At 41.5% G+C, this 51790-nt stretch overlaps 3 protein-coding genes across 4 annotated transcripts in view; 2 read left to right on the forward strand and 1 right to left on the reverse strand.

Moving 5' to 3' along the window:
• The window catches only part of LOC114441119 (dynein heavy chain 2, axonemal-like), a 6147-nt gene extending 10 nt beyond the window's left edge, over positions 1-6137 (reverse strand). The window contains exons 1-19 of the mRNA XM_028413904.1: positions 6078-6137; positions 5766-5946; positions 5595-5687; positions 5256-5494; positions 4894-5085; positions 4659-4816; positions 4496-4583; positions 4146-4351; positions 3762-3891; positions 3389-3571; positions 3054-3268; positions 2818-2964; positions 2137-2293; positions 1924-2033; positions 1251-1380; positions 917-1105; positions 583-712; positions 309-477; positions 1-141 (exon numbers count right to left, since the gene is read on the reverse strand). The exon at positions 1-141 is cut by the window's left edge and continues 10 nt beyond it. Coding sequence (XP_028269705.1) covers positions 1-141; positions 309-477; positions 583-712; positions 917-1105; positions 1251-1380; positions 1924-2033; positions 2137-2293; positions 2818-2964; positions 3054-3268; positions 3389-3571; positions 3762-3891; positions 4146-4351; positions 4496-4583; positions 4659-4816; positions 4894-5085; positions 5256-5494; positions 5595-5687; positions 5766-5946; positions 6078-6137 — 2918 coding nt within the window. The remainder of the gene's footprint in view (positions 142-308; positions 478-582; positions 713-916; positions 1106-1250; positions 1381-1923; positions 2034-2136; positions 2294-2817; positions 2965-3053; positions 3269-3388; positions 3572-3761; positions 3892-4145; positions 4352-4495; positions 4584-4658; positions 4817-4893; positions 5086-5255; positions 5495-5594; positions 5688-5765; positions 5947-6077) is intronic.
• A 26492-nt stretch (positions 6138-32629) lies between these two features.
• fgf17 (fibroblast growth factor 17) lies at positions 32630-36042 on the forward strand. Its single transcript, XM_028414503.1, has 5 exons — positions 32630-32797; positions 32885-32921; positions 33103-33280; positions 34430-34536; positions 35752-36042. Exons 1-5 carry the CDS (start codon positions 32766-32768, stop codon positions 36040-36042), a joined length of 645 nt encoding a protein of 214 aa, XP_028270304.1. The 5' UTR covers positions 32630-32765.
• Positions 36043-37419: 1377 nt separating this feature from the next.
• fkbp15b (FKBP prolyl isomerase family member 15b) lies at positions 37420-51148 on the forward strand. 2 transcript variants are annotated; one of them, XM_028414620.1, is made up of 29 exons: positions 37420-37588; positions 40111-40214; positions 40300-40378; positions 40475-40544; positions 40635-40709; positions 41085-41183; positions 41386-41535; positions 41625-41693; positions 41793-41936; positions 42116-42270; positions 42357-42405; positions 42516-42632; positions 43188-43248; positions 43324-43427; positions 43531-43618; positions 43716-43825; positions 43916-44014; positions 44110-44204; positions 44290-44392; positions 45664-45835; positions 46007-46143; positions 46309-46464; positions 46602-46754; positions 47307-47399; positions 47518-47631; positions 48098-48205; positions 48475-49094; positions 50378-50486; positions 50631-51148. In XM_028414620.1, the coding sequence occupies exons 1-29, from the start codon at positions 37539-37541 to the stop codon at positions 50709-50711; spliced, it is 3564 nt and encodes a 1187-aa protein (XP_028270421.1). In that variant the 5' UTR covers positions 37420-37538; the 3' UTR covers positions 50712-51148. The 2 variants fall into 2 exon arrangements, with proteins under 2 accessions (XP_028270421.1, XP_028270423.1); XM_028414622.1 differs by having other exon boundaries at positions 43549-43618.
• Positions 51149-51790: the final 642 nt, after the last annotated feature.

A 51790-nucleotide genomic window follows, 5' to 3' on the forward strand; every position in this document is an offset into this window, starting at 1 on the left:
AGGCGGATCTGACTGAGAAACTGGGTAATCTCAGTGCAGTGCTGTACCAACAAGGACTTGAGAAGTGAACAGTCCAGCACGATGAATCCGATGTTAAATACAGTCTCTTCCTGTTGAACATTGTTGGTTATCTCTGTGTACCTACAGAGCAGCAAATGAGGCAGACAAAGCTTAGGAAATCTTGGTATGCACATCTGGAGCATGTTTTTTTGCAGTCATGCATTACAGGGTGATAATTAGAGTACTGGGTGTAAAAAATTTACAATACATTTTGCATTGTATTTACTTTAGATCATGTTCATTTTTACCTGCATATAGCTGCATCAAGAGAAGATACTGACAGGTCCTGTTCAAAGTTGAACTTCCAGATGTCCCTGTATTGGTCCCATGTCTTCACACAGTCCTGCAAGAGGTTGGCATTGGCAGCCATCCCTGCAGAAACAGCTTCCTGAATATTTCTTATCTCTTCATTTTGCTCTGAGGGATAAGAGAAGACCAGGGTGACACCAGATAAAAGGCACCAAATGACACATATAGTCGCATATACATACTGTTTATGCAGAATGTAAAAAATGTTCAAACCTATGTTGACGTGTATCGGATTTAGCTGAGAGCCTTCTGTGAGGCGTTCAATGTCTGAGATGATGCTGATGAGCTGGGGCAAAATGTTTAGAATCTGTTCAAGCTTTGCGAGACTTGGAGAGAACTCCACCTGTCAAACCACCACAGACATACACTCAATTTTCTTGTATTTCTTTGACTTTTAAAGAGCTGTAAAAACAAGGCTACATGGCAACATTGAGCTCTAGTTGCAGATGAATAAAAGCCTCTTAAAGACAGCCTAAAGTGTGCCTGAAAAATGAGTACAGTATACAATGAACATGTTAAAGTGAAACCAAATCATTATCACATGGACCTTTGGTTCAGTTTGGGGAGATGCCTGACGCGGTTCTACGAAGACTTTGAGCAAGGGATTGGGTGATGTCTTGCTATCCCCATTGATGGCTCTAGATAGCTTCTTCATGGATTTCTTGATGTTACGTCTAAGAGCTTCCTCTACCACGTGGTCCACCTTCTCTGTGAAGGCCACCCAGGCTTCCTGGACCTGAAATGCCATGAAAAACCTTGTAAAGTACCCATTCTTGTAAAAGCATCACTATTATGCTATTACTTTACAAGTAAACCACTCCTTAAATTACACATGCATATACATGGTGGAACCCTACCACTACTAAGTGAATGACATGTACCTCAGTTCCATCAGTATTGAAAATTCTGTTGAGGTGGGTCAGGATATCAGCAATAGCGTGGTGTGCAGACTGGATTATTTTGAGTTGGCTCTGCTGGTGAACTTTCTGGTCGTCCTCAAACTCCAAGTTCCTACAATACAATGAGGTAAATCAAATCAAATGAAAAAATGTACTGTATGGGTATAAAATCAATGCTTGAAGGTCATCATTAGGGTCCGAGCAAGAAACGTGCCAGAGCCCGATTGAAATGCAATTTTTTTAATTAATATTAACATTTTGCACTCCCCACACTTTTGCAAACTCCTCTTAGGGGAATTGCTTGATAGGGCTGAAAATTGGTGCACTTGCACTTAAGGGGTTAGGGACCAAAAGTTATCAAAAACGCAGCACTTTGTCATGCCGTCTGGCTGTGGCACTGCCACAAAGTTTACCCTTCACCAACTCACAAGAAATAGATGTTTTTCTGGCTGTATCGTATTGCTACAGTCACTGCGCCACCTACTGGCTGGAGGACCTGTCTTTTCTATCCTCTTTTCTATATGTGTGTTTTGGTGTACTCTTCTGCCCTGCAGACCACAGCTAGTGCCAGTACAGGGGGAGAGAGGATGTGGGACGATAGGGGAGGCGGCGGCTGTGAGTCGCTGCTTGCAGCTTTAATTACATTTGTAGTTACCTGTACACAGTGTTTTCATCCAGTCTAACCAGCAGTGCTTCACTAATCTGGTGGAAGAGGTTGCATATGGAAACATATGACTCTTTGTAATCATCTACTATCACCTGGAGCTAGAGTGATTATTGGAAAGGAGAGATGACAAGAGGAACTGCTCAGTAATTATAATCCATTGATGATTATCTTTAAACTGTTTTTGTAATGACATGTTACAACCTTGTCAACATGAGGGAGGGAGTCACAGACAAACGCAGTGGAAGCTGCTTTGGACAACCACGTGAGGCTGGTTAGACCTGGCTGAATCTTCTCATCAATGAAACGAAGTTTATCCCTAAACAGGCTCAGCTCGTTTGGGGACAGCATTCCGATGATCCTGATGTGTACCCAAACGGAGATAAAAAAAACATTAGATAAAAGCATTTTGAGTTCAATGTGTGATTACAAGAATCAAGAATGAAGAATCTTTATTGTCACTATGCAGGGTACAATGAAATTTTGTTTAGCAGCTCTTGGCTTAGGCACACAGTTGGACACATAAAATAAAAAGAGGCATGCTTAAAATATACCTACATAAATATAAAATAGAATAAGAATAAAAAGAGTAAAACTAACAGTGCAAATTAAATGTTTAAAGTGACCAGTATGAATATATTGTACAAGAAGCAGTGTATTAATGGTTTAAAGTGCACAGTGTCTGTGTACAGAGGTTTATTACTCAGTCTTTGGGTGGGTGGGATGTGTATGGGATAGTGGAGTGATGGATTTCACAGCTCTGGGGAAGAAGCTGTGTCTCAGTCTGTTGGTGTGAGTTCTGATGCTCCTGTACCTCTTTCCAGAGGGAAGAGGTACAAATGGTACAATGCAAACATATACAGTATGTGCGTGCGTGTGTGTGACCTGTTATAATTCCTGATCAGCATCACGACCCTATCCCTGAGGAGTTTGAGATCATCCTTCTCCTGGTATATGTCAGACACAATCTGGGGGATCTCAAATTTTAGTCGTTTCCAGTGGCAGATTTCAGAGAACATCTCCAGCAGGTTTCTGGAAAAGAACACACAAGGAGATTTTACAGTCGTAGTGTGAAACTTTGTGTCTTTTGTGTAATTTGTGTGTACTTTTGTTAGACCCACTTGTCAAAGTTGATGTCCAGCTGGTTCGACCCGTCTGCGTAGCGCACCATGAGTGGCTGCTCCAGGCTCTTTAAGTGCTGTCCGTCCAATTTCTGGCTCCACTCACTGAAGCTCTTCCTGACTAGCTCATCTAAAACCTGGATTGTCTGGCTACAGGAGGAAACTACTGCTTTGCGTGTGTTAGAGTCAGGCATGAAGTAAGCCTTTTGGAGCACCTAAAGTGGGATAAAGAGGACAAAAGGGAGAAAATCCAGGAAAGAATAAAAGGATGTAGTGAAGTAACCATCACACACAAAAAAAAGGCAGGTTTGATATGTATAGTGTTATGCACTCACCTCCATGGGTGTCTCTAAACGATGTTTGAGGCCCATCAGCTTGTAGACATGTGCTGATATCTTGGGCATATGGAGAGAAGAAGAACTTGTGTTCTTGTTAAGGATATTGTTAACCATTTTGAGCTCCTTGTTAAAAATGTTGTACACCTCCTCTGCCTTTTCATCTGTGACGCGCTTAATGGCCTGTGATTGAGAAGATTGTATGTATGAATTGTGTGAGTGCAAGAGAAGGCAAACATGGGACAGACTATAAACAATGCATCTAGCCTAAAAGTGCGGTTACTTTTGCCTATTTGTTCTAAGTAATAGAATTTTAAATAAATTAAGTTGAAGTAACTAATGACAAATCTAATGTATAGACTGTGAATGATACCTCACGAGCAGACACAGGCCTGAAAATGTCCAGAAGCCGGACTCCTTCCTCGAATAAGTACACTGTCTTAAATACTGAATTGATCAAGTTCTGCATCATCATTTCCAGATTCTTTACCAGTGCGCAAAATCTGTGTACACAAAAAACACTTCAGAAGCACATTAAAACAGGAGTGCACACGAACACACATTATAGATATTTAGATATTATGCATGCGCACAAGTGAGTGCTTTCTTTGGAAAATGTCTCTGTCTAAAGGGAAGCACCTTCTGATGTGGCCAATTCTTACACATACCCATAAAACACATTTTGGGAATTCGGTAGTACATTAAATATTTTCCTGCTAAAATATTTAGTCTTAAGAATAAAAAGCATTAGATCAACCTGCTGAATTCACTGCACCATGTGTTATCAGTGACATCAAAGATGGCTTTATCAACAGAGCACAGGTTCTGCAGGCCATGATGAAATGTATCTTCCAGTGTCTGGAGGGTGCCGGTGAACTCTTCCCCTTGGAGACCACCAAAGCATGGCAGGGATGTCTGCTCTCCATCCTCCCAACGGGCAAATTGATGCTGACAGTCACACACCTGAGAGGGGACGAGAAAATAATAATAAATCAAAATATGTTCCAGGGATTTACAATATATTCAAAAAGAAGCCTAGTCAACTTGGGCCATTTGGTCATGTCAGCTATGTCCGCCGACATAACATGCAGATGCTACTGTGTTTACCTCAAGCAGGTCAGTGAGCCTCTGAATGAAAGCATCAATCACCACGAAAAACCTTGTTTCATCCAGATCCCAGCCTTTAGGGGAATACCTGAAATAAAGAACAGACATGTAGCATTACAAATAAACTCAGCTGTGTACTCTGTACAGATGAAAACTCTCCTACTTGGAGTGCAGCTGTGAAGCCTGCAGATAAATTTCCTTCCAGGACGTGCAGCACTGCAAACAGTCAGCGAGGACTTGTTTGCTGGATAACACGTGGCCCTTAAAAATCTTGTCCAGGGAGATGCTTTGGGAGCACAGGTAGATGATTTGATTGCTTATCTGCAGAAAACAAACACAAAAAGTTGGTGGGTTGGTTACATGTGGTGTGGATGTATTTAACATATATATTCACATACCTGCCGAAAGAGGCCGGTGATCCTCTCACTGCTGTTGTAGTGGATGGAGTTGTTCCAGATAATACGAATAAGATTGACAATGTTCGGCAGCTTGGAAGCAACTTGGCTTGGTTTGAGTTGGGCTAGCTCTTTGCAGGGCTCCTTCAGTATGGACAGAAAGGTCAGGTTTGACTTGGCCTGCAGACAGCACTCCTGGACACCACACACAGAAGGAAAATATGATATGATATCAAATTCCTACATTAGAAATTACAGAATAACTTTCTACATAACAAATTGCTGAACAGAATAAATAAGAAATACTCAGGAGACATTACATGTATAGTACTGTTGTAAGAAAATGATTGTTTTGTGTTACATACCTGAATTTTGTTGGCTACTTCGCAAAAGCGATGTACATACAGAGAGGAAGCAAGCTGCAGGATATTCTGGATGTGTCTGACCTCTGACTTTTCTAGCTGCTGGGTGATGTCCAACAGCTTGGCGTAGCGCCTCTCCCAGAAGTCAATCTCTGGCAGCGGACCACAATTGTCCATCATTGTCACTATTTCTTGTTCATTCAGTAGCTCCTTGATCTGGTCCATCCAGTGAATCATAACAGCTATAATGTGATAAAAAATGAGTGAGTGGTGGAAAAAAACACAGACAAGGACTGTGTATTGAACAAAGAGTCACAAACATAAATGGTTTCTCAAGCTTACTCTCAATTCTCTGTACCAGACTCTTGTCTTTGCAGGCTTCCTCAGGACTGCACTGTAGGGCTTCAGATGGGATATACACAACAAACATCTCATCTGTAAAAAAAAATCTTTCAATTATGACACTGCAACACATCATCAGAAATGTGAACTCCAATTTCCTGATTTAAATACCTGTAATACTGAAAAGGTAGCAGTGCATCTCTTCGGTGTTGGCAATGGAGTTCATGAACTGCAACAGACTCTGGATGGCATTGCCATGCACACAGCCAAATTGGAGGGCCTCATAAAACGTCTCCACTGTGATTACAGCTCCTGGCTTGCGGATAAAATAGGACAGCTTCTCTACTTCTTCCTGTAAGGCAAACATTTATATACAATGGTGAAATAAAAGAGAAAAATCTACAGAAATACTATAAATAAATAATCTGATTTGTTCATAATAAGAAATCAGTTGAGAGTAGAGAAGAAAGTAAAATACTGTACCAATGATGGCATGGAGTACACCACACGAAGCCCGACAGAGGTATCATTGTAGATTATCATGGTTCTGATGGAGGTGTCCATAATAAATGTATCCAATGCCTTCTCATTCTCCTCTGTCCAGTATTCATTGGGTACACCAGGTGCAAAACAGATAAACAACTTCCAGTGGATGGGCAGACAAAAGAAAAAGAAAGGAGAGGGCAAATGGAAAATCTGTGAACCAAGGATACTTTGCAAAATTGAAACTAAAACTAAATATTTTGCTAAGCAAGTAGTAGAGAGTATAATACTCAACACTGACACACATTTGACACATTGTGCGTCTGAACACCTCCCATGTATGCACTGAACTGAACCTTCAGTGCACCTATTGCCAACATATTAGGATGTGCAAGACTTTTCTGCACTTTCATTTTGTATTAAAGTAAATATAACAGGTAGGTCTGTTAGCTTAGACGGTAACTTTGTCAAAAAGACAGCTATTTATTCTGCCTTAATTTTTTAGGGGAAATATATATCCATGTTAAGTTAAAATTCTGTAGTATGAGGTAAAGTTACAGAATGTGGATCCACTATCCATCTTTACCTGACGAATGGCTTTATTATAATCCTCTTCCTGTTCTTTCGAAGCCCCCACCTCCAAATTTACTCCTTCCGCCATGGCTATGGAAACATGTGAATGCACACAGAGACAAAAACATAATTACTAGTGATGTGCAAATGAAGCAAACAGATTTGAATTTAAAAGTTTAAGTAATGATTCATTGCCGTTTTTTACGTTAACAGAGCATATCTCAGCATTGTTACTAAGACCTTGGCCATTTAGCTTACACTGCTTTTATTGACTCTTACATTTAAAGCTCACTTATATTTACTAATAAACAACTCGTGTTTTCATCTACATTAACGTACGCCATAGATGTAGCCTAGCTAACAAAATAGCATTTAGCATTAGCCAGTTTGCAAACTTTTAGCATCGTTATTTTCTTTACCTTTCGGGTAACGGTCCTCCCGCGGTGCAACGTAACGTAATTCTAACTCTACAGGTTCACAGTGACAGCTATGCGCAAATAAAACTTTTATGACACGCCGTTCTTAAAATTTCCCGTTAATTCCGTTAAACCTGTGTGCCTGTCCCAATGGGGAGGTTTGGTCGCCTGGGAAACCAGGCGCAGAGAGGGCGTGAAAACGAGCTCGTTCATGTTACATGCGTGCTCACGTTGCATTTTTAAAGACAAGATTTTCTGCGAACTGCAAAGATTTAGAATACAAACGAATGTTAAGAGTCATGCGTCTATGCTTTTTGCCATACACACAACCACACTTTGTGTTGATGTAGCCAAAGAATGGTGGAAAAAAATGTTTGCTGTAGCCTTGTTACCTAATATGCTGGACGATAACAAATCTAATCTAAAATAATCTAAAATAAAATAATATGTGGCTAAATCTGTACAACCTTGGTGAAGTCCTTTATTTTAAATTGTCCCAGGTCGCCCCCTAGTGGCAAAATGGCAAATTACTGTTACATTAGGGGAAGACAGAAAAAGGGACAATTATATTTTCAGTCACGTGAGCTGCAAAATATTTAATTGTCAGCTATTTTAGTATTTATATTAATTTGTGTACACCTTTAATATGTGTTAACCAATAAGTTCTGAAGTCAATTACAGCGTATTTAATTAAAACAAGTTTGGAATGACTTTTATGCAGGTAGTGCAACACAGACATATAACCACCAAACATGCAGACAATCTTCGCAGAGATGCAGCCGGCAAGCCAAAATCCTGTCTGTCAGCTCATAACTAATGACAGGTTGCCATGCCAAGGAGGGGCAGAGCAGAGAGGGATAAATAAAGAAAAGAGGGGAGCTATGACAGGCTGTATGAATCAGACAGAAGATCTACAGCAGGGGTGTCCAAACTACGGCCCGCGGTCGGATTTTCTATGGCCCGCCAGCCAAACTAATACAATCATAAATCATACAAAGTCAACAGGCAATTCTTATTTTTGTTTTCAACTCATTGTGTAACGTTTGCATCATGACTCTCTGAGCAGAACATTCTCTCTCTCTCTGTCTGCATCGTGGTGCGTCACGCGGTGCTGCAGGGCCTGGTTGTTGGTTCCAGCTACGCAGAGGGCTCGGAAGGTGCACAACACCGGTTCAGCACTTCGACACAATTCACTGCGAGACTAAACACTTCTGCAGACAGCCTGCTATCAGAGAGCGTCTGTACAAGTGAAGTTCTCCAAAACTACGGAGCCCCTCTGTGACATGGTCAAAAAGAAAAGAAATAAATTGTCGCCAGGAATTATGTATAACGTGCGCACGAAATATTGTTATTATTAGTTGTAGTATAGTAGCCCTATTAGAATTCATGGACCGGGCGCATGGGAGCAGGCTGCCCGGCCAGAGAGCAGCCTCCCCGTGCAGCATTGAGCGTCCCTCTCTGGGGAACGTGCCGGAGTACAGGGGGGCTCCAGGAGCGCAGGGGAGTGGAGCGGAGCGTCCCTCTCCCTGTCCATCGTGTCGCTCCCTGCTGCCCGGTGCGGGCAGGAGCGGGCAGCAGGGAGCGATGCTGGAGCCATTAGAGAAGTTAAAGCGAAACGATGGAGAGGGAGAGGGACGCTCATTGCTCCCTGCTGCCCGGGGAGGCTGCGTCCTGGCCGGCAGCCTGCTCGGGCCTTTTTAGCGGCGGCTGGATAAAAGCAACTCTCCAGAAATGCGAACATGTGTAAACCATGAATTAGTTTGTGTCGTGTGAGCAGACTGTCTGTGATGTTTTACTGGAGCAGCAGAGCAGTCCGTCTTTGCTTGTTAACGTTCTCTGCTGTTAAACTGTCAGCTGTACAGTGAGACGCGGCACTTCTCTCAAAAAGACTCCGTCATTCAGTACGCATCTGTCGTAGGGCACGTCATCACGTTTTTACGTCTCGTTGCCATGCACTGCAAACCTGTGTAAACATTAAATTACCAGACCCTTTGAGATCAGCACTAAATGACTCCAACTTCGTCTACCTGACATTTTACTGATGTCTGCTGCTCCTAAACCAGACCTGCCACATATGATCAGATCTCACCTGCACAGTAGAGTCAATAACTTTTAAATGTACGCTGTAAATTCAGATAACATTTTCTGATCTGTTCATCTGAAGCATTCATCTGAATGCTACGATCTTGGAAAAAAACTGGAAAGCCGCTAGAGAGCACCATCACTGTGTGTGTGTTTGTGTATGATTGGAACAAAAAATGCACTCCTGCACAGACACACAACACAGAATGATGGATAAATACGTACACACAAAGGCAGTCAGTGCATCGGTTTGTCACTTGCTGAGCTTTTGAAGCAGCAACTTAATGTTCACATATGTTATACCTTATAGAAACGGAAACATTTCAGTAGTGAAATCATTTTTATTGGCCCAACAGAAACATTTTTTATGTGCATTTAAACAGAAACAGGCATGTGCATACATTTGGGCACCCTTACAATCACATTCATTTCAAGACCTGTAGGGATTTATAGATGACATGAATAACATGACAAGAATCAGTTTTCCATTGATTGAAAACACCTCTGAACAGCTGGATTCTAATTTAGCCTTAAAAAAACTGCTGATCCTGAAGGTTCACATACTTGTGCCCCTTGCACATATGTAAGGACAAAGTTAAAGATTTTGGTTTCATTAGTTTGATTCAGAACACTTTTTCCACTGTTAGGACGTGTATGAAAATGGGCTAATATCAATCAGGACATATTTTCAGGCAACACTGTAAATACAGATTCATTAGAAAGGTGTGCTTTCTTTTTACTTTTTAAAGCTGTGGACTGTCTTCATGCAAGTGCTAGTCAGCACAGCTCACCAGATCACTTAGAGATTCAATGAGCACACGCTCAGATATTTTTATGACTAAGTACCGTAGTCACTTGATCCAGATGTTCCAACAGTTTCCACACACCACAACACTTCACAGCAAGAGGTTACTCCCGGTGTGTTAGTGGCAATGTGTGAGGGAGGTAAATAGAAGGACAACGTGGAAAGACTGATTCAGGTCTGTGTAGAGGAGAGCAGCTATATCAAAGAGCAGAGACACAAAATAAAGAGAGCAGAAACAGACCAGAAATGAGGCATAAACTTGTCAAAGTGGCTGTTATTAAACAGCCCGCAGGACCCCAGTGACTTTGATGAGCAGCTCTTTCAGAGGGACTGAAACAGATGGGAACACATGATCTGATCATCACTATCATTTCCATGAGTTCAGACCTATTTTCAAGTCTTGCTATCACACACGCGTGTCCGTGCTCAATCTGGCTTAATCTGGCTTCTTTGTTGTCCTTCAAACCGCTAGGTGGCGCCTCGTGAGTCCATTCAGGCCGTGGTAGGACTGTGTGGGCGCATGCAGTTTTTTTTGGTCCAGTGTCACTCGTTCTTTCTTTCTTTTTTTTGGTTCAAAAAGCAGTTTATTCTCTGTAGTTCTGATAGTTGGCTAACTTCTCTCCGAGTTGCCCTTATTTTTGCCTCTGACCTTCTCCTCCATGTAGGACACTGCTCCTTGGTGGTGTGTATTTTGTGGCCAAGCATCTCAAGGCTCACTGTTGCTGTGGTGTACATTAGCTTGTTGGTCTCAGTGATGGTCACGGTAGGGATTGTTTGTAGTGCTGCATTCACATCCTCGGGTAGACTTTCAGAGAATACTTAACTTAGTCTTGGTAACCGGCTGCAGAGGTTCCAGGTGTCCATCTTGTCCATGATCTTCTCTCTCAGGTCAGCTGCTCTTGTGTTGAGCAGGTGGGGGCTTGCTATTGGGGCTTTTATATATATATATATTATAAAATATTATTGATACGGGTTAACAGAGGTGGGTGGTATATACCCAAATAATTGCCGAAATATAGCAATAGATACAATTTCTTCCCATTTCCACTTAATGTAGCGGTCCCAGCCATTGGTATTCGTAGAGACAATGGACCAGGAAGAATCCGGGTGGGAGACACCCTGCTCCGCTTGTGTGGCAGCGAGTTTGTTTGACACATGCTCAGTATGCGGCTGGTGTACTCGTGTACCAGCAGCTGCAGTCTCGTCAGAGAAAATGGCCGAGTAAGATTCTTCCTGCTGCATTTCTGTTTTTCTGTTCTTTCTTCTTTCCAGTACATTTGTTGTGTCTGTAGTAAAAATAACCCTTAGCTCATCTTTTTCTTGTGCTGTATTCATTATTTTGTGTGCTGAGTTTTGTGTTTGTTTCAGATCCATACTTTCTTCTTCTCTGTATACACGACACACGATACAGAAATAAATCCCAGATTTCCTGACCCTCGACCAATCACCGTGCTTACATCTGCTGTCACTTTGATTCAGACCAATAGGCGGATTACTCTAATCCTTGACGTTGTAATGTTGACCCAATCACCGCGGAGTCCTCTGTCGATGGTGCTGAACGTGAAGATTAAAAAACATAAATACAAAATGAAAGTGTGGCGTTAAATAGAATGTACCTGTCTCTGCGTGGCAGCTTTTTTCAGTGTGATAACTCCACTGCAGACAGACCTGACTCGTCTCCTGTGTTGCTTTGCAGTCAGTGATGTGTTCAGAAAGTCAGCAGGATTAGAAAGGGAATTAAAACTTGCTATTCAGCATGATAAAAGCTGCCGGTTATGTCGCTTTAAATAGCACTAGGTGCATAGCTGCTGTTTTGGAGAAGACTCACAGCGTGACTTGCTGTTTGGTATTCTACAACCGGAGGAATGACATTAAGTAGAAGTGTTTTTAAACCTAATACGCCATTAGCATCATTGCAGTAGATGTAGCATCACCATTAGCCACCTGCTACACGTGTGGGTGGAGGTGTTGCAGGTTATGTCACAGTAAACCAGGGCAATACACCTGCATAAGGTAATGTAAGGAGACCCTGGCACAATAAGAAAACTACAGGTAAAACTAATTTGTTATTAAAGCAGTAATTAATAATATAAATATTTAAACTAGCACAGAAGAGAATTAACAAAAGGGCTTTCTTCCATTTCCTCCATAAGTTAGCATAACACTGTTATATTAAAATAAAATAACAATTAATAAAAATATTAATTATGGTCAAGTGATTTCTGATGTTTTCTTTACCTATATAAAATATGATTTGAAGTCAATTTTGAGGTTTTCTCTTCAGTCATCATAGTATCACATGGTGAACTGTGCTGCTTTCTGTCCCAGGCAGACACTGTCAAGATGTCATTTTTATTCGACTGGATCTACAGAGGGTTCAGTGGTGTTTTACAGTTTATAGGTGAGTCCTGCGTGCTCTTCTGTGACTGCAAAATAAACCAGGCCAGACAGTGACATGCCATTCAGCACCTAAACAAGCACAGTCAGCTAATTATTCACAAAGAAAAACACTGTTCAGGATGGTAGCCTAAATGATGCATGAAAAACTCACAGTGCTGCCTTCACTGAAGCAGTATGTCACTTTAGGATGTAGGTCAGGTATGTTGAGAGAAGGTGAAATTTTACTGGGAAACATCAGCCTCCTGAAATACAAAACACAACCAGGAACATAGATGTGACACTCAGCCACATCTTAAAAAAACAAAAAACACTATCTACTAGTTATGTGTAATGTACTGTAAGCCCAGAGTCTATGAGTGTAGGTGCAGGTTTTCTGGTGGCATGTTTGGAGCATCAGACTATAGACTAGTGGTGAGATTGCAGACTGTAAACCAACCTGGTCAAATGCATAAAGAATTACTTGCATTTCCTGAAGAAAATGCAAGTTTGGTTGCCACATCAAGTTTGTTTTTACCAAAAAACAAACTCTGTCATGCATCCACAACATTCAAGTTGCCATGCATCCATGGCGACCTGCTGAGCAGTCTACTCAGAGGAGATTTTGGATGCATGGCAACATCATGTAACATCAGTAGCATCAGTCTGTCACCATGGTAACAGAAGAAGAGACCTCAAAAGTCCCCGGTCATTTGAATATTTGCAATTATTATTGACAGTTTGTCCTGAATGAGCTGAATCTTTTGATGTTTGAATGGTTTGAATCAGCCCAAGCATTCTGAAGATATGCTGAGCCAACCGAAGACATGGAAAATGTTTAATTTAATTTAATATTATAATGTTTGCAGTTATTATTGACAGTTTCCACACATGTCCTGAATGAGCTGAATCTTTTGATGTTTGAATGGTTTGAATCGGCCCATGCATTCTGAAGATATGCTGAGCCAAACAATAGATAAAATAGAAGAACAAGAGTTTCCAGCAACCAAACTAATAATAATAAAAATAGAAGAACAAGAGTTTGGTTGCTGGGCAACCAAACTAATAAAGACATAGAAGAACAAGAGGTTTCCACACTTGTCCTGAATGAGCTGAATCTTTTGATGTTTGAATGGTTTGAATCGGCCCATGCATTCTGAAGATATGCTGAGCCAAATAATAGATAAAATAGAAGAACAAGAGTTTGATTGCTGGGCAACCAAACTAATAATAAAGAAAAGAAGAACAAGAGTTTGGTTGCCCAGCAACCAAACTCTTGTTCTTCTTTTCTGTTTCTTCTGTTCTTCTCTTGTTCTTCTTTTCTTTATTATTAATTATTGTGGCACATCTGCTTTTCGAAGTGGCATTTACAAACTTGGGAGTGACATCATATGGCGGATGGCTTTAATGTGTCACACATGTGTATATGATGTCATACAGATATGACGTCATATACGCATGGCTTTGATGTGGTGTTGGTGGTTGCCCAGCAACCAAACTCTTATTAGTTTGGTTGCCCAGCAACCAACTCTTATTATTATTAATATTCCGTACGTTTTTTGGCTCAGCATATCTTCAGAATGCATGGGCCGATTCAAACCATTCAAACATCAAAAGATTCAACTCATTCAGGACATTCCCGGAAACTGTCAATAATAATTGCAAATATTATAATATTAAAGATATTAAACATTTTCCATGTCTTCTGCAAAATGCTACTCCTCCTACAAATTACAAGATAGAGAAACCATTAGAAGCTTAAAATACTTCAGCTCCGTCTTCAAATGGCCGGGGACTTTTGAGGTCTCCTCTGAGTAGACTGCTCAGGTTCAGCTTGCCATGGATGCATGGCAAGCTGATGTTTATCATAGCAAGATGCACCAAAAAGTCTCTCACCATGACCTCAACTCAACAGGAAGTCCGCCATCTTGGGTGGAAAACGGCGATTTTGGCGATTTACACCATTGGTATGCGAGCGAACTCCTCCTAGAGCTTTTGCTCGATTGACCTGAAATTTGCTGGAGGTCACCTAAAGGACCTACAGATCAAAAGTTATCAAAAGCTTTTCTCTAAGAGGTCCATTTGCAGCAACCATCACTCCTGTTCTAATGTTGCACTGTGTTAGCTAATTGTGTTAAAAAGCTAATTGACGATTAGGAACCAATGCAAAATGTTGGCACAGCTTAAAATTGTTGTGCTGATCAGAGAAGATATGATGGCCCCAAACCTTTGGACATTTGACCTTATCACTGTGTTTTTAACACAACTACACAAACATGCTTTGAATCTGCTTCACAATAAACAAAGAAAACAAAGACCATACTTGTTTTATCATTTATTACAACACTAGCAGAAAAAGTACAAAATTGGCTGTAATAGGGCTCACACAGAGATTGTAAATTAACACAATATACGATCAATTTTAAACATATTTACGGGAGATACAGAGAGAGGGTATAAAGGATATGAAGGAGTAAACAAGTAAGTGACATATCTGCTGCAGAGGACTTACTCCTCCCTGGACAGACTGAACACCACAGTGCGGGTCATGTTCTTCAACTTCTCTTCTGCCTTCAACACCATCCAGCTGATACTGTTGAGGATTAAGTTAGAGAAGATGCAGGTGGATGTTCCCTTAGTCTCATGGATTGAGGACGACCTGACAGGCCTACCACAGTTTGTGAGACTGCAGAGCTGAGTGTCTGACACCCTGACCAGCAACACTGGGGCTCCTCAAGGAACTGTGCTGTCTCCCTTTATATTTACCACCTACACAGCTGACTTCCAGTACTGCTCTGAGACGTGTCACCTTCAGAAGTACTCGGATAACACAGCCATAGTTGGTTGTGTGGAGAACGGATGGGAGGATGAGTACAGAGGCCTGTAGATGTCTGCAGCAGGATGCTCCACATGTTCTACCAGTCTGTCAGTGAGCACCATCTTCTTTTCTGTGGTGTGCTGGGGCATCAGGCATTAAAGCAAAGGACGCCAGCAGACTGGACAAACTCATCAAAAAGGCGGGGTCTGTTGTTGGCTTTAAGCTTGCCAACCTGGAGGAGGTGGCGAGGAAAGAGTGCTGGCTAAACTGCTGTCAATCATGGACAATCCCTCCCACCCTCTCCACAACACTGTGGACAGACTGATAAGCAGCTTCAGCAGCAGACTCCTGCTGCCCCACTGCTCTAAAGGAACAGTACAGAAAGTCATTCCTGCCATCCGCCATCAGACTGTATAACTTCTCTGTCACTGTCATCTATCCACTTCTGCATAATGATCACCGTATGCATTGTGAGACTAATAAAAAAAGCAAGATCCTCCTCTACAGAGGTTGATGTGAGCAATTTTATGTCATATTATTTTCAGTTGAGCAGCTTCATTCAACTGTATGTGAGAAAGGCAGATGCAGCCACCCATGACAGCCATTAAAGATGGACAAACCTTTTGTGATTGAACTAAATACAAGGAAAATGGTAGAGTATAAATGGAACTAATGTAAGCTGGCAGCGCACAATCCGAGATGACACCCACCCGTCTCACATGTTTTAAAGTACACTGCTCAAAAAAATAAAGGTAACACTCAGACCCTGTTTACACATACACGGGTATTTTTGCAAAACAGACCTTTCCCTTCGATTGTGCCTGTCATTTTCACATAAACAGAGTTTTCGCTTCTGAAAAATGAATCTTTCTAAAAATTTCGGCGGCAGTCTGCGCGTCAGTTGGTGCGACCTTTTTTGGCGTAGTCGTGAACGCTCTTGGGGGCGTATTTATGTGGGTTAATGTAAACAGAAACTTTTTGAAAACGATGTGTGCACAATGTTATTTTGGAAAACGGAGGGAAGGGAATATTTGCTATGTGTAAACGGGGTCAAGTCAGTCACACTTCTGTGAAATCAGCCTGTCCAGTTAGGATCAACACTGATTGTGAATCGGTTCCAGCTACAAATGGAACAGACAACAGGTGGAAATGAGAGGCAGTTATCAAGACAGCCCCTATAAAGGAGAGGTTCTGCAGGTGCTGACCACAGACCATTTCTCTGCTCTCATCCTTTCTGCCTGATGTTTGATCACTTTTGCATTTTGTCAGTGCTCTCACCCCTAGAGGTAGCATGAGGCGGTGTCTACAACCCACAGAAGCTGCTCAGGTAGTGCAGCTTGAATCCAATCCAGCACGTCTGGGACATCATGTCTCGTTGCATCCACCAACACCACGTTGCACCACAGACTGTCCAGGAGTTGACTGATGCTTTAATCCAGGTCTGGGAGGAGATCCCTCAGGAGAACTTCCACCGCCTCATCAGGAGCATGCCCAGGTGTTGCAGGGAGGTCATAGGCACGTGGAGGCCACACACACTACTGAGCCTCATTCTGACTTGTCTTGAGGAACTTCCACTCAGGTTGGATCAGACTGTAATGTGATTTTCCACTTTTTTTTGAGTATGGTTCCAAATCCAGACCTCCATGGGTTAATAATTTTGATTTACATTGATCATTTTTATGATATTCTGTCCTCAACGTATTCCACTATGTAATGAGATAAGATTTTCCACTGGAATATTTCATTCATTGAGAGCTAGGAGGTGTTATGTTAGTGTTCCCTTTATTATTTTTGAGCAGTGTACTTTTTAAATTAAAAATGAAGTGGTCTAGCAGTATATATTATAGCCTATATATTAATATCAGTAGATTCCAATCATGTTTAACATTATTTATATAGCGGTTTTGCTCATTTTCATGTATAATTTGTAGTAGTTAAAAATAAAAAAAATATTTATTGTTTAAGAAGTGCAGAAACACTATACAAACACACCAGAGTTTTTGTCTCAATAACAGTATGCAGGGATCTTCCTGATGATTGTAGTGATGACAAAACATATGTAGAAAAGATTGAAGCAAGGCGTCTGGACTTGTAGAGTTTTCTTAACCGGGCCCAGTCAGCCAGATCGTATTATTATGACCTGGATGCCTGAGAATCTTCATCAACATTATAAGCGTTAAGCGTTAAGGTCGCAGTCTCCACTGGAGGCGTGGGTTCAAATCCCAATCCTGACAGGAGAATTAAGTTCAGGGGCAACAGTGGCGCAGTGGGATCGCAGTGGGATAGCTAGTCACTGTTGTGTGTTCTTGTGTGTGGCGCGCCTTGCTAGTCATTGTATGACACTGCTTGTGCAGCAGCCGTAACGAATTTCCCTCTGGGGATTAATACAGTATCTAAAAAAAAATAAAAAAAAAAAAAAATAATGACAAATATGCCCCAAAGAAGTGAATGCATTAGTATAAAATCCTGTTATATTAATTAATTGCATGGTTATTAGTAACATTAAAGCAGAAATGACAATGAAACCTTAAGATCAAAGCAGAATGGATGCAATTTATCCTTCAACTGTGTGTCTGTCTGGGTTACATGTCACGTCACAAATTGGAAAAAAAAATTCTGCTGCCAGCCACCAGGGGGCGCGACAGGCACATATAAAAATTACAAGAACTGAAGTTATATTTTTTCTTCATTGACGGTTGGTGCCAGTGTAGGTAGTTATTAACGTGCACTGTTGTTTTCCTGACAACTATGATCCAGATCCTGCACATACTGATGACATCAGAACCTAAGTCACAGTAAATAACATCCTTTTTACTGTGTGAGATGACCTCTGGTGAGACCACAAAAAAATAACAAAAAAATCTTTTTCTATTGAGGATTTGTTCCCCGTTGACTGGGTGGCTTTCTTCAGTCTGTGAGAAAACAAAAATGTGTATGCTCCCATTCTCAGCTGCAGAGTGAAAACATGTATAATCAACTGTATCAACAACAGGCACTAAAACTGGTGAAGTATTTGCTTGTATTTACCTCCAGACACCAAAAGTGTTAACAGACAAAGTTGATGGTGGCGTTGTGACCAGAGAGATTTTGGGTTAAGTTACTGTCTGGGAACATCCACTGTTTGATGTGATCAGACATATGATAATGCCAACTTTTCCTTTAAACAAAGTGTAAATCATTGTGTCATTCTACACAGAATCACTAATAAAAACAAAAAGTGACAGGTATTCTTCCTTTTAGCTTCACTCACCCTTGTGGTTCTGTCAGCAGACCCTGTGACTGATTCCCAGGCTCCACAGCAATGGATCTCACCCAACCAAGGTGACCGCTGATGACCTGTCGGATACAACATAGTACAGTTAAAAATGATGCAGGACACATGCAAGGCTCACTTAATATTAGTTTATATTATTTTGTCACAAAATTCTGAAAATGATCCAAGAAGCAGAAAAGTTCAAATAATTCATAGTTACCCAAAACAGTTTCCATGAGTGCAGAATTTCTGGTTCCTCCTCCTTCCATGAGCGACTTGAATAAGCACAATACAAAATAATACAATAAGCCACATCTGTCTGCTTCACGGGATGTTACAAATATAAACATGTGATCAGTTTTAGTGAATCTATGAATAGGATGAGGCTCACCACAGTCCTGTCTGCTCCTGGTGGGTGCTGCAGGATGTCGCTAACGCTGGCTGCTATACGGCTAGCCTCCTGCCTAAAAATACACATGATGCTTCACATGAGAAATATTGTCATTTGCTTAATTTTGTGTCTATATACCAAATTAGAACTAACTTTTAGAGCAACTTGGGGAACAAAAGGTTTACCTAGCTTGTGAGGGTGGTAGAGCCACTGTCATTGAGTGTATTCCTGCTTGACATGGGATTCCTATGCATATTTGTATGAGCAGTCAGTGCCACTCCTGATAAATTAAAAATCATAAGTATAAACAGAGTCATATTGCAGCTACTCATCATTGAAAGGATTTTAAACTGTTACATTGGAAGTTCAGCTGAGTTAACTGTATTTGCAGGTGCAGAAGGGTATGCATGTGTTCCAGTAATCAGGTAGTCCGGTCATCACCTAGAGGGGATTATACAGACAAACACCTGACAGAGACCTTTTATAGCCCTACAATTTGTTCAGATAAACTGCAAGGCATAATTCAGTCCTATGTTAACTCCTTACCTGGCTGTGTGCAGCTCTGGAGGCCTTGCATGTTTCCTGGAAGCTGTAAGACTCTCTTTTTCTCTGTCTTTTAGGACAGGTGTGTGTGTTTGTCACAATGTCAATACCTTGGTCAAATCTTAAACACAAGTCTATCATTTAATAAGACTATATAGTGGTCCATACACAGTCATTGGGTCACATTGGGTTTTCTGGTTGAATGTTCAGCTCAGGTTTAGACGTCCTACATATCATGATCAGATGAACATGACTCAGAATAAGGTTTTGCACATCTTTAGCATACCACCCAAAAAGCCAGGAAATCTACTTAATCGAAATGTTCCTGGGGTGGACCTTCCGCTGTCTCTGCTTCACAGAATATAACCAATAATGTCCATCTCCAGTAGGCCTCCCATATCAATGGGTTTTGGCAACACATGCACGGCACAACATGAGTACAACGCATATGTGGCTGCGTGTGGGGAAAAAGAATCATCCTACAGAATCTCACTCCAAGGTTTATTGAAAAGTTGGCAGATCTGAGAGCGTGAAATGGGATTAAGATGATGACAGTGCACAATTTATTGTATTTTGAATTAGCTATGATGGAAAAAAATACAAAAAATGTTTCACATTTCTAAGGCCTTAACTCTGCACATCCACTAGAGGGTGCTAACCCTTCAATTTCTAAAAGACAGCTTCAAACCTACACACTGTCTTTACAAATCATCAACAGAATAACGTCTGATTTGGCTTATATTTCATGAAATAAATATTACAGAATGTCATAAATGTATCACACGGACACAAGAACGAACATTATATAATATGAATTTTACAAATATTTTGCCAAAATATACAAAATGCAATATTAGATGATTATCACCCAACATACAACAGACTCTTGGTAATACGGAGACATGTGCGGTGCACAGAAGCTTTACATGTCCTGCCGTCCATTCAATAAAATACATTTGAAACCACTTCAAAGAGCCTTTCCTCATTAGGCTAAGACCTAAATAGAGGCGAATCAAAGCTTGACTGTCACTTTGAACAAGTGTGTATGTGTGTACCGAACTGTAGATGACACGGCAGCTTGTAGTGGGGGGTATTCTCTGTGGTTGGTAAGGTCTAGGGGGTGGGGGTGATTGCCTGAACAGAACTTGGGGAGGGGTGCTGGTGGTGGTGACACAAATGGCGGTGAGGTGAAGAGGTCGGCAACATAATTCTGAAATGCACAGATAAATCAGAAGTGTCCAGGCCCAGTGGTCCAACCAGCCACCTGATGTTTCCTTTCCAAAACACTCTCCTCCCCCCACAGCTGCTACACTGTAAAAATATGCAAATTGTGTTTTCACAGCATTTTGAGTCTCTGCTAGTCTTGAGTTTACTCTCACTGTTGTCCAGCAGTTGTGATGTTGTGGCTGCTAATGATGCAGTGTAAGGAAACATAATGATTGCTAGTGTCAATTACAGCTGTCAGTCTTTTAAAAAGACATAAACATTACCTGACTAAAATTGCAATAAACAGATGGCTTTTGCAGTCTTTTTTTGCAGTCTTATAAAAAAAAGTATTATTTAAAACACAAGTCACTCATTGAAAGTGAGATGTTTCAAAAATACTGCACTCTTTCAGAACAGCAGCACACATCAAATTAAATGAAAGCCTTCACAGACTTTGGCTGTGAGATGACCATCTGCACAATGCATATGTATTGAGAGAGTTAATTCAAGATTAACTCTTTAAAACCCACTTGATTGGTAGCCTTCTCGGTTAGAGCAGCATTCATCATTCACACTGAGTGAGGTATGTAATAATAATGTATGCCTGAAGTTAAAAGTTTAGCATTTAATTATCACAGATTTATCCATGTTAGCTTAGCATCAATTTAAAAAGAACATAAACATAAGGAATTAATTCCTAGTTGTCTCATTACAACTGTGCTAGGCATTGCTAGTTAATAGATTGGTCATATGTAAGGATGCATGAACCTTTCAGACTCAGACTCCTTCGAGGAGCAGTCTTGAAGCTCAGGGCTGAGGGTTTCTCCAATCATCCCTACAGGCTGCAGGACAAACACTCATTGTGTTCCTCAAGATGGAAATTGCTAATTAAATGTGATCAAAGGACATCCACTGAGCATTCCATTTGATCAATTAACATCCATGCAGTTATCCTTTCAATAAACAAGACAACCATCAAAACATGCGTCAGGCAGATCAACTGCTCGTCCTAATGGATGTAAATTGCCTGACTCTGAATGTGGATTGTCTGGTATTGGTGTCCTATCAAAAATACTTCACTCAGACTGTGAAAGCACCCTGCCGTCTGAATCAACATTTTTTGCAGTGTACCACAGGCCCTGAGAACTTCCACAAGCTGCCTCTGCATACTGGAGAGCTGGGGCACACAGAGGGCATTCACACCTTGTTAAGTTTTACAACTGGTGCATTTGTCGGTCCCAGGCTTCTATTGCCCCTGTGACTCAGTCCCTGCTTTGAAGTGACCTTCGACGTCGACTGAGGTGATGGAGAAATTTAGGGTTTTCTCTGATGAATGTGAATGCAGCACACCTTGGGGTGCATATGGCCTGCTGGAAAACACACTGAGTAAACTGGGATGAGATTATCTCTGGAGTCAATTAAGGGTTAATGCAGCATTAATTTAAATACAGCCAACGAATAGGGTACATAATTAGTGAAAAGCTTGCACGGGGAGTGTAAATTAAATAATAGTTTGAATTTATCAGGGCTTGGATGATATAGTGATTTGATTATTAATAATAATCACTTAACATTAATCAGTTACATCACTCCAACAAAGTCAGCATGATCGATGCAGGCTGCACTGATTCTCATCAGGGTGACAGAGTTTAGGGGTGCAGGTAGAAACCGTTTTCATGGGATGTTGTTCTGAGCACACAGGCCTCGGGTGAGAAGTGGCACCTTGGTGAACCACGCAGGAAAAAGAAGATGAATCGTCAATACAGCTGACAGGCATTTATATGGCACCTCTCTCACCTATGTCTCTAGTTTTTAAGCTCGCTTCAACAGTCATTCACATCTTTTCTTCTTCATTATTGCACACTGATAAAAACTTTGATGTGAACATTTAATAGTATATGCAAAGAGACATTTAGTGTAGTGTGACAATGCTATTGTACAGTGTAGTAGTGTGTATATGTGTGTGTGTGTGTGTGTGTGTGTGTGTGTGTTGGCTCTACTAGGAGCAGAAAGAAATAAGAGTTGTAAGAGATATTTCTACATAAATCTAGAAATCAGCATATCAACCGCAAACATACATGTTACATTTAAATGTAATTATATGTAAGTAAAATACAAATAGAATATACTGTCTATCTATCTATGTATAGAAGTAGAGTTTATAGAGTTGCACACAGTGTGTTTTGGTCTAATGATAAACAGGAAATCTTGTCCATTATCTGATGTAAGTTGCATTAATCCATGCATGTATACCTGGGGTATCTGTACTTTGCTGCTCCTGACATACGGTCGTGGTTAAAGCTTGCATGGATTGCTTCACCTTTTTGTTTTGAAAGACCCCCCCACCCCACCTTTTACCTGTGCATGACAGACTGCTGTAAACTGCATGAAGGAATGCCTATTGAGGTGATTAAAGGAGCAGAAAGCAGGTGATATTTAAGAGTAGGGGGGGATTTGGTATGTGAGGACGGACTTCTTGAAACAGAAGGGGTAGAGAGAGGGGTTGAGGGGGGCGGGGGTGGGGGTGAAATCCCAGCCGTGTTAGGAGGTGAAAGTATGAGGCTCAAACCGCTGTGGATGAGGCTCCTGTAATCCTGTAGCACAGTGCCATCCTTTTACATGCATGGCCTACTGTTATTTGTGTCAGCCAGTCATCACTCACACATACTGCAGTCAGGAATGGTATCCTAGTCAATTTGGCCCCATGTGAAAAAGTGAGCCCATTGAGCTCCAGTGAAGGATTCAGAGGTGATCCCGACAAGGATCAGGTTTCCTCTCTACCTTGTTCACCAGCAGAAGAAAAAAATTGTAATATACTAAAGTACTGTTTTTTTCCTTTCTTTTCCTGCGAGTGAGGTGGGAGGCAGGTGGGAGGCACCTGAAACAATGTTGTACCCACCTTTTCAATATGAATGACTTTTCTTGTCAGGTTTGAATGTGGGATTAAATCTTTTGAGCACACCCACTTTGCAGAAGCTGGATGTGAAATAAAGGCTGCTATTGTGTGACAGGCGCTCTCCCCCAGGGCCCTCACAGCTCCCCAGCCTTCCCAGCCTCACCTCACACACTCTCTCAACCCTGAACTGGCAATTAGACGGTCAAATCAAAACCCTGGCACTCAGGACTAATTGTTTCTAACAGGCCTTTGTAAAGTGCCATGTTGTTTCCCATTCAGGGCAGCTTCCCTGCCTCCTTGTGTGTCAGATAGGGGAGGGCATCGTTCCAGCCGGGAGATAAGCCACAGGGTTTTTTTTAATGCCCCAAAGTAGACTTAATTTTCACCTTCCTTTCATGGTTCAGGTGCACTTGTGTATTGAGGCGGTCAGAATTTGCAGTGGGTGGGTTGGCCTGACGGATACAGTACCTCACAGGATGTCATTCATCGGCGGCTTCCGGAATGTGTTAAAAAGGGTGTGTGTGTGTATATGTGTGGGGATTTCAGCACTGTCCTGCATTTTTCTCCTTTTTCTGCAGTCCTTAGCTTAGAGAACTGTCATTACATGAAATACATGACTTTTTCTACAGACAGTGTGGCTGTCAGCTGTGTGTAATGGTGGAGCGGCACCATTCACTTTGATTTTGTCTGTTCTTAAGTATTACAGTCTGCTGGTGCAGGGCTGCACACACAGGAGCTGCTATGGTGGGTAGTATCACAACATAGACATTCTGTGTTATAGCTGGTATTATGAGGAGGAGTTAATGTTGTTGTTCTGGGTTTGTGTGAACTATTCCTTTATAACAATATCTGTGGGTTTAGCTGTTTAACCCCTCATGGAAACAGCACACTCATGGTTAAGTAAAAAGAACTTTGTCCTTTCATATTAACTATGATGTTTAGTTTTAGACCTTGATTATCTCAGTCGTCCTCATAGCAGATGATCTATTTTATTTTTCTTGTTCGTTGTTTCTTGTTTTTTTTTCAAGTCTATTAAAATCAGCTTTTCACTGTAACATCTGAATAGCATACAGTGAAAATAAATTAGTAAATTGTTTTATTATACGTCACTCAAATACTCTTTTACAAACAGTCGGCATCAGTGTGACTGTCTATGCCTGCGCGGCTGTCTGCACCAGCCAGGGAGCTGCTCCTGTTTTTATTGGTGTGACTGGAACTATACTGGGAGATATATGAAGGGGGGGGGGGGTGATATTTCTTCATCACTGCACCCCCCTTCCCCCATCCCAACCCAAACACACACACACGCACTGTCATGGACCCCTACTGCCCAGTCTGTCAACCTAAGAGAGGGGAGAAGAAGAGGGGACTGGAGTGCTGAAGTGAGGTATAGGCAGACATTTTCTCAGGAATGCTGGGAGCTATCAGAAGTGACATGTAACCGTATCCGCTGTCAGATCTCAGGCTTTATCTCTGCCTCACTGTTGACTGCTCCTTCAGTCTGCTGATGTCTCCTGTCTGAACCTGAGAGCCTCACTAGAAGCCGATCCTGCAGCCTTGTATACTAACTAGAACATTTTGATCAGGATGAACTGGGGATTTGTTAGTGAGAATCTCCCAGGGGGGTTATTTGTAAAGTGAAACTTTATTCACTGCCTCTTGAGGTTCCCGACTCAAGGTTCCTGGAGGATGAATCCTAATGACTTTAATTAACATGTAGTAATTTTCCTGTTGTACACAAGTGTCCAAAAGTGGACATATATTTACATACATGTCCTTAATGATTTTTAATTTTGCACCATCATCCACCGTCACAATTTCAGCCTGTCCAAAGCCCTGATTTATGACCTGTCTGTGCTATTTGTTGCTAATAAGCTAATGATGTCATGGTTGTGCACTGACTGCCAGATGTTGTAATCACATGGTTCAAATAACATGCAATGCAGAGGGGAAGGCAAGTTTCTGACCAGAACACCGCCCAAAGCATTGGACTGTCTCTGCTACCTGTCTTCCTGGTAGTGCATCCTCATGCCATGTGTTCCCCTAATTTATTAGACCACCTTCCTCCATTGCAGTGTTGCAGTGTAGCATCAGTTTTTTTAATTAAAAATGTCAACATGCTAATACATTAATTGTTTCAACATCAGGAATAGCAGCTAATTATAGCAATAATTCAATAATGTAATGTTCTCTTGTGGTGCCTCTTTGTTTATCAGTGTTTATCTTGAAAAACAGCTTCACTTAATTACTGTATAGTATATTTTAAAAGGCATTTATTTGCATCATAATAGCTTGTTAACGCCTATTTGAGGCTCCCCTGCCATCACTCCATTAGTCCATGCACTTGTGACCCAACTGAGTGTGCTAATGGCATTACTGCAAACGTATTTGACCCCCACTGCTGTTTGCTTTTCACTCAACCAAACAAGATCAAACGCTGTTATCAGAGCACCCTCAGATAGAGGCCACTTGACCACCGGCGACTCAAGAAGAGAGATCCAGCCCTCTGATGCTGCCACATTAGAGGCCTAATGGAGAAAATAATGTGTGGATGATATGGGAGGGCCGTGCACACTCTAACCATCTTCACTGGTGTGTTGAAGCCACTTCTGTGTGTGCAGCCACAGTAGTGGGTGCTGTAGTGACTTGCTCGGGGCTTCACAGGTGAGCAGAAACTAGAGACATACTTGTGGGGTTTTTTTTTAAAACGTGTTTAAGTGCTGTCTTTGAGAGTGTCCTATTACACTGCTCCCTCCATGACCACCTGACCTCATTCCTTCCTTCCTGCTGCACAGGTAAGACAGTTATTCCAGACACTCTGGATCAGTGTTTTGGATATTCCACAAGATTTTAGATGGACGTGCCTTCAGGTTATAATTAATTTAATGCATCCATCTTTTTTAAGGGATCTAAATTTTGTTTTGATGAATATATTTTCATTTTATTGTATAATTTTCACAACAATTGGCTTATTCTGATCCCACCAGTATCACAGATTTTTTCCCATCTCACCAGGTCTTGTTTGTTTAGGTCATTGTGTGCGTGGAACTTCTGACTGATTGCTTTCTAAGTACCTCTATTGCAGCAGAGGTAGCGGGGCCTCTGAACTGGGCACTCTGTGAAGGAGCCATTTAGAGAAATATGGTACCAGGAGGGACCAGAAGCGAGGAGAGATTGACAGGGGTCAATGGCAGCCCTCATGGAGGTCACAGACAGGTAAGAGGGCAATGGTTTGTTCATCCACAACACCTGACTACCTCAGTCAGAAACCACTGGTTTATGTATGTGATGTGTTTTGACTATACAAATATAAAAGAAATTGAAAACCCAACTTGTTTTTAGTCACATTGGAATCTTTAATAATTGTGGAGCTTATTGTACTTATTGTTTTTTTTCACAGGATCATCCAGTCCTCATAGGAAAAGACACTCAACTGTACTTTAAAGCAGCTTGTGTGAATAATCTGTAACATTACAAAGCAACACATAAACTCTGGATGCTAGTAATGATCTCATTTTTATGTTTGATTTGATATATGTATTTCTTTCATTCTTTCATAACATGGAACCTCAGAGTGTTTTGTGATTATGACCAATTAAGCCAATTTGAGTTCTCCTGGTAGTATCCAGTAGATTTGAAATCAGACCTATCCTGGAAGCAAACAGATTCAAAGGGTGGATAGGCCCGAAGTGACAATATCCTCAGTGATTTGGCTATCTGCTTAAAGTAAATATACTTATCTCCAAAGTGACTGTGACCATGATGTGATGATGCCAAATGGTTAATCATGGCACCTTTAATGTAATCCTTTAGTAGTTTCACAGTGTTTCATCATCGAAAGGGAGATACTGAGTCATGGAAGCTGGCCTGAAATATCAGGCATGCTGTTGTGTCACTGGCTGGTGTGGGTGTCACTGTCGCCAGCCGCTAATTTCTAGGGCACAACTTGTCTTGCTGTTGGTGGCTGTTGTGTGATGAGGAAAGGGGACGGGGAGGGCCATGGAGGGTGACAGAAAATAGAAAATGGAAAATTCCTCTGTGAAGTGCAGTCATTGTTGATCAGGTGTGAACTGCAGAGTGGGAAGGGGTGGAGGGAGCAGACAGCTGCTGCAGCCCCACATCAAGTCCTTCCACTGCAGCATACCAGCTGGGACTGCAGGGGCCCCGGCTCTAACCAGACTGGCCAGAGCAGCCATGCTGCTGGGAGGGGAATGTAAGGCACTTGCACATAGTTAATGCATTCTGCATGTCATGACTGTTGTTTCATGCTTTGTGAAAAGTATTCCATGCTGTCCTGACATGTATGCTGTAGGTAGTCATTGTGCTTTGATTTCAGGTTCCTTCAAGGACTTTTGGCTGCATTTTAATCAGTATCCGTTTGACCATAATGGCCTGACTGATGGAATGCTACTGAGTTGGTCATCCTTCAAAGTGGACTTCTTTGGCTGCGATCAAAAAGTGTTCAAAAAGTGAAGAAGACAGGAATGTAGAGCACACAAAATCTGATTAGGCCTAAACGTTAGTACCAACAAAAAGCCAGAGCGATACACTGCAGAGCTTGATTGGTGGATGTGGATTGAAGATGTCCCTTAGATGAGCCACATCCAGCATGAATTAAAAAGCAAAACACATGCAGTATGCACAAAATAACTGAATGCATAATGTTTTGGGAAAAAATGTATACTCCACAACACAACATTAACTAGAATGATGTTCACTTCCAAAGCAATACAAATTACATGAAATGATATAAAACTGGTGAAGTCATGAAATGTACTTGCAGTGAAGCTTGGAAGCTTAGGAGACTTTGCATTATGTATGACAGTGAAGAAAAACTGATGAGTGACAGTGTGTAAATCTGCACCCAGCAGTGGAATATTTGGCACTTCACCCCATGCCAGGCTAGAATAAATCAGCAGTGAAAACAACAGAGAGGAATACATTTTCTTATTGAACATTTCATACTGTGATTTTAGAGCATTTAAAAAGAAAATCTGGAATGAGTGTCTGTTTCTTACTTGGGTATTGCATATTTAAATTGAACACCTTTACCTCTGTGACTATCTGGTTATTGACTGAAGAAAAACTTATTTTGAAAGGATTCCCCTGAAGAATTCCTTGGGGGGTCTGAGCCATGTTTTGACTGCGAGGCCTGGTGACATCAACGACATATGTCTGTGGTCTTGCCGTCAACTGATGACAGAATAAATCTTTAAAATGGCTATCAATGAGTCCTTGAAATACCAAACCAGTCAAATATAATGGCCTGATGTGTCCTCTGGGAGCAGGAGGTCACATATTTTTCTCTCCATAACTAATTTCTAATAAATGGTCAGTTTCCCAATGCTGCTGTTCAGAGGTCAAATTGTTTGCATGCTTTTTCCCCTCTTGCTACAGATTTTCAATTGTGGCTTTTGTGAGGTTGTTGCGGGCTGAAAACGTTATGTCATGTTCCATTTGTAAACATGCTTCAATATTATATTTCTTCCATGCTGTGCAGCACATGAGCTTACATATGAGGACAAGGATGAGAAATAAGTTCATGTGTATGCATCCAGAGAGACTGTTCTGGGAAGAGTTTAGCCTGGGTTAGCTTAAGGGCTAGATACAAAAAGGTACAGACAAGTGTATTGTATGAGACAATCAACAGCCTTTCCTTTAGCCAGGAAACTGCTAGCTCAACAGACTCAAGTTATTTCCTCAGTATCGATATAGTTTACTGAGAGGGCTTAAATGTCCACATGCCAGCGCAATCAGTGAAATGCTAACAATGAATTTCTCAGCAGCTTCAGTTACGACTTCAAAGCGGTAGCATGTGTGTCACTACCATTTACAACAGTGTCTGTCTTCAGAAAGTGATCTGGCTTTGGCGTGACCTTGCATCTAACCCTGTTAGATATGCACCTTGAGCATGTTCATTGCTCAGTGACATTTTGCTCCTTAAAAATAACACAGATGCTAGGCCCTGTCTGACTCTGTAGCCTTGCTGGACAGCGCCCGGCTATTTTCATTACCGCCATCACTTGTAACCCCTCCCTCCCCAACACACACATGGCCCTTCCTCCCTCCCTCCCTCCCTCCCTCTCTGAGAATCGCAGTTGTGTGAGTCACTTTATTAGTTTTGAAGCCGGACATGTTCCCAGCTTCTTGGCCTGCAGATGAAGCGGTCAGAGCCTGTCTGCGACTGCCAAGTGTTAATCGTGGATCAGCAACTTGGGTTTCACCTGTCGGACATCACAGCGCTCAGGGACTCAAGGGGATTTGCACAGTCTGGTCACCCTGGCAATGTGTCTGTCAACCATTAGCTCCACTTCTCTTTATTTACTCACACACACACACCAGTGTCACTGTTTTAACACAAATTTTGCCCTTCATCGCAAAATGCTGCTTTATCCCATTATTGTCACATCAGGATCACTGGTATGCGCGCACGAGTGTGTTCAAAGGCTTTGCAGGGCAGCACTCATTATGGATAAAGGGGGTGGGGAAACTAGTTCAAATTTATTGCCTGCGTCAGCTGTGTCAAATTTGGCAAGCTCAAATGGTCAGCTTGCAAATGGCAGGGCGATACCTAAGGGTCAGCAGCCTTTGTAATAAGCACACAGTTGCACGTTTTCACTTGTCTGTGTATAACTGAAGTGTTCATCAAAACGAGAATGTGCCAGCACAGTCACAGATGACCATTATGTTCACATTTTGAGCGTAACATTCCCAGGGCTGCTGACCTGATTGTGGGTTTGGGTGGCGTGAAGAACAAGAAGAGCCCCGCTGCTGCCGAAGAAGAGCGGCCTGCTCGTCCAAGTGAATCCTGAATTCCTTTTTTTTTTTTTTTTCAAATGTTTCTCTTCTTTTGATCATTCATAAAGGGGACCACCCACTTTCTGAACCCTTGCCTCTATTTTTGCAGGGTCAGAAAGAGTGGCCAGTTGCTCTTTATGGTGGAGATTTTTACGATGTGGTCAGAGCTGTTTGGAGACCACCAGTTCTCCTTTCACTTGTCACTGCAGTTACAGTAGCCCCAAGGAAAGCCAGAGCGGCATGGGAAATGAGCTTCACTGTGCTGGAGTACAGGAGGCTGCACTTATCCATCATGTGGCAAAATTTCATAAACAGATACATTTATTAAAACTGTTCATTTAGGCTTGGGTATTTTATGCACATTTAAACAACTATTTAATATCATCATCTGAGAATATTGTGAACACCACTATAAAGAGTCATCAGTGTTCACAATAAACATGGTGTTGGAATACGAATTAAATCCATAACACTTGTGTGAATGATAAATACATAGGGAGCCCAAGTCCTGTCCCCTTTTGAACCCATGAGACATTGCTTTGGAAAAAAGTGAGCAGCCTTTAAAAAATAATTTTCTCTCTCTCTCTCTCTCTCTCCCTCTCTCTCTCTCAGCTAGCAGTAATACAGGCGTCTCATTCCAATAAACATCACATGAACAGTTCCATGGTAGTCCTTCCAGTGGTTTTTTCTAGGTTTTCCAGGAGTTAATTCGTGTGGAAACCAGCCTACATCCCTGGAAGCATAACTTGAAATTCACCTGTTCCTGAGGCTAGAGTTGTCTGCATTTGTGTCATCATCCAGTGCCAGCACAGCCTGCCACTGTGGCACAGCCTCAGATCGGATGGTGTAAGAGCCCTGAGTCACTCTGGAAACTGAAGAGTGTCAGACTGAGTCTGCGTTGTCCTGAGTCACCTAGGAGACATGTTGTCTCAAGCCATGACCTATTGCTGCACCCCCATGCTTTGCAGATACACAAACCAAAGCTATGCGACTTTAGGTCTGTACAAACCTTTAGACAAGGATAAGGTAAAGAAAGGGGCCATTTGGAACAATAAGTTTAACAGTCACTTCAGTTTAGGTGGAGAGGAGCTTCTAATCTGATGCCTCCTGGACTCAGAAAACACATCTCATCAGCTGTGGCAACTTTAAAGGTCTTTGGGATTTGCCCTTTACTCGCTATATCCCATACAGTCCTGTTTCCTGCCTCAACCTGAAAAATGGTGCTCGCTTGTATTCTCCTCTTCCTTTGGCTGTAGAAGGTGTTTTTGGTGATTGATATAAATGAAAACATCACTGAATCCATCAAAGTCCTTTATCCAATGGCTTTAACTTGCAGGGGAAGGCTGAAGTCACTGCAGCTTCATACAGTGACACAGGGCCATTGATCACCAGCCATGTTCCACATGCAAACAAACACACACTCTCTGGTCTCTGCATCATGCTGTGAAATCATCACTCACATTACTAAGTGTGTGTTTATCTTTCTGACTAAAACAATACTGACTGCTGTTACAAAAGAGGAGAAGTGACTGATGGATTGACGGGCTGACGCTGTCTTACAGTAAGACGTAACACTGACAAGTGGAATCAGAGGCTGTCAGCCAGTTAAACGCAGATCAACATGTCAGAGACGCCTAACTGCTGCATGGTAGCTACTTTACTGCACCCCCACACAGGAGCGAGAGGCCATGAGAGAGGGTGAGACGTGAAGGCATCTTCTCCCCTTCCTTTGCTGCTCATTTCAAAATGGTTGATTGCTGATTATGTGAAGATGAAACAGGCCTTTTGTCTGCATGATTTGTTTTGGGATGCCTTTACATGAGCTGAAAGTGTGACCAGTTAACATGAGATAAAAGGGGAAGTGTGGTGGTGGTGGAGGGGGTTTCAATGGTTTCTTTAACACCTAATTGCCACACCCAAGAGGTTCTATTAGGGCCCCTTACTTTTAAATACAATGCTAACATCATTATTTTCAATAGAGACACTGAGTAGATTTTTAAAAACATTTTTAGTTGTTTTTATTATTTTTCTTTTTATATGTATTATTTATGTTTTTTTTCCTAATCTTAAAAATGTGAACGCTCTTCGTGAATGTGTGTTTGTCTCCCTATTAAATGATCGTTAGGGCTCCTGTTGCTGTGCCTCCACCCACTAAAGATTTCAGGGAGGGACTTTTTGCCTTTCAACATTTAACCAGTGAGCAGCCGGATCCCGGTGAGACAGAGGGCTTTTTAAAAACTGCAATGAACCCACGCAGACCGTGCCGTGGACTCCAGTGATGCACAGACAAACCTCACGGGCTTTCTGCTCTTTATAATGGATGTATGTGCTTTGGATGCGCAGCGCGGCTCTTTTGGAGAACTCCTCGCCAGCCGGTCAGCTGGGTCAGGTTTTTGATAAATGTGAAGGGAGGGGGGAGCTGACTGCTGGCACTCTGTGGATGGACAGGTCAAGAGTGCATATATGAAAAACACTGTGGGATTTATTTACAGCATCCTCGTGGGATTTATCTCTGTCTTGATCGGATAAGAATGTATGGAATAAACCAGCGCTGCATTTACATGTAAGGAGACTGACACACAGGGCCGCACTCTCATCAATGATCAAATGTCCTATTTTTAAAATAATTTATTTATTGTTGCTTCTGCAGATCGTTTCATTTTTTCGTGCTGTGGTGCCACGCTCAGGTAAGCGCTCTTAAACTTACTTAATAAAAGTAAATAAAACAGGAATAGAACATGTTTTTAAATATAAAAGATATGATCAGTTTATGTTGAGGAGGCTTTAGGACACATTTATTTATTTTTTTTATCCCAGATTAGAAAGACAACATTATGTATTTTATTTTTCCCTTTTGCATAAAAAAAGGGGGAGAATCACCCGTCTCCTAATTTTAACCAGTATGTGAGGACGCAGGGCGCAGTGACGGACCAGCTCAGCCGCAGACAGGTCAGGGTGTACCAGCTCTACAGCCGCACCAGCGGGAAACACGTCCAGATTCAGGGCAAAAGGGTCACCGCCACCGCCGAGGATGGAAATATGTACGGTAAGATCAACATCTGACCTGTGCTGAGCTGATGAGCTGTAGGCCTGTTTATCCCACAGAGCCCCATAAGGGTTCCCATAAGAAACATGTTCCTTTTATCACTGTATAGTGTGTTAGGCTGCCTCATTAACCTCTAAACTCATATTTTATAATAATAAAGATTTAGAATCTTATGAATCCCCTAAAAAAGTGCACACAACAAGATACAGCCTAAAATATTACAGCTCATTGTTAAACAATTCTATAATAATGTTAATCTTAATCTTAATCTGGTCTAATTGTGTGAATATGGTCACAATCATGTGAAACACTGTGTGACATGCATGTGTTTAAATGTTATATTTTTCCATCAGTGTCTGAGAACTTTTCATCCATCACTGTGGGAACATATGAGAGGCCTATTTTAAACTAATATTAACATAAATGACCCCTTTTTTCCTCCTGTACAAGAGATCCACTTTAAATGTTTCTAGTAGAAGACCTGCCTGCAATTAATGAGGAAATATATAAAGAGATTCCTCAGAGAATTAAGCAACAGTCTTCCGTTTTGTATGGTGACCGACAGCATGGTCACAAAGTCACTGCTGGGGACTGACGTCCTCGGGCAACACACCAGCAGTTTCACCTCCAGCCTGCCCGTCCCTCCCTCTGTGAGCTGTTTTCAGGCTTATATGTTAATTCAGCCTCCCTGCTGTATCCATGAAGCCATCGTCTGGCGAATTAGCGGCTGATTAGGACAAGCCCTTTGTCTCTACAGCCCCAATACGCAATGCTGTTGTAAGGGCCCCAATGGCCATAATTAACTGCAGGATAAAGTCAATTGACAATGTATATTCAGCTTCCAGTGCAGCTCTTTAATGTGCAATGATAACATTTGTTTAATCAGTTGGTGAATTGACTTTTAACAGTCAGTCTGGACTCAACAGAGAGCAATGAAAAGTTCATAATAAAAATGAATGGTAGAAAACAGATACAGATTGCATTAGGTTACTTACTATTTGTCTTACACTCTGCAGCAAAATACACAGAGTGCTTCATATTTGAGCACTGGTTTTGTCTCAATTAAGTGTGATATTCATGTAGTAATAAATAATAATGTGGTGCTGTGTGTGTTCTTGTCGTCTTGACCTTCTCCTCTGTTTCTTGCAGCTCGTCTTTTCGTTGAGACGGACACCTTTGGCAGTCGAGTGAGGATAAGAGGTGCAGAAAGTGGACGCTACCTCTGCATGAACCGGAAGGGGAAACTTGTTGGAAAGGTAGCGTACACTGTTTTCATAATGTCGACTAAATCATGACCAAATTCTGTTGTGAATGATCAGATGTTTGTTGCAAAAGTTCAAATGTATCCTGAATTAGTTTTAAGATGTTATAAGTAAATTAAGAAAAAAAGTATGTAGAACATGCAGAAATGGTGGGAAACAGCTTCTTAGTCAGATTCCACTGACGCATTCTGTAGTTTCTGGGTTAAAGCTCCACCCATTGGCACGGTCATCTCATCACTTGTCAGTCAGCTTAGGACATGATGTACTACTGGAAAAAAAACGGATCCTCACAGGGATGAGTGATAGAAGCTCAGCCTCACTGTCCAGGGCTGACGGTGACGAGGGGAAAGTACCCTCCCATCATGCACTGCCTGTGTGTTTGGTCAGAAGTCAACTCTCCGCTTCCTTCATGGAAATGGAAAGATGGATTCACATATCTGGCCCTTATCTTGTCTTTTTCTCACCATGGTGTTGAAACACCGGCACATATTATGCCTATTAGGAGATAGGAAACACTCTCAGTGCCGGATTCACACCAGGCTTATGATTCACGATGACATTTCTTCATTAGTTAAACTGTTTCTGTCAGGAACTGCTTTATAATATGCTGTAAATGCTTTTTGATATCATTTGTCTTTGGTTAACTTACAAAACAAAAACTAAGGAAAAGTTTGAAAATGAGAAAACACACACGTTTGTTACTATGAAACCATATTCCTTTTAACTTTTAAGGTACAAGAAACAGCTGGTTAGCTTAGCTTAGCACAAAGTTAGCATGACCGCTGGAACAAATTTCTGCAGGTTGTGGAAACACAGAAGAAATGTTTTTGTTTGAGTTATAAAATGTCAGCAAGCTTTAGAGGTAATTAAAATAGGACGTTTACTTATGCAAGCAGGCTATATATAAGCAGTTTTTCAAAATGTCATACTAGTGGTACTGGACAGGTTTTGATTAGGGATATGGTGTTGGGAGTGTTAGCTGGTTTGCTAGCAACTTTGTAGTATTGTGCAAAATTGTTGACTAAAATTAACTGAAAGCTGCTAATGTTAGCCATTAGCCACTAAGCTAATGCGCTAGTGTATGGACAGTGTGTTTTTGTCCATACATCTACTTCATTGTGTTTGTGTACATTTTCTCACCGTGTGAATCATGTGCAGCCAGCGTGGGTCCACCTTTAACTTAAAATCCTTCTCTGTCTCTTCACACAGCCCAACGGCCGAAGCAGGGATTGTATCTTCACAGAGATAGTGCTGGAGAACAATTACACAGCCTTCCAGAATGCCAAGTATGAGGGCTGGTATGTGGCTTTCACCAGGAAAGGGAGGCCCATCAAAGCATCCAGGACGAGGGAGAACCAGAGAGAGGTCCATTTCATCAAGAGGCTGCACACAGGCCCTCCTCCCTTCCCCAACACGGACCAAAGCAAACACTTTGAGTTCATCCGATTTCCGGCCACACATCGAGCGAAGCGGAACAGGAAACCACGTGCCTCTTCCTAACACGCAGCGAAAGCAATGGACTGACGACAGTTGTGATATAGGAAGAAACAGATGTGACTTTATTTTTGTATATTTTTGATAGGTGGCTCAGAGGCCAAAAATCTAAAGTAATATTGCTGTAAAGTGATCATGTGTAAATACTGAAAGAGTAAAGCAGATGGGTTATATTTAATTGTCCTGTGTAGATGTGTTGACTGACTGTGTTGACACTAACATGACACTCAGACTATGGTGCATCAGATACAGATCACACTGATGAAGACATAATATTTCTTGTGACGAAATAACACAACTTCGTCAGGTGGTCTATGTATTATAACACAGAGAGAGCACAAATACTGATAAAACAACATTTATAACAAACAAAACAAATAAATTAATCTGAGTAAATAGCACATTTTAACCATACTACCCAGATTTACAACTTGGTGTGTATAAAAAAATGACTTCTATAAAGTTAAAAGATGTAACAATATTTAAAAGTACCTACCTCCATGGAGCTATAGTAGCACTTATAGCTGAAATCTGTTGCTGTCATGTCAAGATTCAGGCTGGACCTCTCAGGAAATAAGGAAACTGAGCCAGGGAGGAGAAATGTTAGGATAAATCCGAACCTGTGTTTGTTTCTACACCAGCACTCACATCACATCAGTCTGTGTGTGTGTGTAGTGAGTTATCACAGATCGAAATGCTGTTTGGAGTTCAGCCAGACAATATTGTGCTTTTAATGAACTTGGCAGAGAAGGAAGACATGAGTCTTAGAACGAATTAACACTCAATGTGGGAAATGTGGCTATGTTTATGTGAATGTAATGAGATCTATTTTTAACTCCGAGCCTGGCTGGAGCACATAGTTCATACACACTGAATGGTTCCATTTTATAACAGCGAAGTGACAAAAAGACATTTTTAAACATTTAAACAAATTTAAATCATCAGATCCCAAAAAATATGGGACAAAAATGAATAAAAGCCAAAAAAAAACATAGAATAAAGAAACAGACTAATACAAATACACATAGTATAGGCACAAAGTTATTTATGAATAAAGATTTCTTTACCATAAAAACACACATGAATATGTGACAAATACTCTACACCAAAAGAATAAATGAAGCACTTCCATATTATCTTATGGAATTATTATTATTATGATTATCATTAAGGGTAAAAAAAATAGAAAACATAAAGTCGCAGTGATTTCCAGTAAAATGTTTAGTATTCTGCTCCCTCCTGTTAGGTCAAAGGTCAGGGTTGAGTAAAGGGCAGCGTCTCCCCACAGTGTGACTGTGCAGCACCGTCAGCTCAGTACGCTGACGCTGCAGTAGTCTCTGTCGCCCTCTAGTGGCGGCGTCGGATAACTGAATTGAGGTCAGGTGGAAAGTCAGCTGATTCCACCACAAACAGGAAGGGGAAGTCACAAACTAGTCATGGAAAAACAGAACTAATTTCTGTGTTTGTTTTAAATTAATAAGAGAAGACTTCTAACTCAAAACATGTTCGGCGGGGACGATGAAGACGGGGACTTTTTGTCTCCCACGGGAGGGTAAGTGTGTCTTTGCCCCACAAGCTAACGCACTTTAGCTGCGAGCTAACTAGCTAACAGACATGTAGCACAGATTAGCTGTGAATGGAACAAATTTTATTTATTTGTTGGCGATACATTTAAAGAATCATTTAAAACAGTTGTTAGTCTGTGAAGCGTCACTCTGTTCGTCTTACTTCTTCACCCTAAAGCACATGTTGTATTGATTTCTCAAGTTATTGTGTTTGCACCGGTAATTTATTATTTCCTTAAATTACCAAAGGGTTCATTTAGGTATAAATATTTTCTTAAAAGACCAAATCTGTGCCGAATTAAAAAGTGACGTTTGTTGACAGGGACCAGCAAAGGGAATTCGCTTTGACATTTTATATTTGCAGACCGGATCATTGGAGGTTAAGGGTTTAATTTGATTTCATGACTTTTAATACCACGCTAAGGTGAGCAGCTGTAAAATGTGCATCCTGCGGATTTAATAACCAATAAGTGGCCAGTTTATGGAGCATTATATCAAATGCTTTCATATTGACGGAATCTCTGCTGTGGTCTGATGAGGGATCACATGCTCTGATGACTGTCATCTGCCCAGCAGCTTTTCATGAATAAGGCTCCTCAGACTGTGGTATGTTTAGATCCGCATAATACCTGATTTAACATTTAAGCATCCAAGTAAGCTGGTTCATGTCATGCCAACCAAAAAAAAAAAAAACACAAAAAAGCAGTTTCCAGACTGTGCCTGCATATGTACCACTGTATAAGATTCATAGGTTTATGTGTTGTTGACAAACCATTGAGATGCACCAGGAAGCTGACAGGGACTCTTGTTATGGACAGACTCACCATAACCTGCCAGTTATGAGGCATTCAGTTACAGCTCTGCCACATTCTCAGGCTGACAACCGTGCTGTGCTTTCCAGCACTGCTTGACTATATTGTGAGTTAGCAGCACTGTGTGCAGGAGCTGCTGGGATAAGCAGCCAGCGCAGGGCCGTGTTCAGGAGGGAGGAGTGTTATGGTGGATAATTCCTCTCACATGCTGCTTGTTAGAGGAGTAAGGTGAAGGCTTCAGCCACAGGCCATCTCTTTGCTCAGTGGATATCCACAACTAAAGCCGGAGCCCTTTAGTTTTCTTCTTCTTCTTCTTCTTCTGATATGCTGTTCAATGTGCCACTGTGGTGTGACGGCACTCAGGGAGCAGAGATCAGGAGTAGCCTCGCAGAGAAGCCTTGGAATATTCATTAGAAGGATTTTGACTCACACATGCAAACAGGCTGCCCCTCCTCATCACAGTTCCTTACCGTTGGAGATGAGGGCCTCAAGGCTTTCAACATGTCAGTTCTGGGAGATACGAGTGATTACCAGTGGAAGGAGTTCCAGGGGTCAGTATCAGGCTGCCGAGTAGAGCTGCAGACACCAGTCATTTAATCAACTAATTGATTGAAACAAAAATACTTGTTGTTTAATGAAACTACTGTTTTTGTCATTCTTATATTTGCTGTATCTAGCGTCTCATAAATGATGAGATTCTTTGTTACACATAGCAAACTGTATATGTGTTTATTGAGGACAAACTTCAGATGATTAAAAACACTGATGGGAGGGCTAATGGCAACATGTAGCTGTTCAGCTGCGCTGCTTTGCAGTTGTATAAGACAACAAGTTGGTTGATTTTATTTCCTTTATAAACAGCGAGATTAAGAATTTAGATCTTATTGTATTTTATGACATCTTAAGTTTCAAGATGTTTCAGTAACACAAAGCAGTTGAGCAAACTTTAAATTTAACTTAATAAAAGCACATTTAAAATAATCAAATAATAATAAATCATCCATCATCCTCACATTTTCATTCATCCTATTTATTTTTGCTGTTTTGTTCATCTTCAGTATAACCATCATGTTTCTCATGCCTGTTGTATCTATTCATAATGATGTAGCTGGGGAGCTAGCTGTTTGTCAGTGTGGGCACATAAAGAATATTGGCTGAAATCAGGATTAGATTTGGCCCAGAAATTCAAACGTAGTCAGCTTTTATTTTTTAATTTTTAATTATCTATAACAAGAGTCAACTGTCACTTTTATTTTTAATAAACTGTCATGAAGGATGTCCTGTGACTCCTTAATAACTAGGATGTAAACAGCCCATGTAACAGTGGTGAAAGAGCACAAGATGAGATTGAAATCTAACATTGGTACATTGTTTATTCATGCATTCAATTAATGGCAGATAAAAAAAAATCATCTTTTGAACATATAATTGACATAGTTTCACTTTGAGTAGTTGACTTTCAAACCTTTGTATGGATTGTATGGAAAGTGATGCTGGGCAGCTACAGTAACTCCCCATATGAAGGTGAAAGGCTTGTATGAGCAGCTTAGCTCTTATGAGTAGGAATGCCTGTCTGGTCAGTGGAGTGTCATAAAGCTGTACTGGGGACATTTTTATTCTGAGCATAGCAAACTCGATCTGATCGTACATTTCATGGATGAATGTAACCATATCTCTTGATTTTATATCTTCTGCAGGGCCAAACTGGCGTCCCTGTTTGGACTAGACCAGCAAGCCAGTCAGGGGAACGAGTCCTTCCAGTACACTGCCCCGAAACAGCCCAGAAAGGGCTCCAACTCAGGTCAGACTATTAGAACAGGGTGGTTTTACATCCCTTTGTGAGGTGAGAGCTGCAATGATCATGTTTTTTTTTTACCTGTTTACAGCACCAGCCAATCAGAAACCAGCTCCATCACCTGGAGCTCCTGCAGTGTTATTTGCAACAGCAGTCCAAGCATTCAGATAGTAAGTTTAATACCATTTAAACTGTTTAACTATTCACCCCCCCAAAAGTCATCTGAGCTCATTGAGAAGCTTTTCTCTCGTTTTTGTCTTGTGCAGTATTAACGGACAATACGTGAAGCAGGGAAAGCTGGGAGCTGCCGTGCTGGGCACTCACACTACAAAAGAGGTTGGAGCTCTGTTAATTAGTCACTTGTTTGAGATTATTCGTGTGACTTTTGTTTTTTTTATGAATAATGCACCTTCTTCTTTTCTGCAGTACAAGCTGCTTCTGTACTTGAGCCAACAGAAACAAGTGACTGCTGCCAAGATTTATGTGGGCTTTGCATTCACAGTGAGTCTCACACTTTACATCAAGAAGTCTGCCATATGTTTTTTTTTAATAAAAGTTAGTGCCTGCCTGGTAGTTAGCATCTTATGGGTTCGTTTTACAGAAATTTAGTGTGGATTTTCTAAATGATATGAAGGTCTACAGCTCATACCTTGCTTTTTATTATTGCTGAAACATTTACTTTAATATTTACAATGAACATTTACAAAGTTTGGCAGATTCCCTTTTTAGAGGGATGTTGATGAAGATTCTCAGTCATCCAGGTCATATTCATTCAGAAGGTTGAGGCCTATGGACTTGTAGAGTAAACTCTGAATGTATAGATGGATAATTGTTAATGCAGCGAGACGAATATACATTTTTCTCCACTTCCTGCAGGTACAGCCAAACAATTACTGCACTTTTTATGATGACCAGAGGCAAAACTGGTCGTTGATGTTTGAATCAGAGAAAACTGCGGCAGACTTCTGCAAAGAGGTAAGTGACACAGGAGGAGGAGACTTTTGTACCTGGTCTTTTATACTATTTTAAGTCAAATGTAGTCATCAATATTAGATTTCAACTAAATCAAATTATTCTAAATCCAATTAGATGTAAGCCCTCACCAAGTGTACATTCTGTTTTTTTTTTTGTTTTTTTCAAATTAAATGAGCACTTTCCTCTTTCCTCGCATCATCAGGTATGTTTGGCCAAAGCAAACAGCACTTCCTCTTTAGACACCGTGGTGGTTCAGGACCTGAGTCTGGGTGAAGGCCAAGAGGTGGAACATGGAGACTCTCTGGAGGTGGTGTACACAGGCTGGCTCCTGCAGAACCACACCATCGGACAGGTCATACACTCGTACCGTTACATACATACTGCAGCGTTTAACTCAATGATGGCACATAATTTATTGGATCTCGTGTCTCGTTGTTTCAGATGTTTGACTCCAACCAGAACAAAGACAAGTTACTACGACTGAAAATTGGAGCTGGGAAAGTGATCAAAGTGAGTCACAGTGAAATACAATAAAATAAGATTAGTGGCTGTGGCTGTATATACGGTACTGTTGTGTTATCACTCCCATGTCTGTCTTTGTGTGAGCAGGGCTGGGAGGAGGGGATGCTAGGAATGAAGAAGGCAGGCCGTCGAATCATCATCATCCCACCCAACCTTGCATATGGATCCAAAGGAGTCCCTAACCGCGTCCCAGCGAACAGCACTCTTATTTTTGAAGCTGAGCTTCGTCGGGTAATAGCCGCTGCTCAGTTTTCACGGCTGCTACAAACCTCATCATTCTAACGACACAGACACACTAGCATGTCTGTGTTTAAGGAGCTGCAACATCTGACACAACCTCTGCACACCTAGTTGTTTATAATATTGCTGAAGTGTGAAGAGAAGCTTGTTGTGCATGTTTCATGCCTTAGGTGAAGTTTTCCAAGGACAGTGGGTCTGATCGGGCCAGTGCCAGCTCCAGAGACTCTGCTGCTCCCTCCCCTGCTCCTTCTCCAGCTCCCAGCGTGGAGAATCTGGCTCCAGAGCCCTCAGTGCAGGCCTCAGCCTCAGGTCCAGGCAGACCGGGGTGAGAGTTAAGCCTTAGGAAATAGTCGAGAGCATTATCCTGAACTCTTGTGTCACTAAAGCTGATTTGTCCTTTCTTTTTTCAAGTGAGCCTCCTCTTCGAGCAAAGTCAAATTCTCTCAGTGAACAGCTGGCGGTAAGTATCTGAACTGCTTGACAGCTTGGCTGGTTTTCATAGCAGTGTGTCTTAGCTAATCCCTTTATTTTTGTGTTAATGGAAACGGTTGTACTTTTTGCTTGTTTAAGAATCCAGATGCCACTAAAGCAAAGCTAATCTCTCGCATGGCAAAGATGGGCCAGCCTATGTTGCCATTTCTGACTGGAGTCGCAAGTCAGCCTGAATCTAGTGACTCAGAGCTCGAGGTCAGTGTCTTGTGACTGCCATTATTGTATATTTCTCCCAATGGAAAGATCAAAACAGCACTATCTTTGTATCCAAAGCCTGATAAACACAACACAGTGGTCTATACACATTGTCGTTCATTTTGATTTATTCCACAATCTGCTGCCAGAAATACTGTACTTCCTCCTAGTTGTTAAAACTGAGCCCATGTTTTCTGTGATAATAACATTCTATGTTAAAATAAACTACTTTAATTTAGAGGTTTATAGAGTTATTGATGGGGAAGCTGCAGTTCTGCTGACATAAATTTCTTCCTACAATGTCCGAGTCATTGTTACAAACACACCTGGATATCAGGTGGAATCAGGCTCGGGTGGAAACAAAACAAATGTGATTCAGGCGCACATAGGTTAATTTTACGTCTGTCTGCTTAGAAAACATCTGAAGTGACATCACTGACAGCTGATTAGGTTTTAAATGGTATTTTTCTAACAAGAGGCTTGTTTTGCAGTGAGTCAGTAATTACATTTTCTCATGTCATTATTGTGCTGATGTTGCTGTGTGTTGGTCTCCAGGACACCAGTGGCAGCAGAGCAAAGGACCGGCCTGCAGCTCCGTCTCCAGTGCCTGCTCACGGTGAGCTTCTTCCTCCTTGCTCTTGTGTTCATACCTCCTGCAGCTCAGGCTTTTACATCATATTTTTTTCTGTAGTTCACCCTCATCCTCCGGCTGCTCCAACCTCTGCCTTACTTCCTGTTATGACCACTGTTGCTCCTCAGCCTGGTTGCCTGCCAGGCAGTGCTCATGCCTTCCAGGTGAGATTTCACCATATCTTGTATAATATATAATCATTATTACATCATGCAAATGTAATCTGGTAAACCTGTGTTTATATCAGTGCATTATATTGTTTCATAGCCTTACTCGTACACACAGACCTCTGCGGCTCCATCTCAGCTGCACCCTGTTGGCCAGGTGTATCCACCTCAGACTGTCCCATACATGGGTAAGATTTTTTTAGTTGAATACAGGGACACTATGTTGAAATCTATGAGTGTTATGTGTTTTTGGATAGAACCTTATGACAGATTCGTATTTTCCAGGATCCGGAGAAGTGACTTCCTTCTTGATGACGGAGGCCCGACAGCACAATACAGAGATTCGGTTAGCTGTTGGCAAAGTAGCAGATAAAGTGGATCACCTGGCCTCGAAGGTATAAACTCAGTATGAGAATGTGCTCATTTGCAGCTTCAACAAAACAAAACAGCTACACCACACTCTTGTCTGTGTTTTGCTTTCACAGATTGATGACCTTCAGAGGCAGGGAAGTCTGTCGATGGGTGTGTCTAGCATGTCGATGGAAACCTCCATGATCATGCACAATATTCAAAGAATTGTCCAGGTAATTAAATAGTACAGTCCTTTCTCCTTGTCTTCGCAGCACAGACACTGTATACTGGGATTCAAACAGTATTTTGAAAACGATCATGTCTCTAGGAAAATGAATGTTTGAAAAAGGAAGTCTTTGAGAAAAGCTCTCGCATTGAAGAGCAAAACCGAAAGATTGGAGATCTCATCAACCAGAACCAGAGGTGAGTCTGATAAAGTCAAAGAAAGTAAGTCCAGAACATCATGTTATTATCCACAGTGGCTGTAATGTGGTGATTTTTTTACCAGGTACATGGAGCAGAGTCACCAGCTGCTGGAGCAGAGACACGACTCCCTCAAGTCATCCAGTGAACAGAACCAGGCGAGGCTACTGCAGGCTGAGCAGGACAAGGTGAGTCTGATAAGCTATTAGTCAGACTTATAAAAAAGAAAATCTAACATTAGTATGTAGATATTTCTGACTATCACCTGCAAAATTTAAACTCTTATAAATGCAGCTACTCTGGGGTCATATGTAAAAAAAAAAAAAAAAAAAAGATATGATTTGTGTCTTTAGTTTTTATTTTGTATCTTTACCATTTTCATCAGACATTGTCCGTTGTTGTCTGCTTGATGGTTCCTGTTGGACTGATTCTAACATGTAGATCTTCGGTGTAAAGTCAGCACGTGTGAAAAGGGTTTTTAATGGATGTTGATACAGACAAGAAAGTGAAGAGAGGCCTGCAGCCAAAGTCTGAATGCAGCTGGGAAGCATATTGTGGGAGGTCATGTTCTAAGCAGCTTAACCATTCTGTCTACAATTCGTATTATTCAAAAATCTTTGAATCTGTTTAGTCCTCAGATGGTTGATATGGACAACCCTCAAGGTTCAAACTTTGGCCCACATCTATTTTTAGTTTTCAATTGTACTTGCTTAAGTTTCTAACAATGTTTGTCTCTTTTCATTAAAGTGGCTGAATGTGTGGCCTTGTGTGTGATCCGGTGTCAGGTCTTTATAGTAAAACATGTCTTGATCTCAGTAAGAGTTCCTGAATCATTTTTTTCTGAACTAAGCCGGGACATTCTATGTGGATAGCCTTTGTCTGGATCCTGATGCTTCCGCTAATGCTTAATCAAGTTTGTGCATTTAAAGTTTCCAACACTGCTGCTCACTGCCTTCATGCTGCTGTGCTGCTCTGAGGAAAATCTACTGTTTACTGCTCTCTCTTCTCAGCTTGCACTGCCTCTGGACCTGGGCTCTGGCCAGGTGAGCCTGTTTTCTCTGTGTACTGCCACCAGACTGGGGTCAACTAGTATTTGCAAAATAGTAAATTTTAACAAAAGAATTTTGTGAAGATGATTTAGAGAGAACACTCCAGAGAACCATTCCACCAAATAGATTTACAAGGCATTACTATTTGGCTCCATTCTCTGATTGCTGCACTGGATCATCATGTTGCTTCATTGGCATTTTAACTAACTTTTCTTTCTTCTTTTTTTTCCTTCTGCCCATTTCCATCAGTCAACACTACATTTTTCTCCCACAGGACACCACTAGCACCAGTAACCACTCATCCAGGCTTGTTATTATGCTGTTCCACTGTCTCTTTGTGACTTCGGGATTGTGCTTTACTGTAGGCAGCCAGTGGTACCTCTTCCTCTCATTCCTCTCCTCTCCACCAGGTTCGTCTGACGGAGGATCTGGCATCGTCCACAGCACGGGTGTCACAGCTGCAGCTGGAAGCTTCAGCTCACCAGCAGAGGGCCACGGAGCTGCAGAGTAAACTGAGCTCAGCGCTGCAAGACAGTGAAAGCCACTGCCAACGTATCACTGCTCTGGAAACACAGCTGGAAGGTTTGTGCATCCTTGTAATTCTAGCTCTAGTAATTCTAACTTCAATCATGCTCTTACTATAATTTAAAGAGGTAAATTCTACAATAAATTACTTGTGCAGGGTTTCATTTTTTTTAGCCCTGGACAACGGGCTAAAAAGTGATTTAGGTTAAAGTTTTGTATGTGTTCCAGAGCTAAAGGAGTCAGCAGAAAGGGCGCAGACTCAGTATCGCTCAGAGAAGCAAAGACGTAAAGAGGTGGAGCTGAGAATCAGCACCATGGAAGAGGAGCTCCAGGACCTTAAGACTGATAAAGAGAGCCTCGAAAGAGTACGTCCACCTTATGTTTTTGTCATTCTGTCAGGGAAGAGGGCAGGTTTCTCACTGTACAAATGTATAAATGTAGAATTATAGTATGTAATTTAAATAAGCGTAAGCTTTTTAGAAATGTAAAATGTCCTCTGTATCCTAACAAATGATTACTCTGATATTTAGACACTATCCGAGAGGAAGAACAAATGGCAGGCAGAGCGTCAGCGTCGGGATGAGGAAGTGGAGGAGTTACGCAAGAGCAGCCAGCAGGAGGCGGACAACCTGCGAGCTCAACTCCGCAAGGCCAGGACGAGCAATGACAATGCTGCATCTGAACAGGTTACACCCAGTGAACATGCACCAGATGACACTGAGTGCTGTGTTTCCTCCATTCCTTAAACATTTTCCGAACCAGTTAATATGACTTACCGGTAATTGAATTACCACTGAAGGCATGCCTCCTGTATGTGTTCCAGTTGTCTCAGCTGCAGACTGAGCTGGAGGATGAGTGGAAGAGGAAATGCGATCAGACACTGGCTGCAACTAAACAGCAGCACAGCAGAGAGGTGGCTGAACTGACAGAGCAGAGAGATGCTCTGCAGGACAAGCTAACCCAGCTGCAGGAAAAGGTAGATATGCTATATCAGAAAAGTATCTGAGTTACAACTTTGAAGAAATGTTCCCAAGTTGTCCAGGCTTTGTCTGGAGTACACAGTCACTTGATCTTGGCATCCATTGCTACATTATCTTTTTAATAGCAACTTTTGAAATGTTTACAGTTAGTGTAATCCTATCTGAATACTCTTCATATCAGCTCTAATTAAAGTAATATGTTGTAAAATATTTAATTTGATGTGGCCATTGATAGTTTAGGTGACTGTGGTACACAATTTGTCATCAAAACAAGAAGATACCAAAGCAGAAATTCAGACAATAAAATGCGTAGTAAAATAACAAGCAATGTATGTGTTAGTGTTTTAGCAGTTTAGTTTTGTGTGCACGGTAGAAAAATCCAAATTAACTGGCTTTGCATTTGCTTTTATGTCTCTCTTTGGAACAGTGTTATCAGCAGCAGGGTTGAGTGAACTATGTTAGAAAGAAAAAAACATGTTTTATTAAGTATTTCAAACTGAGTTAATGTGATGTATGATCACTTATCTTATTTTTCACAATGTCAACAGTTTACAGCTCTGAAGCAGTTAAGAGACTCAGAAGAGCAGAGTTGTCTACAAAACAACAGACAGAGTGAGGAGTTTCAAGTCCTTCAGGAAAAGGTAACTTGGATGACTACTTCAAGTCTAATTCAAGTAGTAGTATTAGTGTGGGATGCAGGTGTCATTTCCTAGTGAGGGGAAATTCTTTGATTTATGTTGTATTGTTGTTCTTCTTAAGTACACAGAGTTGGAGCAGCAGGAAAAGGCTATGAAGGAGAGGCTGGGAAGACGAGTGGCAGAACTAGAGAAGAAGCTGGAAGAGCAGGATGGATCAGTAGACACTGCAGCAGAGGTGAACACAAATGAAACCATTGACTATGGGGTACAGCTGTTTCCTCCAGTTTTCCATCATTTCAGAGATTCAAAGAGTGAAAATGATACAGCGAACTGCAACTAAGCCGAGCCATCATGGAAGTGTTAATGACTTCATAATGTTAGCAGAAGTATTTTTCTTTATAGCAAGGTAGCTGATTTAGCCGCTCGATTAGCCTCAAATTTGGAAGCTGTTCTATATTCAGTCAGGTAGCAAGCAGTTCCTCATTGTTACCACATAAGCTAACCTCACTGGCACACATGAATGCCTTACTTCCACTAACGTCTTTTACTTCCCTTTTAATATAAAACACACAAACTGTCTGTTTACTGACAATAAATACATGTTAATTTATTCAAATGACTACACATGAAACATCAGTTTAATCATTAATATATACACAGGTGTCTGAATTTAACCATTAAACTGCTGTGTGTAAATGCAGGTGAAGCGTGTGATGAACGGAGTGTTTCACTCTCTGCGGGGGGAGTTTGATCTCGGTGAATCTTACAGTGGCCAGGCTGTGCTGGGGGTGATTGTCACTACCATCAAGGTAAGTGCCTCTGTCACATTCTGGAACAAAACATCTGATTCATGACACATTTTGGACGATGTTCACTTGTAACGTAACACTTGTAGTGACATGCTGAGTGTTTAAAGGTTGTCATTTTGTTTAGGCTAATTGATCTTTGTAGAACAACAAAATGTCTTCCTGATGCTTTTCATATGGAAGAAGTAATCTTCAGGAAGATTTCAGATGTAATGTTACTACACTATTGCCAGACTTGTTATTTATATGTGTCCACATGATGATTTCTCCAGAATGTAACCCTGCAACTGCTCAGCGGCAGTGACACATCTTCTCTGAGGTCAAGCAAGAAGGAAGTGCAGGCAGCGGAAGAGGAAGAAGAAGAAGATGAAGGTGTGAATCAAAAGCAGGAGAAACGTCAACAGAAAGTAGAAGTGAACGGAAAGAGAGACGTCAAAGAGGAAGAGAAGGAAATTGACTCGGAAGTTGGTGAGACTCAAGTGAATCAGGAAGTAGCATCAGAGAAAGAGATGGATACAGCAACTGAAGCGCCAGGCCAGGCAGAGCCTTCAGAAACTGCAGAAGACCTGCACCCAAATTTAACCCCTGAAGTCAAACCACAAGAGTCAGCAACATCAGAGTCTGAAGTACAGCAGGAGCAAGAAGAGCACTCTGCTCCTGAAAGCTCCACAGAGGCTGCACATCTTGAGGAGAAGAGCTCACCACCTGAGGATGGACAAGGACCCGTTTCACAAAGAAATGCTGTGGTGAGCACGGAGATTGTCCCAGAGAGCGTGGAGGATGAAAAACAGGTTGAGGAAATAAATGCTGCTCCTCAGGAATCCTTTGGACCACCAGCAAACCCGCCGCCTCCACCAAATCCTCTTCAGAACAGCTCAGGAGAGGACACATGGTGAGTCCTGGCACAGTTATTCTAACCACAGAGTCTGGCTCAAAGTGGTACCAGTATAGTAAGTGGAGTGAAGGAGAGGATGCAGCATCTTGATAATTACTCCAAGTTTTAGCACACTGCTGAAGTGATGGAGGTGAGTGAGGAGAAGTTCATGTTAGAGGATGTCTGAAAGATGATGGCTTACCCTAAAGGATTATTTGCTATGCACAGCATCATAACTAGGTGGTGCTATAACACAGTGAATCCAGATATGAGCAGAGCAACCATTTTAATACATTTGAGCTGGCACGATTCAACAAAAACATTACAGCCATAATGAGGGGGTGGGACGTACAGAACAATACAATGTAAAGTGGTTTGTGATGACCGCCAAATACAGGAAGTGCCACCCAGTATTAGGTAACATAAATACACCAATGTGTACCAATCATTCAAAAATATCAGAAAGAGAAACAAGGAAGCAAGGCAGATTATATTGATTACATCTGAGCAAGAAAACAAAGGGAGGATATTAAATTAAGAGTGATTATGAATAAATTTGTTTCCATTCAAAAATGAACATTGGTAATAACAGCACAGTACAAATCATGTCAGAAACACATAAACCACAGGACACTAAAATTTAATCAATATATAAATATATATATATATACAGAGAGAGAGAGAGAGTGAGAGAGATGTGTTTTAGCTGATATGTTATTCAACTTAATTATACTAGCACTACATGGAAAATGACACAGGCAGGTGTTGACAGTAGACACTAGATTTGTGAGAGGGCCAGCATGTTGATTTAGAGGAAGTACCATGAAATAACAGATCATAAACAACATCATGAAAAACGACCTAAAACTGTAGATGTTTGAAAATGTAATTCTTCCTTCACAACTCAAATGACTTTAGTTCATTCAAGTTTAATTTAATATTAAGAACAACCCTTTCAGTTTCATTTCTGCCTGAAGACTTATGATGGGAATTGGTCACTCTCCATCACAGCAGTTACAGCTCCAAATCTGTGTGTAATATAGATGGAAAACACAGCCACAGATCTATTTTTGTATTTCAGGAACTCACACGTTCATGGTTAACCTAACCTATAATAACAACTGATTTGGAGCCTGTTTTAACTTTTAACATATATGTGCCTCCATTTCCACCGTGCATGTATTCCTGCCCACTAACTGTCTGTCTCGTCCGTTTCTTGCTGGCTTTGTCCCCTTTTCTCTTTGGTCTTCACCGTCCCGTTGTCCGCCCTCCCCTGCTATATTCTTCTGCTATTCTCTCAGTCTGACTGGGGGAATTGGTGAGGAAAATGGAGAGGAGCCATTTTTCCCGATCACAACTCCTGCAAAACCTCCTGCAGTACCCAGCGAGGAGGAAGAGGAGGATGAGATGGTGAGGAAGGATCTGTAGAGTTCAGTTTTAGCTCTCAGATTTGACTCGCTGCCATGACCCCCTGCCCTTCCTTTGTGTTCTGTTTGAGTGACGTTACAGCTGTAATTTCCACTTTTAACATTCTTCTCTTTCATTTGTGCTCAGAGCTTGAAAGGGCGGCCCCCGCCTACCCCGCTCTTTGGTGATGATGATGACGACGATGAGGATCTAGACTGGCTGAACTGACATGAAACTAGAACAATGCATCAAAAGTGTACAACAGAAACAGGTGCAAGGTGCTCTGCCAGCTGCTCTGCCTGGAGAAGCAGTGATGATGATGATGATGATGATGAGTGAAGCCTCTGCTGCTGGACTGCACAGAGAGGTCTGACTCCTCAGCACTGTGCTGACCCACCCATGGACAGCATGTTGAACAATGAAGCTTTTGGTTGAAATAACAAGCTGGTAACTCACAGTGGAATCAGTTTTTCTTTAATCATGTGGTATCTGTTGGAATTTAATCCCAGATTTTTACATATTACTGTAGCAGATTGTGTCGAATCAGAGAGAGTAATGTTGTTGATGGTTTTCCATGATTAGCTAACAGAAGAATACAGGTTTTACAGTTTTGTTAATCTGAAATTCCTGACAGAAAATAAACAACATGGAAATTGTGGCCTTTATTTCTTCTCTCTTTCTGTCTGTGTTAAACATTTTACAGTTTAATAATTTCACTGTATAGTTTTTCCTGCAGGGGTCCAGAAGTAGGTCCTGGTTTTCCAGTTCCAGGCAGGCAACTTGTGTCTTGTTTTTTCATAGGGATCTTTGTGGATTATGTTTTTCCGGGTCTTCACATCATCTGTATTCTTGGAAGGTTCCACCAGGAGCTTTGATACCATAGTTAACAGGGTAATTAGACCATGCAAGCTCCTCTTCCATGACAAGGCCTTAGCAGGAGCTGGAGGAAGCTGCTGAGACAGGGAAGTCCAGGATTTTTTGCTCCCCCTGTTACTACTCTGGTGTGGAGAATTTCTATTTATCTATTTATCTAAAATCTGTTAGAGGATGTCCACCAGAGACCAGCAGGGGGAGCTCTGAGCCCAAATAAAGCTACACAAACAAGGACCCACAGCCAACAGCGGAAATCCAAGGATCTAAACAACAAAAGGTAAGCTTTAAGACAAGTATAGTAACACATGCAAACCTTATTTAAGAGTGGATCTCTCTCGATGGAACAATGGAAAAACAAATACACAAATGTGTGTATTAATAGCACAGCACATAAAAGTAGCTTCAGTATTTGCAACAGCACCCAAATTCTTCAG

The sequence above is a fragment of the Parambassis ranga genome, chromosome 9 (assembly GCF_900634625.1).
Source record: "Parambassis ranga chromosome 9, fParRan2.1, whole genome shotgun sequence".
Classification (NCBI taxonomy): Eukaryota; Metazoa; Chordata; class Actinopteri; family Ambassidae; genus Parambassis; species Parambassis ranga.

Bases quoted from the DNA above. Each gene is read 5' to 3' on its own strand.
- fgf17 (XM_028414503.1), top strand. From the start codon at position 32,766: ATGTATGGAATAAACCAGCGCTGCATTTACAT. The intron at 32,922-33,102 runs GTAAGCGCTCTT...GCATAAAAAAAG, and splicing joins TGCTGTGGTGCCACGCTCAG to GGGGAGAATCACCCGTCTCC. The intron at 33,281-34,429 runs GTAAGATCAACA...TGTTTCTTGCAG, and splicing joins CGAGGATGGAAATATGTACG to CTCGTCTTTTCGTTGAGACG.
- fkbp15b (XM_028414620.1), top strand. From the start codon at position 37,539: ATGTTCGGCGGGGACGATGAAGACGGGGACTTTTTGTCTCCCACGGGA. The intron at 41,536-41,624 runs GTCATACACTCG...TCGTTGTTTCAG, and splicing joins AGAACCACACCATCGGACAG to ATGTTTGACTCCAACCAGAA. The intron at 47,400-47,517 runs GTAACTTGGATG...GTTCTTCTTAAG, and splicing joins TTCAAGTCCTTCAGGAAAAG to TACACAGAGTTGGAGCAGCA.